Consider the following 72089-nt stretch of genomic DNA (forward strand, 5'->3'; position numbering starts at 1 on the left):
TAGACATGTCTGTAAAAGTAAAAGAAAGCGGAAACCAATTTGGTTTTCCAAAGAAGTTGCACATGCTGTAAAGACAAAAAAGATAGCTTATAAAAATTACAGACACACACAAGCAGATGATGATATGAAAATATGGAGACTCCAACAAAAAAAGACTAAGCAGTTAATTAGGAAGGTTAAAGCTCATGCAGAAGAGAAGATAGCACAGTCAGTAAAACATGGGGACAAAACATTCTTTAGATATATCAGTGAAAGAAGAAAAAATAAGGTAGGAATAGTAAAATTGAAATCAGTTGATGGTAGAATAATAGAAGGAGATAAGCAGATTGCAGACTGTCTCAATGATTACTTCTGTTCTGTTTTCACTAAAGATTGTGAAGATACAATGTCTACATTAAGGGATGCAACGCAAAATAGAAACAAGCTTAACAGTAATCTTTTTACAGAGGATGAGGTTTTGTTAGCATTATCAAAAATAAATGTTACAAAGGCAGTGGGTCCTGATAATATTCATCCAAGGGTTTTAAAAGAACTTCGATCAGTGCTAACTGTCCCATTAACTGATCTGTTTAATCAGTCACTATTAACAGGAGCTGTCCCAGATGATTGGAGAATAGCAAATGTAATACCCCTTCATAAAAAGGGCAGTAGAGAAGAATCTGGCAACTACAGGCCAGTTAGTTTAACTTCAGTAGTAGGGAAATTAATGGAAAGCCTCTTAAAAGAAAGAATTATGACTTACATAAAGACAAACAATTTAGAGGACCAAAATCAGCATGGTTTTACTTCAGGGAGATCATGTCAGACTAATCTAATTGACTTCTTTGATTATGTAACAAAAGTATTAGACAAGGGAGGAGCAGTTGATGTAGCATATCTAGATTTCAGCAAAGCATTTGACACCGTCCCACACAATAAACTTATTCACAAACTATATCTCCTTGGTCTAGATTCAAAAATTGTGAACTGGGTGGAATGCTGGCTTAAGGACAGAAAACAAAGTGTCTTAGTAAATGGAGTTCATTCAGCAGAGGGGGCTGTTACTAGTGGTGTTCCTCAGGGGTCAGTTCTGGGGCCTGTTTTGTTTAACATATTTATCTGCGATATCAGCAAAGGGCTACAGGGGAAAGTATGTCTCTTTGCAGATGATACAAAAATTTGCAACAGAGTGGATGTTCCAGGGGGGGTAGACAAAATGAGAAGTGATATACAACAATTGGAGGATTGGACAAATGACTGGGGTCTAAAGTTTAACACAGCAAAGTGTAAAATAATGCATTTAGGGAAGAAAAATCCAAATGTTAATTACAGACTCAATGACACTTTACTGACTGTTACAGACGAGGAACAGGACTTGGGAATTATTATTTCAGATGATTTAAAACTTAGTAAACAATGTAGTAATGCAGCGAGTAAGGCTAGCAGAATGCTTGGATGTATTGGTAGAGGTATTTGCAGCAGAAATAGTAAGGTTCTTATGCCACTTTATAGATCATTAGTTAGGCCTCATCTTGAGTATTGTGTGCAGTTCTGGAGACCATATCTTCAGAAGGATATTAACAAACTTGAATCTGTGCAAAGGAGGGCTACCAAAATGGTACATGGTCTAAAAAATAAAACTTACCAGGATAGGCTCAATGACCTAAATATGTATAGCTTAGAGGAGAGAAGGGAAAGAGGTGATATGATAGCAACTTTCAAGTACATTAAAGGGTTTAGTAAAACTGAGGCTGTGGGTATTTTACATAAAATGGAAAATTCAAGAACAAGGGGTCATGAGCTCAAGCTAAAGGGTAGTAGATTCAGAAGTAATTTGAGGAAGCACTTCTTTACAGAAAGAGTGATTGATTTATGGAATAAACTTCCTCAAGAGGTAGTAGCAACAAACACTGTGGGGGACTTTAAAAATGCATGGGACAAGCATAGGGCTATCCTACGAACTAGATAAGTTTATACTGTTAGGTAAGGTCGGGCAGACTTGCTGGGCCTATGGCTCTTATCTGCCGTCAATATCTATGTTTCTATGTAAAGGGACATTAAATACAACATTTCATTCCTTGTAAATGGACAGATTACAAGTTGAGCGCAAAACTTCACTTTTCTGAGTGCGATATTTGCGCTCCATTCAGTAATACCGGCACACGTAAAAGTGCGCTGGTATTACAAGTTGAGAGCAATGAGAATGCGACCTCGCATTTGCATTGCATAGAAGCTTTGTGCTCACAAGAGCATACTTTCATAGGCTCCAATGGGATTGCATCAGCTAATAGGATTGAAGCTCAATCCTATTGGCTGATTGCATCAGCCAATAGGATTTTTTCACCTTTAATTCCGATTGGCTGATAGAATTCTATCAGCCAATCGGAATTCAAGGGACGCCATCTTGGATGACGTCACTTAAAGGAACCTTCATTCGAGAAGAGCCGTCGGAAGAAGAGGATGCTCCGCGCCGGATGTCTTTAAGATGGAGCTGCTCCGCGCCGGATGGATGAAGATAGAGGATGCCATCTGGATGAAGTCTTCTGCCGGCTTGGATGAAGACTTCGGCCTGCTTGGATGAAGACTTCTGCCGGCTTTGCTGAGGACTTCTGCTGCTTCATTGAGGATGGATGTCGGGTCTTTAAAAACTGTAAGTGGATCTTCTGGGGTTAGTGTTAGGTTTTTTTAAGGGTTTATTGGGTGGGTTTTATTTTTAGCTTAGGGTTTGGGCAGAAAAATAGCTAAATGCCCTTTTAAGGCCAATGCCCATCCAAATGCCATTTTCAGGGCAATGGGGAGCTTAGGTTTTTTAGGTAGGTTTTTATTTGGGGGGTTTGGTTGTGTGGGTGGTGGGTTTTACTATTGGGAGGCTGTTTGTATTTTTTATACAGGAAAAAGAGCTGATTTCTTTGGGGCAATGCCCCGCAAAAGGCCCTTTTAAGGACTATTGGCAGTTTAGTTTAGGCTAGGGTTTTTTTTATTTTGGGGGGAAAGAAGAGGGAAGAGAGAGAGAGGGGGAAGAGAGGGTTAGGTTTAGGGGTTAATAACTTTAGTATAGTGGTGGCGATTTTGTGGGCAGCAGATTAGGGGTTAATAACAGTAATTTAGGTTGCGGCGATGTTAGGGACAGCAGATTAGGGGTTAATAATATTTAACTAGTGTTTGTGGTGTGGGAGTATGACAGTTTAGGGGTTAATATGTTTATTATAGTGGCGGCGATGTCGGGAGCGGCAGATTAGGGGTTAATAATTTTATTTTAGTGTTTGCGATGCGGGAGGGCCTCGGTTTAGGGGTTAATAGGTAGTTTATGGGTGTTAGTGTACTTTTTAGCACTTTAGTTATGAGTTTTATGTTATGGCTTTGTAGCGTAAAACTCATAACTACTGACTTTCAGTTTACGTTATGGATCTTGGTGGTATAGGGTGTACCGCTCACTTTTTGGCCTCCCAGGCAGACTCGTAATAACGGCGCTATGGAAGTCCCATTGAAAAAGGAATTTTGGAAAGCTACGGTAGTTACGTTGCGTTATGGCCAAAAAAGTGTGCGGTACACCTATACCTGCAAAACTTGTAATACCAGCGGTAGTGAAAAAGAGCCTTAACGCTGCTTTTTCACTCATACCGCAAAACATGTAATCTAGCCAAATGCATATGTTTGCTTATTTTTTATAAAATTGTGATAATTTTCAGACTCCTAACCAAACCCTAAGGTATCAGATGTAGACTGACATCTACAGATTCCTGTTTGCACCTGTTTGTGTAATGGATCTTCTCCTATTGGGGGAAGTGGGAGTGTCTGCTCTTCCTGCTTTATCTGCCCTTTTCACTGGGTGTCCCAGCCTAACCTCATCAATCGTTCTAAACTGGGAGCTTCTAAGTAAGTTTTTAAAAGGTTTTTTACTGGATTTTTATATCAGTATCTGTGCATATTCTTCTTTATAGTAGTGTCTATTACAAGCACTTATATCAAAATTCTCTCCCTTCAATTTCAATTAGATATATCTTTCTACTCGCAGGGGCTGCCCCTTTTATAAGATAATTCCACCAAGGCAGCCCCTGTGTGGGTCGACGTGAAAAAAACACTTCTGATCTGGCAAGGTTTAGATTACCAACCCTTTAGTTACAATATGGCTGCACTCATTTCTTTATTGAAACTGAAGCAACTACTTTGTTCAACATTTAAATAAGTAGAATAATTAAAAAAAGACATCTGTATATTATTCTCAGGCTCATTTGTTACTTTGAATTTATCACTGTATCTAGAAATGTGAAGTGGTTACTGTTCCTTTGAAGACTTCAACAGCAGGAAATATATCCCATGCACATTAGATGAAAGCAATACAACCTTTTAAATGTTTTGTTATGAAAAGGGGAAAATTAAAAGCTGAATAAATAGACATAAGGGTTTAAAAAAGATAATGATCTAATGTATTAGAGCATTTCCTTATTGTACTTTTACTGGCATACTGGGACCTAGCTGAACACAATTGGTGAGCCAATCACAAAAGGCATATGTGTGTAGCCTCAAATCACCCACTATCTTCCAATGGTTTGCTCTTCAACAAAGTCTACCACAAATGCATGCTCTGTCTAAACCATTACAGTTTGAGACGTTTATTTTTTAAATTCGTTAAAAAGAAAGAAATGAATATTCAGGGAACAAATACTGGCTGTCAGATAACTTCCACAACATTATAATGGACAAATGCAAGTTAAAATATGTTTGAAAGAAAAAGGTACTCTTATTTAGCACCCAATTTTTTTTCTATAGTTATCCAAATTAAAACATTTTCTTAATCTTAATCTGTAACTCCCCTGCACTGTATAAAAGGAATAGTCCTAGCATATGTGTAGAGATTAGTGTAAATATAAAATATATTGGGCGCTTCAAATGTATTGTTCCTCAATTAGTTTACACTTTTTGGTATAGTATTTTATTATTAGAAAAAAAAAGCATTAGTTTTTCAATGATGCTGCTTTTTCCTGTACAATAAAATGTATCATTAGCTAAATATTTTGTAGGATTACTGAAGTGTAACACGCTGAGCTAGCCAGCCTTAAACATTTTGTGAACACACAAACTCACACACACACACACACACAAACTCACACACACACAAACTCACACATACACACACAAACTCACACACATACACACAAACTCACACACACACAAACTCACACACACACAAACTCACACATACACACACAAACTCACACACACACACACACATACACACAAACTCACACACGAACTCACACACACATACATATAAATTAAACGTGTATTATTAAAAAGAGACTATAGCGCTCTAGACAATATGCAAGTTTCCATATAGGCTGTTATATTTAAATGCCATCCATATGAAAAAGTCAAGTGAAAACAATTTAAGGCAAGAGGAAACGTTTTATCAGCTAAAAAATGTGTTCTTCATTAAATGGCTGCAATTTATTTTGTATTTATACCTCTAACAGATGGTTTTATTGACTTAAAAATATACCAGGAAGAGTACTCTTTTTCTGTAAGTGTCTTAATGCAAAAAAAAAGGATATATTTGTAAAATATTCTGTTCTATAAGTAAAATAATTTATAGTATACGTTGATTCTCTCAAGTCTGTTTCTTTGTGAAGGGAAAATATAAGACAATATCAAGGGCTGTACAATAGACCTATAGATCTATACTATTATACTAGTATATTAACGTATTTAAAATTACGTAAGTAATATTATATATGTATTTGATTTTTCTATTTCTCAGACTGTATTTCTTCCATAGACCTATAGTTTACATTAAATAATATCAGTATAGTTTTTTTTATATATATGTATATATATATATATATATATATATATATATATATATAATAATTAGATGAATTGTGTTATAATTGTATTATTTTATTGTGTACAGTTTTAATTTAAGGGCAAGTTTTTTTGTTTTTTTTTTTAGTATTGATTAAGTACCTACGATTAAATTATATTATTTTCTTGATTTTCTCATACCTATATTTGTATATGATCTGTAATGACCAGGTTCATTGACATTATATTATGGAAAATCAACGTTCGTTTTTTTATGTGTGTTGCTAAATCCAATACCCTTACCCAACTACACTGATTATATTTAACTGGATTACTTTGTAGACATATGATTTTCGGTGCATTTGACAAAACCTTTTTACTTCCTATTTAATAATCGAAATAAACAGAGTGTGTGTGTGTGTGTGTGTGTATGTATATATATATATATATATATATATATATATATATATATATATATATATATATATGTGTGTGTGTGTGTGTGTGTATTATTGTTACAAAAATGTGTATTATAATTATGTTAAAGAATGCATATATTTGCCATAAATAGTGAGCAAGTATATGACAGCTAATTAAAATAAACCCCACGATGAATTGCAACTATTCACAACCCAGAGAATGAGTTAAATTATAAGGAGTAATTGTCATTTTTACCCAGTGCATGCCTACAGACTTCGGATTACATCTCATTATATGAGTAGATGCATATGCTCTCTGGTTCATTTTTTCCATTATTTTCAAGCTTTGCGCGTCTGGGCCATTAGATCAGCTTGAATGCTTTCCAAGATGCCTTGATTCAGCTATGTTGTTGGGAATTTGGCCTCTTAACGTGACTTTGACACTCAGGAGTGAAGGGTGTGTATTGCTCCCTGGCTGGGACATTCCTGTGCAGCAATGCCTAGTCTGCATTCAGCCAGCTTTAAAAGCAGGGCCGCAGGGTAACCTGAGTACTCGCTTGTTGGGGATTCAGCATCACACACCGCGGACAGCTACCTAGGACTTGCTGCACGGAGCCAGAATGAGTACCAGCCCAGAGAGAATTTCTTCCTACCGCAGGCACTTTGAGGAGTTGGACAGCAGTTCTGTTCTAAGGGTGAGAGTGAGCAGTCCATCCCCTCCCAGGCAAAGGAGGTCAGCCAGCTACACCCGCAGGGCATGTGAAGAGATCCATGTGGCAAGGAGGAATGTTTCAGCTAGCCGCAGGCCACTCAGGTGACATGCAAAATTTGACTATGGGGTGTGACCTAAGGATATAGATTTTGGTTGTATGTGTAACCTTGGTTTTCTCTTCATCCCACACTGGCATCAAAAGGGTTGATACACAAACCTCACGTATATATTAATAAGTCCAAGTTGAAAGTTTGTGATATATAAATATGCACGTGGTACAACTAGGTGTGAATTATAATTCTAATATAGCATTCACCTTTAAATCTGCTGTACAAAAGTTAGGACATACAATAATATAGTAAGATGTATGTCCGTGTAATGCATTTTTAAAGGCAAATGATTGGCATTTAATTGTTTCACAAAATGTATTTTGGAAAGGGTGACTACATGTGGTTACCTGTTGGAATGCTGGTTTAAATCATAGGATCAGTAAGCAAATATTACAAACTGTGTGGAAGTGTGGATACGTGATTAATAAAAATGCAGTAGAATAATGTATACTGATCTTATAGTTTGACTTAATATGCATGTGGAAGAAATCAAAAGGCGTGTATTATATATGTCTTAGTAATATTATAGGCCTGCATAAATGAGTTATTCTTGTACTTGTTAAAGGGCCCAGGGCATGGTATACACAGACTGTGATGAATTTGGTATATCATGAACATTGCAGCTCCCAAAAATGTAAAATTAGTTTAGAGATTATGAAGTTAGGAGACTCAAATAGTCTGCTGCCAAATATGATCAACGATTCCCTACCTTGGTTGCTCATATATGCAAGTTACAGCAACTTTAATAAAATGATGAATTCATAGTATTTTAAAACCACTATTAGCATATATACATAACTGCATATTTTGGGTCACCTGATATGTCACTGGCTACGAGACAAATTGAACAGTTTGCAAGCAGAATGGTTTCAAATATCTTACAAGGGCATTTCACCAGGTTCCTGATGGGTGAATAATATTATATTATAATTATGCATAAGTTTTATTGTTTATAGTATATGGTTAATGATGCAACATGGTGAATACAATACATTAAAATGAACAACATAGAAAGCCTGGGCTATTGATAGGTATAACAATACAACTGAATATACCTAATTAAACACGTGAAAGAGTATGGGATGGAGGTGTTAAAAGTACACACGTGACATTAGATATTACACATGGAAGCTTAAATTGGAGAGGCGGTTCGTCAGAACTGTAACAGGTGAGTTATGTGCAACTGTTTTACAGTAGGGGCAAATGTGTACATGAAATACTTATACAATGATATACTCCTGAAGTAACGCTGTAACCTATAATTTACTAAATAATATATATTTTCTAAATAATATATAGAAAATCAGTGGTAAAATGGATATAATAAACAAGATGGGTTTGTATGTATCTCTTGCGTTTATACCCAATACATTCTGTTGAAAAAGAATTGCCCTTAAGAAGTATAGAGCGCATAAACTTATATAGAAAGGTAACATTGCTTAGCTTATACAAAGTAAAGTTTTACGCGAGTTACAGTTGAACTCCTGACAATATTTGTGGAATTAGAGTTATATATTTGGGAAGCAATAACTTGTCCCTCACCAGTTTTTATAGAGGCATAACAGATCTGTACTTATTTGGTATAGTTTTTATAGAAGCATAACATATCTGTACTTATTTGTTATAGTTTTTTTAGAAGCATAACAGATCTGTACTTATTTGTTATAGTTTTTATAGAAGCATAACATATCTGTACTTATTTGTTATAGTTTTTATAGAAGCATAACAGATCTGTACTTATTTGTTATAGTTTTTATAGAAGCATAACATATCTGTACTTATTTGTTATAGTTTTTATAGAAGCATAACAGATCTGTACTTATTTGTTATAGTTTTTATAGAAGCATAACATATCTGTACTTATTTGTTATAGTTTTTATAGAAGCATAACAGATCTGTACTTATTTGTTATAGTTTTTATAGAAGCATAACATATCTGTACTCATTTGTTATAGTTTTTATAGAAGCATAACATATCTGTACTTATTTGTTATAGTTTTTATAGTAGCATAACAGATCTATACTTATTTGTTATAGTTTTTATAGAAGCATAAATATCTATACTTATGTGTTATAGTTTTTATAGAAGCATAACATATCTGTACTTATTTGTTAGTTTTTATAGAAGCATAACAGATCTGTACTTATTTGTTATAGTTTTTATTGAATCATAACAGATCTGTACTTATTTGTTATAGTTTTTATAGAAGCATAACAGATCTGTACTTATTTGTTATAGTTTTTATAGAAGCATAACAGATCTGTACTTATTTGTTATAGTTTTTATAGAAGCATAACATATCTGTACTTATTTGTTAGTTTTTATAGAAGCATAACATATCTGTACTTATTTGTTATAGTTTTTATAGAAGCATAACAGATCTGTACGTATTTGTTATAGTTTTTATAGAAGCATAACAGATCTGTACTTATTTGTTATAGTTTTTATAGAAGCATAACAGATCTGTGCTTATTTGTTAGTTTTTATAGAAGCATAACATATCTGTACTTATTTGTTATAGTTTTTATAGAAGCATAACATATCTGTACTTATTTGTTATAGTTTTTATAGAAGCATAACAGATCTGTACTTATTTGTTATAGTTTTTATAGAAGCATAACAGATCTGTACTTATTTGTTATAGTTTTTATAGAAGCATAACATATCTGTACTTATTTGTTAGTTTTTATAGAAGCATAACAGATCTGTACTTATTTGTTATAGTTTTTATTGAATCATAACAGATCTGTACTTATTTGTTATAGTTTTTATAGAAGCATAACAGATCTGTACTTATTTGTTATAGTTTTTATAGAAGCATAACAGATCTGTACTTATTTGTTATAGTTTTTATAGAAGCATAACAGATCTGTACTTATTTGTTATAGTTTTTATAGAAGCATAACATATCTGTACTTATTTGTTATAGTTTTTATAGAAGCATAACAGATCTGTACTTATGTGTTCGTTTTTATAGAAACATAACAGATCTGTACTTATTTGTTATAGTTTTTATAGAAGCATAACAGATCTGTACTTATTTGTTATAGTTTTTATAGAAGCATAACATATCTGTACTTATTTGTTATAGTTTTTATAGAAGCATAAAATATCTGTACTTATTTGTTATAGTTTAATAGAAGCATAACATCTGTACTTATGTGTTAGTTTTTATAGAAGCATAACAGATTATCTGCACTTATTTTTATATTAACCTCTAAATAATTATTTCCTTTCTTTCTTTGTAAGTTAAAGAGCAGTTAGACACAAAGGTGACACAACCCCAGTTGACATTTTGTAATCAGACATAACAGTGACAGTATTGAAAGCCCCTTATGACAAGAGTGATGCTGCCCGGAGCTATGGGAATTCTGCGCTAGTGTTGAGGAAACAGACAATACGTTTGCTTCTTAGACATACACAAATATCCAATGCCTAAGCCTCCTATAGCAAACGCGCCTTAATACGATTACTAAAATCTGTAAATTCTTCATTCTTAATTTACTATTCTTGTCGGCTCGTTTATTGTTTATAATCATGATAATAATAATCATTACGATCATAATAGTCTCATATTTGGGATCTTAGTTACATCAATGAAATGGCAATGAAGGATGCACCTATAATATTCACTGTATAATTATTTTCCTATATTGATAATATTGGTACCTCTGTCCCTCTGTATGCCAAATCGTTGACCCCTTGTCTTTCTGTTACAATAGTAACATTGTACATCCACAGTAGCAGCCATTAAACCCACAAACTATAATATTTTATATGAACAACAATACAATCTCACAACATGACTTTTATTAAAAAACTAAAATAAGAAAAAAATATTTAAATTAAAATGTAGTGACGTAAAAAACATATGCATTGCACAATACCCTTCTTATTAGAGGTTTTGGTTACACATTTTTTTTTCTCCCATTTTTTTTAATTTTAGACTTGACAGCTATTTTTTAGTAGAGTTTGTACGTTACAGCCAGATAACAATTTATTATATTAACTAAACTAACATGGAATTTTTCTTATTTTTAAGATTTAATTTGATTATTTTTTTTTTCAAATTTGAATTGTTTTCAGTTTAAACAATACAGAGCTTTTTCAGCCAGAAGATAATTACGACCCTGCAATATAGTGGCTAACACAATTAGAGCATGGTCATATATTGATCAAACTAATCGGGCCACTTTGCCAATTACATGTAATATTACAGGTATTTCATGTTTTTCGCAGCATTGTATTAAATAGCTTAAAGGGACACTGAACCCAAATTTTTTCTTTCATAATTCAGATAGAGCATGCAATTTTAAGCAACTTTCTAATTTACTTCTATTATCAATTTTAATTTGTTCTCTTGCTATCTTTATTTGAAAAAGAAGGCATCTCAGCTAAGGAGCCAGCAAATGTTTGCTTCAGGACCATGGACAGCACTTGTTTATTGGTGCTGACCAATCAGCAAGGACAACCCAGGTTGTTCACCAAAAATGGGCCGGCATCTAAACTTACATTCTTGCTTTTCAAATAAACATACCAAGAGAATGAAGAAAATTTGATAATAGGAGTAAATTAGAATGTTGCTTAAAAATACATGCTCTATGTGAATCACAAAATAAATTTTTTTGAGTACAGTGTCCCTTTAATGTTGTTTATCTAGTATGGATAGAGAGAGACCTGGCTTCATTAGAACTGCACATATTCATTAAAGTTATTTTGCAAATATGATTTGCATTGAAATTGTAAGGTGAGAGACAAAAAAGTTAGATAAAGAGTGGTAATCTGTAATACCGTAGTGACAGCATTATTCAACCTGATTCAAATTCGTTGAAGTATATGCAAATTAAAAATTACAAAGATAGTTTAAAGGAAAATAAATAAACTGACGCATAATAGAAAATTCCAGAAAGGCCTTTCTTGGAAAGAAAATGCAGACCTATAAATAAAAATGTATTTAAAATGAAAAATCTACAAGCTTCACAAAATATGCTTTAAAGAGTATAGTTTAAACACTTCACAATATATATTTATTCTTAGAAAATCGGTAGAAATGTAGATTTTCTGAGGGTTTGCATTTAAATAAGGGAATAAGAATCTGTTTTACTTCGAAGAAAGAAATCAGTCACTGTACATTTATATTTTGTACTTTTGAAAATAGTTTATGGTTCAACATATTTCAGTCGTTCAGTTAAACTTAATAAACATGTTTTGTTATTTAACAGAACATAGCAAAATAAATGTATGTTGTAGATCCCCACAGTTAAAATATTTGAAATAATTAAGTATATTTGTGTTGGACAAAATGTAATTTATACAAAATATTGCTGTCGGTCTATCTATCTATCTATCTGTCTGTATGCCTGCCTGTCCGTCCGTCTGTCTGGCTATCTATTTTCGGTCTATCTATCTATCTATCTATCTATCTATCTATCTATCTATCTATCTATCTATCCATCTATCTATCTATCTATCTATTATCTATCATCTAATATATATATCTATGTATATATTATCTATCTATTTATCTATCATCCTCTATCTATCTATATTTCGGTCTTTCTATCTATCTATATATCTATCTATCTATTATCTATCCATCAATCATCCATCTAATCTATATCTATCTATCTATCTATCTATCTATCTATCTATCTATCTATCTATCTATCTGGTCTGTTCATCCACCCATCCATACAAGTATCTATCTTTCTATCTATATATCTATTTATCTACCTATTATCTATCCATCAATCATCTATCTAATATATCTATCTATCTATCCATCCATCCATCCATTATTATTATTATAATTATCAGGTATTTGTAGAGCGCCAACAGATTCCGCAGCGCTGTCCATCCATCCATCATCTATCTATCTATCTATTTATCTATATATCTATCTATCTATCTATCTATCTATCTATATATATATCTATCTATCCTATCTATATACTCTGCAGAAATATATATAATCATCAACGTAATGAATAATAAAGGGCATTACGCGTCCAGATTTTATTTATTTATTGTTACCATAATATCAAATTTTTCGGATCATTTATTAAAGAAAAAAAAAAGAAAAATAATATATATATATAAACATAGCAAATGTTTGCACTGGACATAGAGCGCAAGATAATAAGAAAATCTTTCTTTGATTGAAATGCATATTGTAAACTATTTACATTGCATTGAGATTTAGATTGTATCATACTTGCAATCCAAATGACGCTGTTTTACTAAAATAAAATAGTTAGGGGGGGGGGGATTTATGTTATTTCATTAAAAAAAATCATAATTTATTTTAATTATTTTCAGATAATAATTTGTAACAAATCATGTAATTTTTGGTAAAGTAAAGTGAAGTAACAATAACAAATACATCGATGTCCCAAAGGGGTAGGGGTGGGTTATTTTATTATTAAAAGGATTACACGGATATTTAAATCAGAGTATATATTTATATGAAATGCATTTTGTTTAGGACACTATATCCTTAATAACTTGACTGTTTTCTTTAGGAAATGTGGTTGAATAATGATCCGTGACTATGTGTAGATGATCCAATACCTACATGTTCGTTGGGATTTCCCCGATAGAAATATAACATAAAAATAGAAATATATATTATTTTTTTAAGAGTTGGAAATGTATCTTATTTTTTAAGAGTTGCTAACATTTGAGATTTGTATTAAAGTTTACACAAATTAATATCTAGTATAAAAATTGTAATTTAAATGATCAATTGAGATTGTAGTTATTTAAATGTATTTATTAGTGTTTGCTCTATAGTTGATTCTCTCTCCCAATATCCTGTTTTAAGATTAATTGCGAAATGCTATAAATACATATCCTCATACATTCCCTCTTTCAGATTCAGATATGGTTTTTTATTTATTTTACTGCATTTGTCAATGACATCTTTATTAAAAAAATATTAGATAAAAATCCATTTTGTGTTATTTTGATATCATATGCATTGTATAATAGTGTAGAATGCACCACGGAAACAGCTGATAGAATATGACAATTTTTATTGTGCTGCTCTGAAAATGGACAAATATCTATGAAGTTCTAACAATTGGAAAATAGTTCCCTAATAAGCAATATAGAAGTGTATTTTCACTACTGTCGCTTATTGTGCCCCTTTTCTCAGCAATAATGTAACACTACAACCTAAAATAGGATCGGGTAGGAGGGGATTATGTGTAGGGTAAATAAGGGATTATGATACAGCTATCAGATTAATTAGGCTACAGTTCTAAGGACATTGAGCACTAAATACATTTTATAAGCATAGCAGTAAGGTTATTCCCCACCTTCCCATAGTCATGGGTGCCCCCATTGTGGAATTTATCTTTCACTACTTTCCAGTGCTGACCTGTTTGCACAGGTGCAGCAACTCTCCTCCAGATACCTGTAGTGTAATTTAAGTTCCAATATGGCAGCAACCATGATGAGAGGGAGGTGCCTGAAATATTTTTAGTATTCAGTGTCCCTTAATGAATGGTCTCGGTCTTTTGCGCTTTGCATTGAGAGTTATAACTTTCTATAAGCTCCATAATTTCAATACAAGAGCTAAGATTTTAAACGTGAGAAGCTGGGGTTCTTGAGCAGAAGGAGTCCGCCTGATGTATGACCAGAAACGCTTTTGTTCTCCATTTGCAGTCAAATCATGAAGCACCTGCCGGTGTCATCTGCTCCAGGCCTGTGCTCTATTCTGTCCGACACATATGTACAGGAGAGGTCCTCCCAGACAGCTTTATCATCATGCAATCACCAACAAAGGAAATGTTTTACACGATGATATATTCAGTTTTGCAAAACTGTATAATGAGTTTTCTGAGCTATATAATTCTATCTATCTATCTATCTATCTATCTATCATCTATCTATCTATCTATCTATCTATCTATCTATCATCTATCTATCTATCTATCTATCTATCTATCATCTAACAATATCTATCATATATCTATTTTTCTGTCGGTCTGTCTATCTATCTATCTATCTATCTATCTATCTGTCTGTCTGTCTGTCTGTCTGTCTGTCTGTCTGTCTGTCTGTCTGTCTATCTACCTATCGGTGTATCTATCTGTCTGTCTGGTCTGCCTGTCTGCCTATATATCTATCTATACACACCCTCAAAACTTGAATATTTTATTTAATAAACCTTTCGTGTGCCCTAAACGTGTGTATACCGGTACCAGTTGTTTACATGTACACATTTTAAGTGTGCAGTGTCTTTGTCTGTTCCATTGTCACTTGTTCACACCAATCTTAAAGGGACAGGCTACTGTAAAATTGGTTTACCCTTCATACATTTTCATATATATACTTGCTCATTGCTCTTTTATGTTTTTTATGAAATAGCAGTTTTTTTCCTCTATGTAACAAAAATCCATTCAAATGGGCTCAATTTGCAGAAAGATAAGACCTCAATATCTTATCACTATCTATACACACAATTGCTTTCTCTTATCTTTTTATATATATATATATATATATATATATATATATATATATATATATATATATATATATATATATATATATATATATATATACTAAAAAAAAAACCAATTAAAATTATTTAAATACTTATCCCCTCCACAAACACACATACTGGGAGTGTATTTTTTTATATAGCAAAATATTTATTTACTGAATTTTTCAGTACAGGTGGTAGATTCAACGGGCAAAAGCACTTATTTCAAACATCATAGGGAACATATTGAAGGCACACATTTTACAGCCCACTGTCCCTTTAAGAAGGATGGTAAGCTATTTCTTGATTAGTAGATACATCTGCTTTGTCCAGTTCTACAAGTTAATTGATAATGTGGATTTATTTGTAGTTAAATCACCTACACCATGCACATCAAACAAAGCAACAGGCTCTTGTAAAAACACTTAAGGTATCCATCAATAACATAGAGTAGACACTGTGCAATATTGAGAAAACTGCATCTGGGCGATGTGTCCATTATACCCGAGCTTCCATCAACAAATGATAGGGCAATAAACGTGATTTGGTCACATATCCACAACCTTTAGCAATCTTTTCAAATACTATAAAGATCATATTTATTTTATTATTCAATACTACCAAGGGAAACACATATGTTTTTGTCTTGTACCTATAGCCCTGGTTGTTATATCAGTATCATGTACACATTGGCAATTGTAAAGTGCATTAGAGAGTTGTTATTGTTATCTCTATCTCTGATTTAGTTATACAACTAGCTTTGTTGTGTCTTATCTTCAGGTAGCTAATACACAGTTATTTGTGACTGAGGGTGGTGCAATCTGTTTGAAATAACGAGTCAGAGCCCCCCTCCCCCCCCCCCACACACATGTTCAGGAACAACATACCGGTATATGAGATTTAATATTTTTTTTCTATAAAGCTGTTGGTGTTAGCTCTGGCTATATGTGTCTCTTTATTGCATAATGTTATTTATTTAATATATTTCTGTTTTATCGGCTTTCCAGTATGGGGGCCCCCTGTTTTGCAGCTCTGTTTGCGCCTGTGGTGGACATAGAAGCGGCTAGTGCAGCAAACCAAGAATTTCTTAATACTAGGAGCAACGAGAAGCAGGAGATGATTGTCCTGAACGACAGACTGACCAAGTACATAGAGAGGGTAGGTGCATATAGTCCTCCTCATTGCTTCAGCAGCAACTAATGCTTTATATACCCTTCCCATAACCTACATTAATATACACGGTAGACAAGTGTTACTTTTTTACCTAAACATATATTGCTTTAAAGGGTCCTACTCAATTTTTTCTTTTTCACATCTAAATGAAAACTAATAATGCTACATTTTTAAAGACGCCCAACAGGCCTATGGGAGTTTCTGGTGTTGCTAGTGAGTATTTAATACTTATGTATGAAACATACATTTCCTTATTGCATTTAAACTTCTTAAAGGGGCGTGAAAATCAATATTACATTTCCCTGATTATAGAGCATGCAATTTTAATGAGCTTTTAAATTTACTTCTGTTATCAAATATACTTTTTTATTGTGGTGTTCTTTGTTTAAACGCACATCTAGGGAGCCAGCAGCAGCTATGCACTAGCTGGTGATTACTGGATACACAAATATGCCCTTTGTCATTGGCTCACTAGATGTGTTCAGTTTACTACCAGTAATGCATTCATTTGCAAGAGTTAAACACAAAGTTAGATGCAAGCAATATTCCGATAACATAATGCTCTGTCACATTAGAAGATTTTATTTTTGCAGTTTCACGCCCCTTTATTCCTTTCTTACAGTTAATTTTAACACATGAAATGTTTCCAATTTGTGAGAGAATTTTAGCCTTCAGAGCTTATAATTGTAAGGTATTTTCTTAAAAATCAATTTCCAAAGAAAATTTGATCTCTAACCCATATCTGAGCAAAATGTAGCATGTTTGTACAAAATGTGCCTATGAAATGGTTAATGTCTATACAATAAGATGGTATTCTTGTCAGGATGGGGTTATAACTATTCATGGCGTTCTTTGTAGTGGTGAGAGACCTCACACCTTGCACATGACACACCATCTGTTCTGTATAGTTACACCAGCAGCCTGTTATATCCTCCTTTTACTTAATCTTTGTGATCCATCACTGGTCCTGCACTCTAGGTTCGGGACCTGGAACAGCAGAATGCAACGGTGCTATGTGAGGTGGAAGCCCTGCGTCAACGCTGCCGCAAACCGTCTTCACTTAGGGCACTGTATGAGGAGCAACTGCGGGAACTGCGCAGAGAGGCAGAGCAGGCAAAGTTCCAACGGGTAAGAGCAAAACCTAAACAAATGCATCATTTAATAACACAACACAATAATGATATCATCAGTACCACCTTGTGCTGTTAGGCAAGGAAAACAAAACGTGTCCAGACAGACTCCATTCACAGAAAAGGATTTATTACAAAATAAGTTTTAATAAGGAATATATTAGTGCACTCCAGCAGTGCTGAAAAATGAAGCTATGTTTTCTTTATTACTTTACACAATGATGAACCATAATTACTGGAGCCACTGCAAGAAATATGAGGATGCAGGTTCTGGTACAATATCAGTGTCACACAAGTACTTTGGCCTTTTAACCTTCAATCTGTTTGGGAATAAAGATGCCTATAAATCTTTACTTGTTGAATAGCCAGTGCATGGAAGGTAGTACTCATTGTTGTGCCACATGTCACTTACAATCTCCTCAGATGTCTATTAAAGGTTTAGCACATAACCCTCATGCAAATGGGAAGCATGCTGGAGAAGGCTTTGTTTTGTTGTGTCCAACTAGAGACTCCCACAAGGAATAAATAAAGTTGCTCTAAAGCCTGTTACTATAACAGATGTTCTCTAAAGAGCTGTGTTAACAGATGCATTATTTCCTATCCTCATGCATATAGGGCTGCAATCAGGAACTATATTATTATGGCAGGGTACACACACTGCTGATCGAGTGGTGTGTGCAGTTTCCCATGTTTAATCATATTAGATTTATTTCTGCAGCCGGGTCTGCACCCATATACCATATTATACTCTAAATACAATGATTCTCTTTTATACAAAGCTTTATATACTTTATACTCTGTTTTGCATATCCTACTGTGCTAGGCATTTGTGCATACTTTATAATTACATGATAACAATCATAAAACAATCATTAAAGGGACATGAAACCCAGTTTTTTTTCTTTTAGGATTCATTTACTTCTATTATTATATTTGCTTTATTCCCTTTATATCCTTTGGTGAAGGAGCAGCAAAGCACTACCGAGAGCTAGCTAAATACATCTAGTTAGCCAATCACAAGAGACAAATGTGTCCAAGAACCAATCACACTAGTGTAGGATATGCACATATTCTTTTTCAACAAGGGATGCCAAAAGAACAAAGCAAATTTTAAAATAGAATTGAATTTAAAGGTGCCTAAAAATGACATGCTCTATCTCAGTCATGCAAGTTTAATTTTGACTTTCCTATCCCTTTAATAATACAAACGAACTGTTAAGATTTATTTCAATATATTACATGAATTTAATAATATCTACTTATATTACCTAAGAACATATGAGCTATTTTAAATAATTACAATATTAATCGTAAGGGATGCTTTGATGGGAATATTGTGCTTTTGTTTTTTAACCCCTTGGCCCCTTACCAGGTAAGGCTGCAATCTCTTGGGCACCTAAGGAGTTAATTGTAACATCTAGTCCCTGCTTTGTGTAACAGGATGTAGCAGTGGCTGCCAAGTCATCAGTGACTGAAGAACTCAACTCCACCAAGAAGCGCTATGAAGATGCAGTTGAGGCCAGAAAAAAGGCTGAAGGGGACATTGAGGCTTTCCGCCCTGTAAGCATCTTATTATTCATTCACCTTGTATGGAGGGATTATTGTAGTGAGCCCAGTACTGAGTGGCACATCTAATACACACAATCTGGTTTAACCATGTTTCAGTGCGTCCAGAATGTTTTGCATTTGCTATTTTAGTACATTACTCCTTTATCGTACATACCATAACAATATTGCTAGATGACTAATTAATACTGCTAAATTTATATCACATACGCATATTACCCAACATTTTCTTTCTAACATACAAAACAAATATATTTAGTTGGGAGGAACACAATTTCTCATATCCCCTTCAAATAAAACCATGTCTGTTTTGGATATTCAATTATTTGTTATTTCCAAAACATAATATTAAGATTCCAACAAATATTTCAGGTAAGAACAATGGTTTGTTGAATTAAGGGTTACAGAAACAACCATGTCATCTTTATAAATAAAATATATTCTTGTATAGATTGTGATGGATTTTTAGATGCACATTATCATAACTTTGATATATTCGCCTCATGATTGTCTGATAAATAACAGGCATATTTAAAATTATTTCCATAAAAAAGTGTATAATGAGTATGTTTCACCCCTTCACCACCTGTTATATGTCTTCATATGAAGAGTAAATATAACGTTACGAGCTGTGAATGCTCATCTACTACTGCATGTATGGTACATTGTTACATGTTAATGGGTATGTGTAATAAGTGATCAGTCTGTTTGCTGTGTGTAGGATGTGGATGCTGCCACTGCAGGACGCATTTCTTTGGAAAAGCAACTGGAGAGTCTGGAAGCTGAAATTGCCTTTTTGCAGAGAGTACACGGTGAGGTAAAGTGAGCATTATTCTCATCCATACATTTCAGTCTATCTGTGCTATAGGCTCAGTAATACACAATCTGCACCTTGTTGCCTGTCATTCCAGGAGATTGAAGAACTAATGAAGCAGATCTACTCTGGAACCGCCCACTGCGATCTCTCCTTCTCCATCCCAGACTTTGCTGCTGCTCTGAGGGACATCCAGACAGAATATGAGCAAATTGCAGCCAAAAACCTGCAGGTTAAAATTATAGCTCTTCCTCTTTTCATACAGATAATTTATGTCATATGTTAGTAAAGAATGTATTTGGCAACATAAAGTTATTTTTTTATTTGTATCATATATATGTTAAATCAGAATATAGCCATTGGACATGTGTCCTCTGAACACACAGTCATAGTTTTCAGTTACAGAAAGATGCATTAACCATTGCCAAAAGGGTATGTGTTGCAACAACCAAGGGATTAACTCTTTCAGTGCCTGAGAGTAGTGCATTTTTGCTCCTCCTGAAACCATAATGTTATTTTTCATTTAGCTCACACAACGTTTTGCTACAAGCTGACTAATTGAATGGTGTGGTATTCTGGGGGGACTTAATGAACCTTGTATCTTGGAGTCCCCAGCAAACCACCCATCCCTCTGCATTCTCCTTGGCTGATTTTTTTTTTTCATTCTGTTTTTGCCTTAGGAGATGGACGATTGGTACAAAAACAAATTTGTTGACTTCAATCAAGCTTCTACAAAACATGTAGAAAACGTGAGACATTATAGAGGAGACATTGCAAACTACAAGAGAGGCGTAAGTGAGGTTGGAAAAGCCTTGGAGCTCCTGTCTGTCACATAATGTGGAGACCTATTTAAAATGTCAGTAACAGAGAATGTTACTATCTGGGCTACTTTTTATGCAGTCTCCAGGGCTATGATTTTGTTTAAAGTCTCTTTCTTATGTTAGAGTATGTCATCATCTAGAGGTAATTTTAATGCAGATGTGCATACATTAATCTGGCAAAGCTCTCTTTTCCACTGTTTAGCTATATATCCCTATGGAGCGTGTCATGTTTATTTATTTTACATGCTGTAATGTTACTGACGGAAAAGTGCACATATTATCAAGTCCACTTTTTATGAAATAAAAACCACTGAATACACTATGAAAAAGGGAAACAGGCACGTTTCTTTTATTAACCCCCTCATGGCTACAGCGCCCAGTTTGATAGTAAATTGGTTTAAATGGGTTTTTTGACCATTTGCTCATTCATTAAAAAGAACTATAATATAAGCCACCTTTTTTGTTCCTTGATGGGTTCATTTTGGGTTGATTCTTATTGCAGATTAAGGGGAAAGAAATGGAACTGGAGTCTCTGAAGAAAAGAAATGCAGCTCTGGAAACTCAGATCAGTGAAACTCAAGAAGCAAACAAAAATGAGATAGTAGAGCTACAGGTAAGTTACCATTGGACTGAAATGTTTAAGTGATTCTAATCATTACAAATATATACATTTGCAGGTCATTTTGCACAATAGATAGCCAGCATTTATTTCCCTCTCTTCTCGCCCCAGTTCAATTTCTACTTGCCCAGGGCGAGTGGAAATTGTAAGCCCTGATTAAAGCAACAGTGACTTTCACTCTGTTCAGATCAGGAAATCCCGGTTTTGTTGAATTAAACTATTTCTCCTCCTGTCTGTTTCAAAGGAAAAAATAAGGAGGCTGGAAGATGACTTAAAGATTTTAAAGCAGAAAATCGCTCTGCACATGAAAGAATATCAAGATTTATTGAGTGTAAAGATGGCCCTGGATATTGAAATTATAACATACAGGTCGGTATGAGGATGCTATAAGAAAAAGAGATCAACTGCATAAATATAGTAATTAGTAATATATGGTCCTGGGGCACAGTTTGCAAATATTGCAATTAGCATTTAATGAGACTTTCTGTAAATGTGTAGCGTTTATTATTTTAGTTTCACAGAGTGGTCTATTCACGAAGCTGCAATCTTCCAACTTGTAAAAAAATATGTTTAAAAAAAAATAAAAAAAATTGGATGATGTTGGTTGAAGAGACAGTGACCAAATGTGCAGTATCCATAAAAACAACATTAAAAATGAGCTGCACCACCTTTGATATGGCCGAACTTTTGAGACCTGGTAAATTTGTGTTTACTTTATTTTGATTGGCTGTAAAGCAGTTGTGTTTCAAATGACTTACAAGTATTGCTAAGGCTTTTGAAATAAACGTTGTAATCTTAGCAGCCATCAACCAGTGAACACCTAAAGATCATTATTTTTTAATTATTTAAAAATGTAATAATATTGATGTACTTCAATTCAGTATTTTCTTTAATTCTTTGACAATAGGTAGTTGACAGAAAATTCGTTTTAATTGTCTCTCCTTGTTCAAACTGACCTAAAATAGATTGTCATCTATTTTTTGTACATTTCCTCACATTAAAGGGACAGTAAAGTCCAAATTAAACTTTCATGATTCAGATAGAGTACAGAATTTTAAACAACTTTCTAATTCAATTTCATTATCTAAATGTGCTCAGTCTTTTTTGTATTCAAACATTCTGAGGCACTAGCTCCTACAGAGCATGTGCAAGATGAACAGGATATACATATATGCATTTTATGATTGGCTAATGGCTATGTGAGTTATTGTGACAGGTATTATTACAACTGATTTGTCTTTAGAGAATAGCTGACTTTTAGATTTTTGTCCAATTTTTTTACAATTTTATCTGACATTAGAAAAGTGACTATCATGTCAGTTCAATCTCATTCCTTAGAACATAGACCCCAATGTGTTGCCAACATGAACCCTTGATGATAATATGTTCCTTCTATTCTCATAACTCTAATAAGATTTGTTCTGATTGTAGAAAGCTAATTGAAGGGGAAGACAGCAGACTCACTACTTCAGTGAGTGGAGTGCACCTCTGGAGCAAAGAGTCAGGTGCTGGGCAAGTGACTGCCACTGAGAGTGTATCCAAGCGGCAGTCTGTGGAGGTGAAAACAAAGACAAGTGTTCTCAGAAGGTAAGGAGACACAGACATGGCACAATGACTTAATATTCATTCCATAAAAAAAGTCACAATGTAATTTGTTATATATATTTCTTTATAAACATCAGTGATTTTATGTCTTTTCCAATAAACATTAATTCAACCACCTCTTTTACAGTTAAACTTAAGGAAGAGAAGAAAGGCTTTGGAAAGTTAATCTAAGTGTACCTTGTGAAGGTGGGAGGAGCAGTCCACAACAAATATGAAAATCAAAATCACCCACACTAAGAGATGTGTACGACTCATGAAAATTGAAAAAAGGCAAATTGAAGTCTCTCAGACCAATAGATACAACATGCTGGGTTACCTATTGTACACCATCCTGTGTAATGGATATAACTGCCAGACAAAATATACATAGTTTATAACTGATATATGACATCTAGGCCAAGCAATACAGGCATACAAATGGATGCATGTTATGCTGACTAACGTCTACATTTTTATTTAGACTAATTGACTCAAAGATTAGCAGGTACAATATATAACTCAGGAGCCACAGAGAAAAAAAATGGGAATTGAGCTGGCCTAACCCCAACCCTTCAACCACTATCTATATGTTTACACCAAATGGTGCACCCATATAAAATTCCAATTGGTAGTTACATCCATGCCTTACTGAACCCAATTTTTTTCTTTAATGATTCAGATACAGCATGCAATTTTAAGCAGCTTTGTAATTTACTCCTATTATATTTTTTCTTTGCTTTCTTCCTATCTTTATTTGAAAAGTAGGAATGTAAAGCTTTGGAGCCAGACCATTTTTGGTTTAGCACCCTGGATAGCGCTAGCTTATTAGTGGCTACATCGTTAAAGAAAAAAATTGGGTTAATATCCCTTTAAGGCATATTTTGACCAATAGATTTATAGAATATTTGATGGACGAGTAGTTAAAAAAAAGAACTAACAAATACAAATAGGAGCTCAAGATTATGAACAAATGAAAACCAGGCCAATTGACAGATTAAAACCTGGAAATGAATCATACAGGCCACAACTAACCAGATATTAGATAACAGACTCAAACTAAGAACATGTTGTTTATCTAGGTGAGTGGATTCATGACTCCTGCTACTGCTCTCATTTACTCTACAGTGTCTGCATTCTTCAGATGGGATTCTCATTGCAGATTCTTACACAACTGTCTAACAATGATTAATGCTATGGATTCATTTATTGGCTTTGCTAAATAAAGCACACAAGCAAATCACCAACAGTGTAAATGAATACTGTATTTCTTGCCGCGACTCTGTGTTTTCATTATACTCCTATGAAAAAGGGCTGATATAAATTGCACAAATTGGAAAGAGATTTTAGCTCTAAATTAGCAAAATATATTTATTCCTTTCCATCTATTGACTTATGAATTACAAACTTCAGGCAGAATGTAAGTGATATTTTGAATTCATTAAAAAACAAACAGTATCTGAAAAAAATATTGCCAGGGGCTACTTTGCTATTAGGCAGTTTCAATTATTTAAAGGGACAGTCTAGTCAACATTAAACTTTCATGATTCAGATAGGGCCTGCAATTTTAAACAACTTTCCAATTTACTTTTATCATCAAGTTTGCTTTATTCTCTTGATATTCTCCTTTGAAAGCTAAACTGAGGTAGGCGCAAACTGATTTGTTAAACGTTGAAAACCGCCTCTTATCTCAGTGCATTTTGACAGTTTTTCACAGTTAGATGGTGCTAGTTCTTGCCTGTCATATAGATAGCATTATCAGTCAGCATTGATTGGCTAAAATGCAAGTCTGTCAAAAGAACTGAGATAAGGGGGCAGTCTGCAGAGGCTTAGATAAAAGGTAATCACAGAGGTAATAATGGTACTATTATCACAGCCATGCAATAACAAGATTTTTTCACTTTGCAAAGAAAGCTCTAAAATGTGAGTCAATGGTTAATTCGGAGTCATGTGATTCAATATCCATTTGCAATTTTAATAAATCGGACAATTCACTTATACTAGGAACCTTATCAGATTTCCATTCCCGTAATAGTTGGTTTCTTACCGCCAAAATAGTATGGTTTCTCAAAAGCCGTTCCCCGCTTAAACTGTGGACAGGGACTAGGAAAAAAACTTTGAAAAGAGTAATACGTATTTTATTTTGTAATCATATGTAGAAGGGAACCAGCACACACTTTCACAGCCAACATCCGGGGTGCTCTTCAAGATAGCATAGACAATATACAGACAATTGGAAGGCACTCACCATTTTAAAAGTATAACTCTTTATTTGTAGTTAACTTTTTCGGGGGTTACCCCCGTCCTCAGACCAACCAAACAAACAAAAAACTAATCTATTTAAAAAAAAACTATCACCGTATGATAACAAACAGCTGTGTCTCTGCACGTCTGCCATGCATCTCTGCGCAAGTGCAGAACTGCTACGGAACACATCAGAGGACAAAAATAGCATAAGAAAAAGCAATCACCTCAAGATTACACCACTTATCCGTGCTAACTCTTACAAATAGCAAACAACCAATGATCAAATGTTACAAATGTAAATGCGAACACGGGCAATGTTAGGGATCACTGTATAAAATAAACCTCCTTTGTAATACAGACTAATCACACCCACGATCTTCATTCAAAATATCGGCTATATGTGGCTGCCTAGCAACCAATACACAACAATCACGAGCCAAATATCGCATTAACGGAACGGTGTAACGGCCGGAACGGAACAGGCCGGAACAGGCCTTTTATGAAGGAAATTGATTTAAAATATAATGGGATGTATTAGAGACTCTTGAGAACAATTTTAGGAACAAGAATATTTGTGATATAATAATTAATTAACCCTTTAACTACCAAAATAGTGTCCGGAACCAAACATAACGGCCCGGAACAGCACCTTCCCAGAAAACCAAATACACCAAATTCACAAGTCACATGTGACTAAATGTAATAAGTGTAATCAGCCACAAACCATCCACAGAAACCACGTTCCAATACCCGTTCCGGCCTGTAAAACGCTTTTTCGTGAAAAGTGACGGAACAACACCTTACCAGCAAAATATACAGACCAAATTCACCAGCCACACATAACTAGATGTGATAAGTGTAATCCACCACAAACCATCCACAGAAACCACGTTCCAATACCCGTTCCGGCCTGTAAAACACTTTTTCATGAAAAGTGACGGAACAGCACCTTAGCAGCAAACCAGATTCACCAATTTCACCAGTCACACATGAGTAAATGTTATAAGTGTAATCAGCCACAAACCATCCACAGAAACCACATTATATCTGTTCCGGCCTTTAAAACACTTTATTATAAAAAGTGACGGAACGGCACCTACCCAGCAAAATATACAGACCAAATTCACACAGAAACCACATTATGATATCTGTTCCGGCCTTTAATACACTTTTTTTATTAAAAGTGATGGAACGGCACCTTCCTAGCAACATATACAGACCAAATTCACCAGCTACACATAACTAGATGTGATAAGTGTAATCAACCACAAACCATCCACAGACACCACGTTCCAATATCCGTTACAGCATGTAAAATGCTTTTTCATGAAAAGTGATGGAACAGCACCTCACCAGCAAACCAGATACACCAAATTCATCAGTCACACATGACTAAATGTTATAAATGTAATCAGCCACAAACCATCCACAGAAACCACATTATGATATCTCTTCCGGCCTTTAATACACTTTTTTTTAATAAAAAGTGACGGAACGGCACCTACCCAGCAAAATATACACACCAAATTCACCAGCCACACATAACTAGATGTGGTAAGTGTAATCAGCCACAAACCATCCACAGAAACCACGTTCCAATACCTGTTCCGGCCTGTAAAATGCTTTTTCATGAAAAGTGACGGAACGGCACCTTACCAGCAAACCAGATACAACAAATTCACCAGTTACACATAACTAAATCTTATAAGTGTAATCAGCCACAAACCATCCAGAGAAACCACATTATGATATCTGTTCCGGCCTATAATACACTTTTTTTTATAAAAAGTGACGGAACGGCACCTTCCTAGCAACATATACAGACCAAATTCACCAGCCACACATAACTAGATGTGGTAAGTGTAATCAACCACAAACCATCCACAGAAACCACGTTCCAATACCCGTTCCAGCCTGTAAAATGCTTTTTCGTGAAAAGTGACGGAACAGCACCTTACCAGCAAACCAGATACACCAAATTCACCAATTACACATAACTAAATGTTATAAGTGTAATCAGCCACAAACCACCCACAGAAACCACATTATGATATCTGTTCCGGCCTATAATACACTTTTTTTATAAAAAGTGACGGAACGGCACCTTTCCAGCAAAATATACAGACCAAATTCACCAGCCACACATAACTAGATGTGATAAGTGTAATCAACCACAAACCATCCACAGAAACCACGTTCCAATACCCGTTCCGGCCTGAAAAACGCTTTTTCATGAAAAGTGACGGAACGGCACCTTACCAGCAAACCAGATACACCAAATTCACCAGTCACACATGACTAAATGTTATAAGTGTAATCAGCCACAAACCATCCACAGAAATCACATTATAATATCTGTTCCGGCCTTTTATACACTTTTTTTTATAAAAAGTGACGGAACGGCACCTTCCCAGCAAAATATACAGACCAAATTCACTAGCCACACACACGTTGTTTCTATGGATGGTTTGTGGTTGATTACACTTATCACATCTAGTTATTTGTGGCTGGTGAATTTGGTCTGTATATTTTGCTGGGAAGGTGCTGTTCCGTCACTTTTTATAAAAAAAAGTGTATTAAAGGCCAGAACAGATATCATAATGTGGTTTCTGTGGATGGTTTGTGGCTGATTACACTTATAACATTTAGTTATGTGTGACTGGTGAATTTGGTGTATCTGGTTTGCCGGTAAAGTGCTGTTCCGTCACTTTTCATGAAAAAGTGTTTTACAGGCCGGAACGGGTATTGGAACGTGGTTTCTGTGGATGGTTTGTGGTTGATTACACTTATCACATCTAGTTATGTGTTGCTGGTGAATTTGGTCTGTATATTTTGCTGGGAAGGTGCCGTTCCGTCACTTTTTATAAAAAAAGTGTATTATAGGCCGGAACAGATATCATAATGTGGTTTCTGTGGATGGTTTGTGGTTGATTACACTTATCACATCTAGTTATGTGTGGCTGGTGAATTTGGTCTGTATATTTTGCTGGGAAGGTGCCGTTCCATCACTTTTTATAAAAAAAAGTGTATTAAAGGCCGGAACAGATATCATTATGTGGTTTCTGTGGATGGTTTGTGGCTGATTACACTTATAACATTTAGTTATGTGTGACTGGGGAATTTGGTGTATCTTGTTTGCTGGTAAGGTGCTGTTCCTTCACTTTTCATGAAAAAGCATTTTACAGGCCGGAACGGGTATTGGAACGTGGTTTCTGTGGATGATTTGTGGTTGATTACACTTATCACATCTAGTTATGTGTGGCTGGTGAATTTGGTCTGTATATTTTGCTGGGAAGGTGCAGTTCCGTCACTTTTCTATCAAAAGTGTATTAAAGGCCAGAACAGATATCATAATGTTGTGGTTTCTGTGGATGGTGTGTGGCTGATTACATTTATAACATTTAGTTATGTGTGACTGGTGAATTTGGTGTATCTGGTTTGCTGGTAAAGTGCCGTTCCGTCACTTTTCATGAAAAAGCGTTTTACAGGCCGTAATGGGTATTGGAACGTGGTTTCTGTGGTTTGTGGTTGATTACACTTATCACATCTAGTTATTTGTGGCTGGTGAATTTGGTCTGTATATTTTGCTGGAAAGGTGCTGTTCCGTCACTTTTTATAAAAAAGTGTATTATAGGCCGGAACAGAGATCATAATGTGGTTTCTGTGGGTGGTTTGTGGCTGATTACACTTATAACATTTAGTTATGTGTGACTGGTGAATTTGGTGTATCTGGTTTGCCGGTAAAGTGCCGTTCCGTCACTTTTCATGAAAAAGCGTTTTACAGGCCGGAACGGGTATTGGAATGTGGTTTCTGTGGATGGTTTGTGGTTGATTACACTTATCACATCTAGTTATGTGTGGCTGGTGAATTTGGTCTGTATATTTTGCTGGGAAGGTGCCGTTCTGTCACTTTTTATAAAAAAAGCGTATTATAGGCCGGAACAGATATCATAATGTGGTTTCTGTGGATGGTTTGTGGCTGATTACACTTATAACATTTAGTCATGTGTGACTGGTGAATTTGGTGTATCTGGTTTGCTGGTAAGGTGCTGTTCCTTCACTTTTCATGAAAAAGCATTTTACAGGCCGGAACGGGTATTGGAACGTGGTTTCTGTGGATGGTTTGTGGTTGATTACACTTATCACATCTAGTTATGTGTGGCTGGTGAATTTGGTCTGTATATTTTGCTGGGAAGGTGCCGTTCCGTCACTTTTCTATCAAAAGTGTATTAAAGGCCGGAACAGATATCATAATTTTGTGGTTTCTGTGGATGGTTTGTGGCTGATTACACTTATAACATTTAGTCATGTGTGACTGGTGAATTTGGTGTATTTGGTTTGCTGGTAAAGTGCCGTTCCGTCACTTTTCATGAAAAAGCGTTTTACAGGCCAGAACGGGTATTGGAACGTGGTTTCTGTGGATGGTTTGTGGTTGATTACACTTATCACATCTAGTTATGTGTTGCTGGTGAATTTGGTCTGTATATTTTGCTGGGAAGGTGCCATTCCGTCACTTTTTATAAAAAAAAGCGTATTATAGGCCGGAACAGATATCATAATGTGGTTTCTGTGGATGGTTTGTGGCTGATTACACTTATAACATTTAGTCATGTGTGACTGGTGAATTTGGTGTATCTGGTTTGCTGGTAAGGTGCTGTTCCTTCACTTTTCATGAAAAAGCATTTTACAGGCCGGAACGGGTATTGGAACGTGGTTTCTGTGGATGGTTTGTGGTTGATTACACTTATCACATCTAGTTATGTGTGGCTGGTGAATTTGGTCTGTATATTTTGCTGGGAAGGTGCCGTTCCGTCACTTTTCTATCAAAAGTGTATTAAAGGCCGGAACAGATATCATAATGTTGTGGTTTCTGTGGATGGTTTGTGGCTGATTACACTTACAACATTTAGTCATGTGTGACTGGTGAATTTGGTGTATCTGGTTTGCTGGTAAAGTGCCGTTCCGTCACTTTTCATGAAAAAGCATTTTACAGGCCGGAACGGGTATTGGAACGTGGTTTCTGTGGTTTGTGGTTGATTACACTTATCACATCTAGTTATTTGTGGCTGGTGAATTTGGTCTGTATATTTTGCTGGAAAGGTGCCGTTTTGTCACTTTTTATAAAAAAGTGTATTATAGGCCGGAACTGAGATCATAATGTGGTTTCTGTGGATGGTTTGTGGCTGATTACACTTATAACATTTAGTTATGTGTGACTGGTGAATTTGGTGTATCTGGTTTGCTGGTAAAGTGCAGTTTCGTCACTTTTTATGATAAAGCATTTTACAGGCCGGAACGGGTATTGGAACGTGGTTTCTGTGGATGGTTTGTGGTTGATTACACTTATCACATCTAGTTATGTGTGGCTGGTGAAATTGGTCTGTATATTTTGCTGGGAAGGTACCGTTCCGTCACTTTATATAAAAAAGTGTATTAAAGGCCGGAACAGATATCATAATGTGGTTTCTGTGGATGGTTTGTGGCTGATTACACTTATAACATTTAGTCATGTGTGACTGGCGAATTTGGTGTATCTTGTTTGCTGGTAAGGTGCCGTTCCGTCACTTTTCATGAAAAAGCATTTTACAGGCCGGAACGGGTATTGGAACGTGGTTTCTGTGGATGGCTTGTGGTTGATTACACTTATCACATCTAGTTATGTGTGGCTAGTGAATTTGGTCTGTATATTTTGCTGGGAAGGTGCCGTTCCGTCACTTTTTATAAAAAAGTGTATTAAAGGCCGGAACAGATAATATAATGTGGTTTCTGTGGATGGTTTGTGGCTGATTACAAATATTACATTTAGTCACATGTGACTTGTGAATTTGGTGTATCTGGTTTTCTGGGAAGGTGCTGTTCCGGGCTGTTATGTTTGGTTCCGGACACTATTTTGGTAGTTAAAGGGATAATTAATTATTATATCACAAATATTCTTGTTCCTAAAATTGTTTTCAAGAGTCTCTAACACATCCCATTATATTTTAAATCAATTTCCTACATAAAAGGCCTGTTCCGTTCCGGCTTTTACACCGTTCCCGCATTAACTGAAGAAATTTAGGAAGGGGGACAATGTTTCAACACCAGTCGCCAACAATATGTCTCATAAAAAAAAAAAAAAAAAAAGATGCCAAGATAAACACCAAGTATATGAAATACAGCCAATCATCAATCAAACCCATACACTCGCAGCAACCCAAACATGACTCACACTTGTACCACACTATGCCCGTACTACCCTATACCACATACACACACTCGCTTAGGACTAAATGACAAACAAAACACCTGTCTAACAAAACTAAGCCACACCATCCATCACTAAAAGAAGTCATATTACAGCAGAATCAGCTCCTGAATTTGTACCCAAAAAGCCATAGCACTACCTTACACTGAACTTCACATAACTACCAGCTTCATAATATCACAAACCAATAAAATAACAGTAGCTTCACACATCGCCACATTATGAACAAAGGACCGATTACACAGACCCATGCATATTTAGATATGTCTATGCACTGTACGGCCATTAACCATTTTCATAACAAGAGCCGTCACCATTCAGGTGCCCTTCACGCAACCCTAATGAGACATGGGCTATCCATACTAGAAACAAGCGGTCACAAACGTACCACCACATTCATAAACCAAGTGGAACCATTCATAAAAATGAATAAACAACCAAACGAAACAACAAGCATAAAGAACAACCATTCATCAAACAAACCCATACAAGCACAACAAACCAGACAGGACTCACACTATAATCACAAAGTACCTGTACAACACTATACCGCATACACACACACGCTTAAGGCTAAATTACAAACAGAACACTCACCTAACAGAACCGAGCCACACCATCCATAACAACAATCCCATACTCTAAAAAGGCATAGCTCAGCACAATCAGCACATGTAATTGTTCATAAAAAAATAGCACTATCTTAACCCAAACTGGACATAAATACCAGATTCATAATAACATATCAGTTTAGAAACAGTAGCTACTAACATTGTCACATTAATGAACAAAAGACTGGTTAAACAGACCCATGCATATTCAGATATGCCTATGTACTGTCCAGCCATTAATCATTTGCATAACAAGAGCCATCACCACTCAGGTACCTCACACACAACCTAAATGAAACATGGGCTAACCATACTAGAATCAAGCGATCACAAGCATATCATAACATTCATAATTCAAACGTAACTATTCGCACATATAAATCTACAATCAAACAAACCACCAGATATCCCCAAAACAGACTCCTCACAACTCACACACAACAAACATACCAAAGATGTAAACAGTTACTCAGCCACTCAGACTACTATTGAACCAGACCAATGATTCCAAAAATCGTAACCACATCAGGGACCATTCTCAAGCATTATTAATCCAATAATTTCAGCTGGTCAGGAACACATGGTCTGGAACGCTTCTAGCCAGAACCTTCAATACCTAAGGAGAAAGAAAAACAACACAATGGCATCATACAGGCACAGAACAACCTATAGGAAACTTTGATAGTCCATGGTCATATTAAGACCCTTAGGATGCATGGTGTCCTAAGGGTCTCCCAAGCTCAGAGAAAATACACAGACTTTTCCACTCAGCTGCAACAACTGCTCTCTAACTTACTACAGTTTGATTTCCAACACATCCTCTCCCAAACTCAGAGAAAATACACAGACTTTTCCACTCAGCTGCAACAACTGCCCTCTAACTTACTACAGTTTGATTTCCAACACATCCTCTCCCAAACTCAGAGAAAATACACAGACTTTTCCACTCAGCTGCAACAACTGCCCTCTAACTTACTACAGTTTGATTTCCAACACATCCTCTCCCAAACTCAGAGAAAATACACAGACTCAGCTGCAACAACTGCCCTCTAACTTACTACAGTTTGATTTCCAACACATCCTCTCCCAAACTCAGAGAAAATACAAAGACTTTTTTACTCATCTGCAACAACTGCCCTCTAACTTACTACAGTTTGATTTCAAACACATCCTCTCCAAAACTCAGAGAAAATACACAGACTTTTCCACTCAGCTGCAACAACTGCCCTCTAACTTACTACAGTTTGATTTCCAACCTCAGCTGCAACAACTGCCCTCTAACTTACTACAGATTGATTTCAAACACATCCTCTCCAAAACTCAGAGAAAATACACAGACTTTTCCACTCAGCTGCAACAACTGCCCTCTAACTTACTACAGTTTGATTTCCAACACATCCTCTCCCAAACTCAGAGAAAATACACAGACTTTTCCACTTAGATGCAACAACTGCCCTCTAACTTACTACAGTTTGATTTCCAACACATCCTCTCCCAAACTCAGAGAGAATACACACTTTTCCACTCAGCTGCAACAACTGCCCTCTAACTTACTACAGTTTGATTTCCAACAAATCCTCTCCCAAACTCAGAGAAAATACACAGACTTTTCCACTCAGTTGCAACAACTGCCCTCTAACTTACTACAGGTAGCCTTCTGGAAAACAGCTTCATTATATTTTACCTACTAAGTTGTTTTATTGTATGTGTTTGTATATTTAGTGATAATTCCTTTTGTTTTTATTTTAAATGTATATACTACCATGACCCTGTAATTACAGGCTGTGCTAGTCATAATTTGCATACCTCTAGCTCATTGCATATTTAATCAATTTTATGTCTGACATTATGTTAAGTTAGTTTAAGCAGTTATTGCCCAGTTATCTGTATATTTGTTTAATGGTTTTATTTCACCCTGGTATACCTCAGTCTCATTCTTATCTCTGTAATATTTTGTTAATGTTTTTTTTTTTTTTTTTTTCTTCTGCATGATTGACCCCCAGCTTAAATGTACCCTCCCACTCCTTTAACACACTCTTGCTGGACCATCATTAACCTAATATCTCTCTCCTTTAGTTTGATTTCCAACACATCCTCTCCCAAACTCAGAGAAAATACACAGACTATTCCACTCAGCTGCAACAACTGCCCTCTAACTTACTACAGTTTGATTTCCAACACATCCTCTCCCAAACTCAGAGAAAATACACAGACTTTTCCATTCAGCTGCAACAACTGCCCTCTAACTTATTACAGTTTGATTTCCAACACATCCTCTCCCAAACTCAGAGAAAATACACAGACTTTTCTACTCAGCTGCAACAACTGCCCTCTAACTTACTACAGTTTGATTTCCAACACATCCTCTCCCAAACTCAGAGAAAATACACAGACTTTTCCACTCAGCTGCAACAACTGCCCTCTAACTTACTACAGTTTGATTTCCAACACATCCTCTCCCAAACTCAGAGAAAATACACAGACTTTTCCACTCAGCTGCAACAACTGCCCCTCTAACTTACTACAGTTTGATTTCCAACACATCCTCTCCCAAAACTCAGAGAAAATACACAGACTTTTCTACTCAGCTGCAACAACTGCCCTCTAACTTACTACAGTTTGATTTCCAACACATCCTCTCCCAAACTCAGAGAAAATACACAGACTTTTCCACTTAGCTGCAACAACTGCCCTCTAACTTACTACAGTTTGATTTCCAACACATCCTCTCCCAAACTCAGAGAAAATACACAGACTTTTCCACTCAGCTGCAACAACTGCCTTCTAACTTACTACAGTTTGATTTCCAACACATCCTCTCCCAAACTCAGAGAAAATACACAGACTCAGCTGCAACAACTGCCCTCTAACTTACTACAGGAAGCCTTCTGGAAAACAGCTTCATTATATTTTACCTACCAAGTTGCTTTATTGTATGTGTTTGTATATTTAGTGATAATTCCTTTTGTTTTGTTTTTATTTTAAATGTATATACTGCCCTCTAACTTACTACAGTTTGATTTCAAACACATCCTCTCCAAAACTCAGAGAAAATACACAGACTTATCCACTCAGCTGCAACAACTGCCCTCTAACTTACTACAGTTTGATTTCCAACACATCCTCTCCCAAACTCAGAGAAAATACACAGACTTTTCCACTTAGCTGCAACAACTGCCCTCTAACTTACTACAGTTTGATTTCCAACACATCCTCTCCCAAACTCAGAGAAAATACACAGACTTTTCCACTCAGCTGCAACAACTGCCTTCTAAATTACTACAGTTTGATTTCCAACACATCCTCTCCCAAACTCAGAGAAAATACACAGACTCAGCTGCAACAACTGCCCTCTAACTTACTACAGGTAGCCTTCTGGAAAACAGCTTCATTATATTTTACCTACCAAGTTGCTTTATTGTATGTGTTTGTATATTTAGTGATAATTCCTTTTGTTTTGTTTTTATTTTAAATGTATATACTGCCCTCTAACTTACTACAGTTTGATTTCAAACACATCCTCTCCAAAACTCAGAGAAAATACACAGACTTTTCCACTCAGCTGCAACAACTGCCCTCTAACTTACTACAGTTTGATTTCCAACACATCCTCTCCCAAACTCAGAGAAAATACAGACTTTTCCACTCAGCTGCAACAACTGCCCTCTAACTTACTACAGTTTGATTTCCAACACATCCTCTCCCAAACTCAGAGAAAATACACAGACTTTTCCACTCAGCTGCAACAACTGCCCCTCTAACTTACTACAGTTTGATTTCCAACACATCCTCTCCCAAACTCAGAGAAAATACACAGACTTTTCCACTTAGTTGCAACAACTGCCCTCTAACTTACTACAGTTTGATTTCCAACAAATCCTCTCCCAAACTCAGAGAAAATACACAGACTTTTCCACTCAGCTGCAACAACTGCCCTCTAACTTACTACAGGTAGCCTTCTGGAAAACCGCTTCATTATATTTTACCTACCAAGTTGTTTTATTGTATGTGTTTGTATATTTAGTGATAATTCCTTTTGTTTTGTTTTTATTTTAAATGTATATACTACCATGACCCTGTAATTACAGGCTGTGCTAGTCATAATTTGCATACCTCTAGCTCATTGCATATTTAATCAATTTTATGTCTGACATTATGTTAAGTTAGTTTAAGCAGTTATTGCCCAGTTATCTGTATATTTGTTTAATGGTTTTATTTCACCCCTGGTATACCTCAGTCTCATTCTTATCTCTGTAATATTTTGTTAATTTTTTTTTTTCTTCTGCATGATTGACCCCCAGCTTAAATGTACCCTCCCACTCCTTTAACACACTCTTGCTGGACCATCATTAACCTAATATCTCTCTCCTTTAGTTTGATTTCCAACACATCCTCTGCCAAACTCGGAGAAAATACACAGACTTTTCTACTCAGCTGCAACAACTGCCCTCTAACTTACTACAGTTTGATTTCCAACACATCCTCACCCAAACTCAGAGAAAATACACATACTTTTCCACTCAGCTGCAACAACTGCCCTCTAACTTACTGCAATTTGATTTCCAACACATCCTCTCCCAAACTCAGAGAAAATACACAGACTTTTCCACTCAGCTGCAACAACTGCCCTCTAACTTACTACAGTTTGATTTCCAACACATCCTCTCCCAAACTCAGAGAAAATACACAGACTTTTCCACTCAGCTGCAACAACTGCCCTCTAACTTACTACAGTTTGATTTCCAACACATCCTCTCCCAAACTCAGAGAAAATACACAGACTTTTCTACTCAGCTGCAACAACTGCCCTTTAACTTACTACAGTTTGATTTCCAACACATCCTCTCCCAAACTCAGAGAAAATACACAGACTCAGCTGCAACAACTGCCCTCTAACTTACTACAGGTAGCCTTCTGGAAAACAGCTTCATTATATTTTACCTACCAAGTTGCTTTATTGTATGTGTTTGTATATTTAGTGATAATTCCTTTTGTTTTGTTTTTATTTTAAATGTATATACTGCCCTCTAACTTACTACAGTTTGATTTCCAACACATCCTCTCCCAAACTCAGAGAAAATACACAGACTTTTCCACTCAGCTGCAACAACTGCCCTCTAACTTACTACAGGTAGCCTTCTGGAAAACAGCTTCATTATATTTTACCTACCAAGTTGTTTTATTGTATGTGTTTGTATATTTAGTGATAATTCCTTTTGTTTTGTTTTGTTTTTATTTTAAATGTATATACTACCATGACCCTGTAATTACAGGCTGTGCTAGTCATAATTTGCATACCTCTAGCTCATTGCATATTTTATCAATTTTATGTCTGCCATTATGTTAAGTTAGTTTAAGCAGTTATTGCCCAGTTATCTGTATATTTGTTTAATGGTTTTATTTCACCCCTGGTATACCTCAGTCTCATTCTTATCTCTGTAATATTTTGTTGATGTTTTTTTTTCTGTTTCTGCATGATTGACCCCCAGCTTAAATGTACCCTCCCACTCCTTTAACACACTCTTGCTGGACCATCATTAACCTAATATCTCTCTCCTTTAGTTTGATTTCCAACACATCCTCTTCCAAACTCAGAGAAAATACACAGACATTTCCACTCAGCTGCAACAACTGCCCTCTAACTTACTACAGTTTGATTTCCAACACATCCTCTCCCAAACTCAGAGAAAATACACAGACTTTTCCACTCAGCTGCAACAACTGCCCTCTAACTTACAACAGTTTGATTTCCAACACATCCTCTCCCAAATTCAGTGAAAATACACAGACTTTTCCACTCAGCTGCAACAACTGTCCTCTAACTTACTACAGTTTGATTTCCAACACATCCTCTCCCAAACTCAAAGAAAATACACAGACTTTTCCACTTAGCTGCAACAACTGCCCTCTAACTTACTACAGTTTGATTTATAAACACATCCTCTCCCAAACTCAGAGAAAATACACAGACTTTTCCACTCAGCTGCAACAACTGCCCTCTAACTTACTACAGTTTGATTTCCAACACATCCTCTCCCAAACTCAGAGAAAATACACAGACTTTTCCACTCAGCTGCAACAACTGCCCTCTAACTTACTACAGTTTGATTTATAAACACATCCTCTCCCAAACTCAGAGAAAATACACAGACTTTTACACTCAGCTGCAACAACTGCCCTCTAACTTACTACAGGTAGCCTTCTGGAAAACAGCTTCATTATATTTTACCTACCAAGTTGTTTTATTGTATGTGTTTGTATATTTAGTGATAATTCCTTTTGTTTTGTTTTTATTTTAAATGTATACACTACCATGACCCTGTAATTACAGGCTGTGCTAGTCATAATTTGCATACCTCTAGCTCATTGCATATTTGATCAATTTTATGTCTGCCATTATGTTAAGTTAGTTTAAACAGTTATTGCCCAGTTTTCTGTATATTTGTTTAATGGTTTTATTTCACCCCTGGTATACCTCAGTCTCATTCTTATCTCCGTAATATTTTGTTGATGTTTTTTTTTCTTTCTGTTTCTGCATGATTGACCCCCAGCTTAAATGTACCCTCCCACTCCTTTAACACACTCTTGCTGGACCATCATTAACCTAATATCTCTCTCCTTTAGTTTGATTTCCAACACATCCTCTCCCAAACTCAGAGAAAATACACAGACTTTTCCACTCAGCTGCAACTACTGCCCTCTAACTTACTACAGGTAGCCTTCTGGAAAACAGCTTCTCTCTCACCCTACCCCTCACCCCAAGCTCATTTCCTCATTTATAGGTAGTCTCAACTTTCACTCTCCTGAAATGACAAGTGCAAACACTAATCAGCACATCCTTCCATTCCCTTAACCCTATAGAATACACAGTACTTTTGTTATATTATGTTTCATATACCTTTTGTTCCCTTATGCAATTGTTACAGTAATTCTGGGTCTTATGTCTTTAACTGGTTCCCAATTCTGTAAAAATGCGCAATATATTCATATTCCTTTTTGCTACCCTTTGTCTCTATAACAAACTACACTATTCAATTACTCCTTCTCCCTCTCCACCTGCACTGTTCATTAGCCCATCTCTCTTAAACTTACTTTTGTACTCATGAACTTTACCTATTCCTAAACACTCTCTCTCCCCCCTGCAGTTCATCTCAAAAGCAGTCTCACTACTGCAAATCTGTATCTCATCTCTTGTCACTCTCCCTCTTGCTTCTACTTACTGCTGGTGACATCTCCCCTAATCCTGGTCCCCAACCACTGACAAGCCGTGCACATCCATGTGTACCATCCCATAGACTCCGAAAACAAAACCCTGCACACCTTACTCACATTCCTCTTGCATCTAAAGCCACTACCCCTTTCACTTGTGCACTCTGGAACTCTCGCTCTGTTTGCAACAAGCTCACTTCTATTCATGACCTCTTCATCTCCCACTCCCTCAACCTTCTGGCCCTAACAGAAACCTGGCTCTCTCCCCTAGACACAGCATCCATTGCTGCTCTGTCACATGGGGGTCTCCACTACAGGCACACTCCTAGGTCTGATGACAGACAAGGAGGTGGTGTAGGTATTTTACTCTCCTCTCATTGCACCTTTCAACAAATACATCCTATCTCTTCCCTCACTTTTCCCTCATTCGAAACCCACATGATTCGCTTATTCTCCCCTCTCTCTGTACGTGTTGCAGTCATATACCGACCCCCTGGCTCCTCAACTCAATTTCTAGATCACTTGGCTGCCTGGCTACCCTATTTCCTTTCCTCAGACACCCCTGCCCTCATTCTTGGTGACTTCAACATCCCCCTTAACAATCCCACTGCCTCATCCGCTAAACAACTTCTGCAACTCACTTCCTCTTTCGGTCTGTCACAATGGACTGATTCTCCCACTCACAAAGACGGTCACTCTCTTGACCTGATCTTTAGCTATCGATGCACTCTCTCAAACTTCTCAAACTCCCCTTTTCCTCTTTCTGACAACCATCTCCTTACTTGCAACATATCATCCCTTCCTATAATTCTCCCTCCTTCTACTCCTCACACCAAACTTCACAGAAGCATTATGTCTTTAGATCAGCAACAACTTGCTAATTCCCTTAAACCGCTCCTCTCATCCTTCTCCTCCTTTTCCTGCCCTGAACAATCTATCTGCCACTATAAGTCCACCCTTATATCCGTCCTTGACAATCTCGCCCCTCTTACCATTGCTCGGAAATCACACACTCATCCCCAGCCCAGGCATACTCCTTTGACACGGTACCTACGCAGATGTTCCCGTACTGCTGAACGGCATTGGAGAAAATCACGGAGTTCAGCTGATTTTCTTCATTACAAATTCATCTTGAACTCCTACTATTCTGCCCTTAATCTCCACAAGCAACACTACTTCTCTACTCTTATCTCTAATCTTTCTTCAAACCCAAAACGTCTGTTCTCCACTTTCAATACTCTCCTCCGCCCTCCCCCACTTCCTAATACAACTTCTCTGTCAGCTCAAGACTTTGCCAGTCACTTCATTAACAAAATTGACTCCATCAGACATGAAATCAGCTCTCAACATAATTCCATTCTCTCCCCCCTCAAATGCTCTCACTCAACCACAACCCTCATAACCTGAAACTTAGTTCATTCTCTCCTGTTACTGAGGAAGAAGTTTCGGCACTTATACTGCGCTCTCACCTCACTACCTGTCCCCTTGACCCTATCCCCTCACAGCTACTCCCCTCCCTCTCTGCTACCCTTACCCCTATACTAACACATATTTTCAACCTCTCCCTCAGCACTGGTACATTTCCCTCATCGATGAAACATGCACTGGTCACACCTATCCTCAAAAAACCTTCCCTTGATCCTACCTCCCCATCCAACTACTGCCCTATTTCCCTCCTCCCTCTTGCTTCAAAGCTTCTCGAAAAACTAGTATATGCATGCCTATCCCATTTCCTTACGTTAAACTCCCTTCTTGACCCACTGCAATCTGGATTTCATCCCTATCACTCCACAGAGACAGCTATTGTTAAGGTCACCAACGACCTACTTACAGCAAAATCAAAAGGTCACTTCTCTCTGCTTATCCTCCTTGATCTGTCCACAGCCTTTGACACTGTCGACCACCCTCTTTTGCTCCAAACCCTGCAATTCTTTGGCAGCTGTGACACAGCCCTTTCGTGGCTCTCTTCCTACCTATCAAACCGTACCTTCAGTGTAACCTTCTCTGGGGCCTCCTCTGCCCCATCACCACTTTCTGTCGGAGTACCGCAAGGCTCTGTCCTTGGTCCCCTTCTCTTCTCAATCTATACATCATCACTAGGCTCCCTAATTAAGTCTCACGGCTTCCAATATCATTTGTATGCCGATGACACCCAAATCTACTTCTCTGCACCGGACCTATCTCCTTCCTTGCTAACCCGTGTCACTAACTGTCTTTCTCACATCTCTTCCTGGATGTCCTCCCACTACCTCAAGCTAAATCTCTCCAAAACTGAGCTCCTCATTTTCCCCCTTCTTCCAAAATCTCCACCCCCAATATCTCTATAACTGTCGATAACTCCATCATTACCCCTACCCCGCATGCCCGATGTCTCAGGGTCACATTTGACTCTGATCTTTCCTTCACTCCTCACATTCAGTCCTTGGCTAAAGCCTGCCGCTTCCACCTTAAAAACATCTCCAAAATTAGACACTTCCTTACACAAGACACAACTAAGATTTTAATCCACTCTCTCATTCTTTCCCGCCTTGATTACTGCAACTCTGTCCTCTCTGGTCTCCCCACCTGCCGCCTAGCTCCCTTACAATCCATACTGAATGCCTCTGCTAGACATATCTTCCTTACACGTCGCTCTTCATCTGCTGCTCCTCTCTGCCAATCCCTTCACTGGCTTCCTCTTGCCTCTAGGATCAAACGCAAAATTCTCACTCTGACATACAAAGCCCTCAACTGCACTGCTCCCCCCTATATCTCAGACCTTGTCTCCAGATACTCTCCCTCCCGTCCCCTTCGCTCTTCTCATGACCTCCTACTCTCCTCCTCTCTGGTTACCTCATCGCACTCCCATTTACAGGACTTCTCCAGACTGGCTCCCATCTTGTGGAACTCTCTGCCTCGCCCCACAAGACTCTCCCCTAGTTTTGAAAGCTTCAAGCACTCCCTAAAGACTCTGCTGTTCAAGGATGCATACAACCTATGCTAACCTTACTTTATACCAGTTACACTCCTCCATTGCTATCCCCTGAACCCCCTTAACATGTAAGCCTAAGAGCCCAGCTGTTTGTAGATCACCTTCTTAAGAGTGGATTACAACAGTGCAACTCTTAGCAGGGCCCTCTACCCACTTTATCCCTTAATTGTTTTATACTCCCCTTTGTTTATAGCGCTGCGGAATCTGTTGCCGCTCTACAAATAACCGCTAATAATAATAAAATAATAATAATAAATCCATTGTAGCTCTCTTTGAAGTAGGCGTCTTGCTCTATCCCCACTCTTGGGGGTATCGGAATGTGATCGATAATAATATAACGTAAATCCTGGACACCATGACCATTCTGTATGAAATGCCTAGCAACAGGTTGCTCAGAGTTCCCATTTTTAATGGCATTCCGGATGGCAGACCGATGGTTCGCCATCCTTGTACGGAGATCATCCTGGGTTTTACCCACATAGAACCTGCCGCACGGACAGTGTAGAAGATATACTATGTGGGTAGTGGTGCAAGTTACTCTGTGTCTTATGTGGAACTTCTTATTGGTCCACGGATGAATGAAGTTAGAACTCTGGATGAGACCCCTGCATGTAAGGCAATCACTGTATCTGAAACAACCCATCTTTTTCAGATTCAACCAGGTGTGTTGATTGCAGCTTTCTATCTTTATATTTATGCAAATTATGACACTTAGGGAAGTCTCCCTAAGTGTGATGCAGGAATCCAGACGTGGACCCGTTGCTCAGTGTGCCTAGAGGGATATGGGTGCACCTCACTGATGAGGCCCACTATAGGCCAAAATGCACATCTGGAGTTTTGCTGTTTCTCCCGTTCAGAGAGGGATTGCCTGATATTTCTGGCCTGGACTGTGCTGTTAAGGCAGGATCAGACTGATATGCTTTAGGAAAGTTCTTCTCTGTGAAAGGCACATGTTGAGCAAAAAGAGGCTGCTTCTTTGGTGGAAACTAGCCATAGAACAAGCTATTATGCTATTGTTCGTTCCCAGGTTGAGCGCTTCTCTTTTTTTATTTATGCAAATTATGACACTTAGGGAAGTCTCCCTAAGTGTGATGCGGGAATCCAGATGTGGACCCGTTGCTCAGAGTGCCTAGAGGGATATGGCTGCACTTCACTGATGAGGCCTACAATAGGCCAAAACGTACGTCTGGGGTTTTGCTTTTTTTTCTCGTTCAGAGAGAGATTGCCTGGTATTTCAGGGCTGGACTGTACTGTGAAGTCAGGATCAGACTTACATGCTTCAGGAAAGTTCTTCTCTGTGAAAGGCACATGTTGAGCAAAAAGAGGCTGCTTCTTGGGTGGTAACTAGCCATAGAACAAACTATTATGCTATTGTTCGTTCCCAGGTTGAGAGCTTCTCTATTTTTATTTAGGATAATAGATCCTACTACTTTCTTAAGCCTTTCAGCTGCAATTGACATCAATAATTTGTAATCATTATTTAGGAGCAAAATTGTGTGGTAAGCCCCCAAATCTTCTGGGTCATTGCCTTTTTTTATGTATGAGTGTTACAATAGAATCCGCAAAATACAGATAATTCATACTGTTCATACACAAGTATTGATTGAATAGTTTAAGGCAATGTAGCATATAGCTCTTTGTTTAGTATTTTATAAAATTCTGCCGTTAACCCATCAGGGCCAGGGGCTTTATTTTGTTTCATTCTTTTGATCACCAGTTCTATTTCTTCTAATGTCATTGGCTGATTAATTTCCATTAATTCCTCCTTTGAGATTTTAGGGAGCCTAATTTTCTGCCATAATCTATCCTGCTCCTGTTTATCTATGCTTTCTTTAGAGTATATTTTTTGATAATACGTAAAAAATGCTTCGCAAATCTCAGTTGTAGTGAAGAGTTTTGCGCTACCGAACTTAATACTTGATATCATATTGCTATTTTTCCTGATCTTAATAATTCTCGCTAGATGTTTAGCTAAAATGCCTTGATGGCCGTTAACCAATTAGAAAACCGTGTGTTGTTAAGCATGTACTTGGAAAGTATTTTTATTCTGGACTAGAGGTGTATGAAATTTTAGAGTAATTATAGTGTGATCTGGAAGTAAAATTTCTAAAATGTACGTATCTAGATCTAATAAAACAATTTATGTTCTATTAAAAAAAAGATCTATCCTCGAAAAATTCTTGTGTGACTTTGACTCGCATTAGAAATTACGAGCATCCGGGTGTTGTGTACGGCATATATCAATGCGACAGAGTACCTCCTGAGTAACCTACTACTAACGATCACTCAAGCTACCGTAATTCAAGGGACACTATCGGGAGGAGTGCGCCCATACAAGGGGATTAGTGTTAAAATCATATCTGTAAACAGCCACCACCTTGTCCTTCCAAGGGATAAACTAAAAAGGCAAATTACTCAATTCACTTGCTTGTGATATCCGTATACCCCGGCGGATAGCCTGACTAGACTTTGATATGACAAACCAGGTGGAAAAATATCCTGTAGCCTTATCAAGACCAAAAGAGTAACTGGCACACATAGCATGCTAGAAATAATCAGCTAAAAATGTGTGGTGTCTGTATTACTCCAGTGGTCAGAATGTTCAGAAATATTACAAATCACATAAAAAAGCACCTGTAGACTAACATTGTACCACCAATATTAATAATACTGGTCTCTCACCGACGGTCAGAGAAATCAAAAAGATCCTGTACCAAAACACCTCGGGATCAATCCATGTACAAGAAACCAACACTGGGGAATATCTATCCCTCTGAAATATATATGCGTTCAATGTGGGAACACAAAATAAAAATTAAAAAATTGCAAAATCGAAAGGTACAAGTGCTCACAGAAGCATCACTCAACATGCCAATCAACCCACAACCCCTCATAGATAAGAAACTATTGGAGTGGAAAGAATCTGAATCGATCACACAGAAGGAGTTTGGCTTTTTGAAAAGAGAGTTTCCTATAACACCAATACTATACACACTACCAAAAATCCATAAAGATATAGTCCAACCCTCAGGAAGACCGATAGTTTCTGCTAGAGGATCCCTGTTGCAGCCACTAGCTGAGTTTGTGGATTTCTATCTAAAGCCTTGGGTAAAACAGATGAGATCTTATATACAAGACTCTACAGCTTTTTTCAAACAGGTAACTCAACTCAAAGACATCAGGGCCACCGACTTACTAGTCACCTTGGATGTATTCAGCTTGTATACTGTCATCCCACATAGGTTAGGGATAGCAGCAGTCACTAAATGCTTAAGACGAGTGCCATATGTGGGTCCACCTGAAGCGGTACTTGTGGAATTACTCACTATTTGCCTTACAGAAAACTATTTCTGGTTCGAGAACACCTTATTTGCAGATTGCAGGCATGGCGATGGGGTCCAATGTGGCCCCATGGCTGGCAAATCTATTTATGGCTTATTATAAGACAGAGAACATGAAGGCCTATGACTTACATCCTATCAAATTATATTGTCAGTATATAGATGATCTCTTTCTTATCTGGCAGGATGGTGAAGAGTTACTGGAGACATAGATTAAATCTCTGAATGAGATTGAGAGCACTATTAGATTCCAGCATAATGCAAATTTGAACTCAGTGGACTACCTAGATGTAAGGGTGTTCAAGGTCCAAGACACACTGGGTACCACCTTATAAATGTACCAGCTGTGTGACATGCAACAGCATGCTCACGGGTGCTAGTTTTCAACACCCTGATCGCAAGAAGAAATATAAGATCAAATTCTTTCTTACTTGTACAACACAGTACATCATCTACCTCCTCAACTGTCCCTGAGGAAAGTTCAACACAGGAAAAACCCCTGATGATGCTAGAGTGAGGATGGCAAACCATCGTTCAAATATAAGGGCAGCCATTAAAACTGGCAGATCTGATCAACCTGTGGCCCGTCATTTTCTTGAGGCAGGCCACACTGTTAAAGACCTGAGGTTTAGAATTATAGACCATGTACCCATCCCAAGAAGAGGTGGCAACAGGGCTAAACATCTCCTGCAAAAAGAGGCTAGATGGATATACAAATTGGGAACCCTAACACCAAGGGGTCTGAATGTCCACATTGGCTGGCAGTGCTTTTTATGAGCATGTGAAGCACATTTTTTGCTTAGACCTTTTTTTACTTGTAGTTATTGCTTTAAGATAGGGTGTGCAGTGGTTTTTGACCTGTTTAGAGCATATTGTTGATTCCTTGTAATACACGTGATTTTTTTGGTTATGGCAATAGTGACATGATAGCGCAGTGTATTGCCCTCTCTGGGGTGTATGACTGACAGTACCATGTGTGATTAAGCAGATGTATATTTAATGACAGATGTTGCTCATGGGGTTGTGGGTTGTTTGGCGTGTTGAGTGATGCTTCTGTGAGCACTTGTACCTTTCTATGCTGCATTTTTTGAATTTTTATTTTGTGTTCACACATTGAATGCATATATATTTCAGAGGGACAGATATTCCCCTTTGTTTGTTTCTTGTACATGGATTGGTCCCGAGGTGTTTTGGTGCAGGATCTTTTTGATTACTCTGACCACCGGTGAGAGACCTGTATTATTAATATTGGTGGTACAATGTTAGTCTACAGGTGCATTTTTATCTGATTTGTAATATTTCTGAACATTCTGACCGCTGGAGTAATACAGACACCACACATTTTTAGCTCATTATTTCTAGCATGCTATGTGTGCCAGTTACTCGTTTGGTCTTGATAAGACTACAGGATATTTTTCCATCTGGTTTGTCATATCAAAGTCTGGTCAAGCTATCCCCGGGGGGATACGGATATCACGAGCAAGTGAATTGAGTTATTTGCCTTTTTTTAGTTTATCCCTTGGAAGCACAGGGTGGTGGCTGTTTACAGATATGATTTTAACATTATTCCCCTTGTATGGGTGCACTTGTCCCAATAGTGTCTCTTGAATTATGGTAGCTTAAGTAATCGCTAGTAGTAGGTTACTCAGGAGGTACTCTGTCGCATCGATTGATGCTGATCACAATGTTTTCCGTTGCATTGGTATATGATAAATCAAGATGTCTTAAGCGATCGGCTGTTTGGCTACTACTCTGACAGATTTCCACTTAGATTGCTCTGAGTGCGGGGCGTGGCTTGATAGTGTGTCACTACCCTCCGGCAAATCGGATGTGGAGGTGTGACACTCGGGAGCCTATGGGTATAGTTGTTTTTTAGCCATGTGGAAATAACACAGACAACTGCTGTTGTATGGTTAATTTAACTGCAACATGATTGCACTATAATCTGTCTAACGGAGTTGGTGTAAACCCTGTACTAATTGCTCACACCAATTTTAAAGAGGGTATTTACACTGATATTATGTTAACATTGTTTTGTTCTGTAGAACAATAACGAAAAAGAGAAGCGCAAGACGCCAGATCTCTGTGCAGCGTTAAAAACAACTTTAATCAGCTCCTAACATAAGGTAATACACTCACAAGATAAAAACATATATGTGCGTTCAGTGCATTAATGTGCACAAACATATATCACTGTATATATCGTTCTTATCCGGTTCCCAAAGGATCTCCAGAGTAGTCCGATATAGTCCACAGTTGTATTACAGGTGTAAGTCCAAAATACAACAAATAATTAAACAATTATACGCTCTCCATATTCAGCATTGCACCAGCAGCTCACAAGAGCTGCTGGTGCAACACCGCCTTCTGCAGACTTGCGGCCGTCAATCAACCCGATCGTACTCGATCGAGTTGAATTCCGGCGATTCCTGTCCATCTGCTCAGAGCACAGTTACTAACTGTGACATTTGTAGCAAAAAATTTGATTATAATCTAAATTTATTTTGATATGATATCTTTATCATAAGTGTGCGTATAATGTAATGTGGCCCTTGGCCATGAAAGACTATTAAAAAAGTTACACAAGGCCTCTACCCTCAAAATAAAATTATCACATTTTATGTAAACATTTATTAATAAATTACAATCTGGGTTTCATACAAACAAAGGCAAGTTTTGAATGGCACTTTTGCATTACATTATAAGTAAAAGATCTCATCAAATTAAGTCGTTACATATGAAGCCGTTAGCTACCAAAGTCACCGACATCTAGAAGTAGCTTACGGCTGAATTTTAGTACCAGGTTTCTTTTCGACTGAACGTAAGTTTGCACTGCCAACTAATGTCGGTTTCAACAAAAAGCATGCCAGAACAAGTGCATTGCCATGGTAACCCAACCATACTCTATAAAATTAACGGTTTGCGTCTGTGCTCTTTACATGTGATTGCCTCTTGAGAGAAAGACACGGGAGCTAGTTGCGCTGGTAGGAGTGTGGTGGGTTTGACAGTGATTTGTAAGTTATTGGAGAGTTGGATTTTTGTATTTATATTATTTTTTGTAGGCCTCAGATATTATTAGGAACACACATAGATATCCATACATTAGTTAACACACATTAGTTTTTACACACATATACAAACTCACACATATACACATTTTTTTTTAATACAAACATAAATCACATTCACACTTTTTATTTGCCTTTTAAAGGGACACTGAACCCAAAATTTTTCTTTAATGGTTAAGATAGAGCATGCAATTTTAAGCAACTTTCTAATTTACTCCTATTATCATTTTTTCTTTATTCTCTTGCTATCTTTATTTGAAAAGCACAAATGTAAGTTTAGACGCCGGACCATTTTTGGTTCACAACCTGGGTTGTCCTTGCTGATTGGACAGCACCAATAAACAAGTGCTGTCCAGAGTTCTAAACCAACAATTGTCTGGCTCCTTACCTTAGATTCCTTCTTTTTTAAATAAAGATAGCCAGAGAATGAAGAACAATTTATAATAGGAGTAAATTAGAAAGTTGCTTAAAATTACATGCTCAATCTGAATCATGAAAGATCAAAAAGTGGGTTTAGTGTCCCTTTAACTACCCTTCTCTTCCATATTGCATAACTTTTTTTTTTTTTTTTGCTTCTGTTCTCTTTTCTTTATTTATACATTTAGCCCATTCCCTTTTAATTGCCATCCCTTTTTAGTTCACAAAAAAAATCCAATCTTATTTTTTGTTTATTTTTGCTCTTTTGTTTATTTTTATATTTAGCCCATCCTTTTTACATTTCCATCACTTTAAAAAACACAAAAAAACTATTTTTTTTTTAGGGATCTAGGTTAGTGTTAGTTAGGGTCTAGACAGGTTAGATAGTTTAGGTACATTTGACTTAGGGATTTAGTTGGTTCATTAGTGTAGTTAGGGAAGCTAGGGACATTAGTGTTCGGGAGGATTAAGGGATGGATAGGACTAGTGGAGTGGATAGGGGGAGGGAGGGGAGTGGATATTCCATGTTGGTAAATCAGGAACAATGCTCATGTTCATTCTGTAAAACATATGAAAGAAAAAAGTTGTATTAATAATCAAAACATTAAAACGAATTAAAATGTTTCATTACAGTACTACAAAATTACCTGAAAAGAATTATTTAAAGGACCAGTAAATACAGTAGATTTGCATAATAAACACTTACATGATAAAAAGACAATGCGATAGCACTTATAGAGGCCTACTTATCGTGCCGTCAACTTACTTGCATTCAAAGGCACCAATATGTTCGCATGACATCGCCTAACATCGTGGCCGCGGACCTGAATACGCTCTCCATATTTAACAAAAAAGATGTCAAAAAGCTGCGCACCAAGTACGGGGCGATGAGCAGCGGACAGTTGTTAACTAACAGTCATCGATCTCACTGCTATTCGGCTTTTTCACAGCTTTATTTGTACAGTATACTGTGACTAAACACTGCCACTATACTGAAGTGTTTAACCCCTATCCCACCGCTCCCAGACCCCGCCGCAACTAAATAAAGTTATTAACCCCTATCCCGCTGCTCCTCAACACCGCCGAAACTCTAATAAACTTATAAACCCCTATTCTGCTGCTCCCGGACCCCACCGCAACTAACTAAAGGTATTAACCCCTAAACCTCTGGCCTCCCACATCTCTACCACTTACTAAACCTATTAACCCCTAAACAACCAGCCCCCACATCGCCATAAATTAAATTAAACTATTAACCCCTAAACCTAACAACCCGCTAACTTTATATTAAATATGAACTCATCCCTATCTTATAATAAATTAAAACTTACCTTTAGATTTAAATTAAACTATATTAAACTATTACGTAATCTACCCTATTATACTAAAATTACATTAAACTATATTAAACTAATAATTAACCTACCCTAACTATTATACTAAAATTACATTAAACTACAAATTAAATTAACTAAATTACATATTTAAAAACCTTACATTAAACTACAAATTAAATTAACTAAATTACATATTTAAAAACCTAACCCTATAATAAATAATTTAAATCTACAATAAAAAATTACAAAGTTACAAAAAACTAACAACTAAGTTACAAAAAATAACAAACACTAACGGCTAGATTACGAGTTGTGCGTTAGGGTAAAAAAGCAGCGTTAAGAGGTCCTAACGCTGCTTTTTTATGCAAGCTGCTATTATGAGTCTTGAAGGTTTAGGGGCACTGCACACTTACGTAACCCCTAATCTGCCGCTCCGGACACCGCCGCCACCTACATTATATTTATGAACCCCTAATCTGCTGCCCCCAATATCGCGACACCTACATTATATTTATTAACCCCTAATCTGCCGCCCCCAATGTCGCCGCAACCTACCTACACTTATTGACCCCTAATCTGCCACCCCCAATGTCGCAGCCACTATAATAAACATATTAACCCCTCCCTAAACCGCTGCACTCCCGCCTCTCAAACATTAGTTAAATATTATTAACCCCTAATCTGCCGTCCCTAACATCGCCGCCAGCTACCTACATTTATTAACCCCTAATCTGCCGCCCCCAACGTCGCCGCCACTATACTAAATGTATTAACCCCTAAACCTATCACCACCTAACTTAAATATAATAAAAATAAATCTAACTAAAAAATCCTATCATTACCTAAATAATTCCTATTTAAAACTAAATACTTACCTGTAAAATAAACCCTAAGCTAGCTACAATATAACTAATAATTACATTGTAGCTAGCTTAGGGTTTATTTTTATTTTACAGACAAGTTTGTATTTATTTTAACTAGGTAGAATAGTTATTAAATAGTTATTAACTATTTAATAACTACATAGCTAAAATAAATACAAAAGTACCTGTAAAATAAAACCTAACCTAAGTTACAATAACACCTAACACTACACTATAATTAAATAAATGAACTAAATTAAATACAATTACCTAAATTAAATTAAATTAGCTAAAGTACAAAAACAAACAAACACTAAATTACTGAAAATAATAAACAAATTACAAGATATTTAAACTAATTACACCTAATCTAATAGCCCTATCAGGATAAAAAAAGCCCCCCCCCGCAAAATAAAAAAAACCCCTAGCCTAAACTAAACTACTAATAGCCCTTAAAAGGGCCTTTTGTGGGGCATTGCCCCAAAGTAATCAGCTCTTTTACCTGTAAAAAACAAACAAACCCCCCCCCAACAGTTAAACCCACCACCCACACAATCAACCCCCCAAATAAAATACTATCTAAAAAAACCTAAGCTCCCCATTGCCCTAAAAAGGGCATTTGGATGGACATTGCCCTTAAAAGGGCAGTTAGCTCTTTTGCAGCCCAAAGTCCCTAACCTAAAAATAAAATCCACCCAATAGACCCTTAAAAAAACCTAACACTAACCCCCTGAAGATCGACTTACTGTTCTGAAGATCCGACATCCATCCTCAAGGAAGCGGCAGAAGTCTTCATCCAACTGGGCAGAAGTCCTCAACGAAGCCAGGAGAAGTCTTCATCCAAGCCGGGCGAAGTGGTCCTCCAGACGGGCAGAAGTCTTCATCCAGACGGCATCTTCTATCTTCATCCATCCGACGCGGAGCGACTCCAACTTCAAGACATCCGACGCGGAGCATACTCTTCATCCGACGACTAAAGACGAATGAAGGTACCTTTAAGTGACGTCATCCAAGATTGTGTCCCTTAGATTCCGATTGGCTAATAGAATTCTATCAGCCAATCAGAATTAAGGTAGAAAACCTAATCTGCCGCCCCCAATGTCGCCGCAACCTACCTACACTTATTAACCCCTAATCTGCCGTCCCTAACATCGCCGCCACCTACCTACATTTATTAACCCCTAATCTGCCATCTCCAACGTCGCCGCCACTATACTAAATGTATTAACCTCTAAACTTAAGTCTAACCCTAACCCTAACACCTCCTAACTTAAATATAATTAACTAAAAATTCCTATCATTACCTAAATAATTCCTATTTAAAACTAAATACTTACCTGCAAAATAAACCCTAAGATAGCTACAATATAACTAATAGTTACAATAACACCTAACACTACACTATAATTAAATAAATTAACTAAATTAAATACAATTATCTAAATTAAATTCAATTAGCTAAAGTACAAAAAAAACAAACACTAAATTACAGAAAATAATAAACAAATTACAAGATATTTAAACTAATTAACCTAATCTAATAGCCCTATCAAAATAAAAAAAACCCTAGCCTAAACTAAACTACCAATAGACCTTAAAAGGGCCTTTTGCGGGGCATTGCCCCAAAGTAATCAGCTCTTTTATCTGTAAACAAAAAAATACAAACAACCCCCCCAACAGTAAAACCCACCACCCACACAACCAACCCCTCCAATAAAATACTATCTAAAAAAACCTAAGCTCCCCATTGCCCTGAAAAGGGCATTTGGAAGGGCAGTTAGCTCTTTTTACGGCCCAAAGTCCCTAACCTAAAAATAAAACCCACCCAATACACCCTTAAAAAAACCTAACACTAACCCCCTGAAGATCGACTTACTGTTCTGAAGATCCGACATCCATCCTCAAGGAAGCGGCAGAAGTCTTCATCCAACCGGGCCGAAGTCCTCAACGAAGCCAGGAGAAGTCTTCATCCAAGCCGGGCGAAGTGGTCCTTCAGACGGGCAGAAGTCTTCATCCAGACGGCATCTTCTATCTTCATCCATCCAACACGGAGCGGCTCCATCTTTAAGACATCCAACATGGAGCATTCTCTTCATCCGACGACTAAAGACGAATGAAGGTACCTTTAAGTGACGTCATCCAAGATTGCGTCCCTTAGATTCCGATTGGCTAATAGAATTCTATCAGCCAATCGGAATTAAGGTAGAAAACCTAATCTGCCACCCCCAATGTTGCCGCAACCTACCTACACTTATTAACCCCTAATCTGCCACCCCCAACGTCGCCGCCACTATAATAAACATATTAACCCATAAACCGCCGCACTCCCGCCTCGCAAACATTAGTTAAATATTATTAACCCCTAATCTGCCGTCCCTATCATGGCCGCCACCTACCTACATTTATTAACCCCTAATCTGCCGCCCCCAACGTCGCCGCCACTATACTAAATGTATTAACCCCTAAACCTAAGTCTAACCCTAACCCTAACTCCCCCTAACTTAAATATAATTAAAATAAATCTAACTAAAAATTCCTATCATTACCTAAATAATTCCTATTTAAAACTAAATACTTACCTGTAAAATAAAGCCTAAGCTAGCTACAATATAACTAATAGTTACATCGTAGCTAGCTTAGGGTTTATTTTTATTTTACAGGCAAGTTTGTATTTATTTTAACTAGGTAAATAGTTATTAAATAGTTATTAACTATTTAATAACTACCTAGCTAAAATAAATACAACGGTACCTGTAAAATAAAACCTAACCTAAGTTACAATAACACCTAACACTACACTATAATTAAATAAATTAACTAAATTAAATACAATTACCTAAATTAAATTAAATTAGCTAAAGTACAAAAAATAATAAACAAATTACAAGATATTTAAACTAATTACACCTAATCTAATAGCCCTATCAAAATAAAAAAAGCACCCACAAAATAAAAAAAAACCTAGCCTAAACTAAACTACCAATAGCCCTTAATAGGGCCTTTTGCGGGGCATTGCCCCAAAGTAATCAGCTCTTTTACCTGTAATAAAAATACAAACAACCCCCCCAACAGTAAAACCCACCACCCACACAACCAACCCCTCAAATAAAATACTATCTAAAAAAAACCTAAGCTCCCCATTGACCTGAAAAGGGCATTTGGATGGGCATTGCCCTTAAAAGGGCAGTTAGCTCTTTTGCGGCCCAAAATCCCTAACCTAAAAAAACTCCCCATCCAATACACCCTTAAAAAAACCTAACACTAACCCCCTGAAGATCGACTTACTGTGCTGAAGATCTGACATCCATCCTCAAGGAAGCGGCAGAAGTTTTCATCCAACCGGGCCGAAGTCCTCAACGAAGCCGGGAGAAGTCTTCATCCAAGCCAGGCGAAGTGGTCCTCCTAGAATTCTATCAGCCAATCGGAATTAAGGTAGAAAAAATGAAGACTTCTTCCGGCTTTGTTGAGGACTTCGGCCCGGTTGGATGAAGACTTCTGCCGCTTCCTTGAGGATGGATGTCGGATCTTCAGAACAGTATGTCGATATATTATAAGTTGACTTATAATTTCCAGGTCATCCTTGGCATAGGTTATGCTCCTGGGCCATGTTGTGCAGGCAGCAACAGGCAACTATTATTTTAATGACATTTTGTGGACTGTAGTGTAAGACCCACCCTGATCATTTTAGGTAACAAAAGTGCATTTTAAGGGCACTAAATACTCGTTCTATTATTGCCCGTGTTCTCACATGTGCTTCATTATATCTGTATTAAAGGAAAAAATATATGTTACCACTATGCTATGGGAAGCCAGTTCCACCCTTAATGAGCTCACTACATTCCTGGTTTTATGAATATCCCTGTTTAACCCCTTAACGACCGAGGACGTGCAGGGTACGTCCTCAGAAAAAAGGCAGTTAATGCCTGAGAACGTACCCTGCACGTCCTCGGTGTGGAAAGCAGCTGGAAGCGATCCTGCTCGCTTCCAGCTGCTTTCCGGTTATTGCAGTGATGCCTCGATATGGAGGCATCCTGCAATAACCTTAAATGGCCATCCGGTGCAGAGAGAGCCACTCTGTGGCCCTCTCTGCACCGGACATCGGTGGCCGGTAACGTTGGTGGGTGGGAGCTGACTTGGGAGGCGGGTGGGCGGCCATCGATGGGCCGGGTAATGTAGAGGGGGGCGGTGGGGGCACGCACAGGCGCGCGCGCGTGCACGCCGGGCGGCGGGCGGGCGCGTGCACGGGGCGGGAGCGGGTGGGAACCGCTACACTACAGAAAAGTTTCAGTGTAAATCTTTTTATTTAAAAAAAAAAACAACAGTCAAAGGTATCTAGGAGGGGGTGGGGGTTTGTTCTTTGGTGGGTAGGGGAGCTACACTACAGAAAATGGGGAAAAAATGAAAAAGCAACTGTTTTTTTTTATAAACTGGGTACTGGCAGACAGCTGCCAGTACCCAAGATGGCGGCCATTAAGGCAGAGGGGGAGGGTTAGACAGCTGTTTGGTGGGGGATCAGCCAGGTTGGGGGCTAAGGGGGGCTCCTACACAGCAGCATATGTAAATATGCTTTAAAAAAAAAAAAAAAAAGCCTAAATATATATTTTATTTTAGTACTGGCAGAGTTGCTGCCAGTACTTAAGATGGCGGGGACAATTGTGGGGTGGGGGAGGGAAGGGAGCTGTTTGGGAGGGATCAGGGGGCCTGATGTGTCAGGTGGGAGGCTGATCTCTACACTAAAGCTAAAATTAACCCTGCAAGCTCCCTACAAACTTCCTAATTAACCCCTTCACTGCTAGCTATAATACACGTGTGATGCGCAGCGGCATTTAGCGGCCTTCTAAGTACCAAAAAGCAACGCCAAAGCCATATATGTCTGCTATTTCTGAACAAAGGGGATCCCAGAGAAGCATTTAGAACAATTTGTGCCATAATTGCACAAGCTGTTTGTAAATGATTTCAGTGAGAAACCTAAAATTGTGAAAAATTTAACTTTTTTTTTAATTTGATCGCAATTGGCGGTGAAATGGTGGCATGAAATATACCAAAATGGGCCTAGATCATTACTTGGGGTTGTCTACTATACTACACTAAAGCTAAAATTACCCCAAAAAGCTCCCTACATGCTCCCTAATTAACCCCTTTACTGCTGGGCATAATACACGTGTGGTGCACAGTGGCATTTAGCATCCTTCTAATTACCAAAAAGCAACACCAAAGCCATATATGTCTGCTATTTCTGAACAAAGGGGATCCCAAAGAAAAATTTACAATCATTTATGCCATAATTGCACAAGCTGTTTGTAAATAATTTCAGTGAGAAACCAAAAGTTTGTGAAACAATTTGTGAAAAAGTGAACGATTTTTTGTATTTGATCGCATTTGGCGGTGAAATGGTGGCATGAAATATACCAAAATTGGCCTAGATCAATACTTTGGGATGTTAACTAAAAAAAAATATATACATGTCAATAGATATTCAGGGATTCCTGAAAGATATTAGTGTTCTAATGTAACTAGCGCTAATCTTGAAAAAAAAATGGTTTGGAAATAGCAAAGTGCTACTTGTATTTATGGCCCTATAACTTACAAAAAAAGCAAAGAACATGTAAACATTGGGTATTTCTAAACTCAGGACAAAATTTAGAAACTATTTAGCATGGGTGTTTTTTGGTGGTTGCAGATGTATAACAGATTTTGGGGGTCAAAGTTAGAAAAAGTGTGTTTTTTTCCATTTTTTTCTCATATTTTATAATTTTTTTTAAAGTAAATTATAAGATATGATGAAAATAATGGTATCTTTGGAAAGTCCATTTAATGGCGAGAAAAACTGTATATAATATATGTGGGTACAGTAAATGAGTAAGAGGAAAATTACAGCTAAACACAAACACCGCAAAAATGTAAAAATAGCCTTGGTCCCAAATGGACAGAAAATGGAAAAGTGCTGTGGTCATTAAGGGGTTAAAAATGTTTTTCAATTATTATTAAGTTTCTTTTCAAGCAGAGTGATTTCTAACACCAGCACTGTTATATGTTCATTATGAATATGACTGTCCCTTTAAAGGCACTCAGTACCACATTATCATGCCTGTCATATGTATATATACACTGTATATACACTCACAACAAATCAGTGTATATTTTAGCATATCAAACAACACTTGTATGTGCACAAGCACAGCTTATAGTGAGCATTTCATATGGCACATTACATATTTGTGAAATACAAGGCCAGCAACAACATTCATTTTACCTTAAATCAGCAGGCCCAACAACCTGGTTCTCTTTTACAAGCGTTCAAAGCCACTTTTTCAATGGATATGCAAAAATCACCTAAAAGATAAATGCATAGATGTTACCACATATTTTTCAATAAAACAATGTATCGGATTAAATAATTTTAACCATTTGTATTACTATAACATAGTTACTATTGAGTTTTAAAAATTGTGTAAATTGTTGCTTGGTTAAAATAATTGACTCCCTTACAAAACACAAACATTTTTTATAAAATAAAAAGCTACACTGGACAACTGACATGACAGAACATTGCACATATAAAAGCATCATAATAATTTTGATAACTCTTACCGAGGAGATTTTCTTCAGGCAATTGAAAAAAAAAAATTTGAAAAAGTCTCAAAAGTCTCTACACACCAGAGTTCCTCAGGTTATAGGCATCATGAGTACTTCCTGCGAACCCTGCCACCAGATTTAAGATGCGCATGTTGGCATCAGAGATTATTTGCAAATTTAGGGAATGAAAATGCTACCTATTCCTGAAAATGTGCTCACTGTGCACAGGGAGTCTTAGGCCAATGTGGATACAATCAATGACCCCAAGGACTTTGGGTATTCCACCCACCTGAAAAAAAGATCCTCTTAACATCACGTCAACCTCTGCATGATTTAGGAAAATATATAAAATAACTACATTTGTCATACAGTGCATCAAACACTTGGGATAAATGCTTTGAAAAGGTGGACTTATGCACCGCAGTGACAATGCCATCTGTAACCTAAAATAACCCAGAAGCTACAAAATGAAGTGCCAATAGTAATTTAGTCATTAAAGGGACATTCCTACTTGAAAATACCTGACTTTGCAGCCTGTCTTGCAAAAGGGCATATAAATCATAAATTTGCACCCTGGTGAGCCTGAAGTTTTCCAAAACCTGCTGCTCATTCAAGGTTACTATATCCACAGGGCCGGCTTAATGACGGGACCAAGTGCGTCCAACGGACCCAGGCGGCACTTCATTGACTAAGTATCAGACTTAGTGCTAGTCAAATCACCGCTCCTATCCTCAGTCTCTTTCTCTGTAGGGGGTTGTAATTCTAATCCAGTAAGAGGGCGGCATTAAAGCGCATCACTTCCCTTCCCACACCACTATTGATCTGCCCACAGCCAAGTTAAAGGAGAGGTTGCCGCCTGATAGTAGAAACTTGATTAGCCAAACTCAATTAGCCCACGCATGGATTTTCAAGCCCTGCCCACACTGGATTTACACTGCATGCCATGATGATAGTTGCTTATATACCTGCTGTGAACTGCACACCATTTTGCGGCCAGTGGAGAGGACTGGGTTGCGCTCTCCTTACTGTGTGACGCTTAAGTGCAGCAATCCTGGTAGCATGACTTTTAGGGCTGCTCCCCACGAGTCCCCAGCAAGATTCAGAAGGTAACATAATAGCACTCCCAGTCCTAAGTCCCAACCTATTGAACTGTTATACTCACAGCCTCACATACAGTTTCACCAAATTGTGTGTTTTATTTTTATATATATAAATACATTTTTATTTTTATATATATATATATATATATAAAACACAGCAACATTTGTTTTGTTCCCTCTCTCTCTAGTTATCAGAACCAAATTAAGTTATATTTTTTTTTATTTGCTGTTTTTGTCACCTAAGGAAGTGTCTGTATATTCATGTTTCAAACATATACCTTGGATCAATTTAGTCTACATTCTTACAATAAGTGTAAAGTAATATAAATGTTAATATAAATAATATAAATGTACTTAACAATAGTGTTATATTAAAGCACTGATACAATTGATGGCACCTTTTTTGTCATAATATACAAACACACGTCAGGGGTTTTTAATGGGGAAACTGAAGGGGTTCCTCTTTAGCAGCTATGTGTGAGTGAGAGATATGGATGACAATGATTTATTTTATTAAAAATAAAATCACTCACACAACATACCCTCTTGGCAGGGCCCACCACCTGGCACTTGAACGTCTCACAAACTACTACTTGAAAGTAAGCATGGAATTGTAATATACCTTTGTACAGCACTGTACAAAGGTATATTACAATTACATGCTTACGTTCATGTCATTGATGCTTGGCTTAAAGTGACATGAAACCAAAATTATTTTTTTTAACGATTCAGGTAGAACATACAATTTTAAACAACTTTCTAAATTACTTCTATTTCCAATTTTGCTTCATTCTCTTGATATCCTTTATTTAAGGAACAGTATTGCACTACTGGAAGATAGCGGAACACATTGGTAAGCCAAAGATAAGAGACATATGTGTACAGCCACCAATCAGCAGCCAGCTTACTGCTCCTGAGCCTACCTAGGTTTGCTTTCAACAAAGAATATTAAGAAAAAAAAGCAAATTAGGTAACAGAAGCCGTTTGGAAAGTTATTTAAAATTGTATGCTCTAGGTCAATCATGAAAGACATTTTTGGGATTCATGTCTTTTTAAAGGGGTCCCAAAAATTCTAGCTTTCATGGGGGGCCTAGAAAATAATTGCCCCCCCCATAGGTGTGGGGTAATAATCTATTTATCTCATTCACTAGGCCTGGAACAAATATATGGCCAATGGAATAGTAATTAAAAACTGGGACCACTATTCCAATCCCAGCATGCATTGGCTTTAATCCAGTCTTATGGATGAAGTTAGATAGGTAGAAGTTGTGGGGGGGCATCATTTTGTTTTCGGACCCAGGCAGCACAATGTCTTGAGCCAGCCCTGTAGATCCAACCTCACTCTGGGGATGCCAAGCCTTCGTCCTCTCCAGTCACCATTGTCATGTGCCTCAGCATGTCTCTTAGCCTGCGTTTTACAAAATTTGGTCTGAGCTTAGGCTAGTTGTAAGCTTTTTTTTATAGATCTTTGGTGCTGGTAAACAAATGTGAACCAGGTGATTGAGATGAATAACGTGTTTTTTATCTGCCACTCAGCTAAGCCTTTTTTCCTGAGCATTTTGTTTGCATATACTTTCTTATGACTTTTAAATGTATTAAAAAACATTATTTACAACATATATGTAGTTACAAGTTATACATTCATAGTCAAGTAAAGTTTTTTTGCAATTTAAAAAAATAAAATATATATATATATATATCAGCCTTTATCATAACTTTTTTGAAAAATTCTTTAAATTTTTTATTCTGGGCCAAACGGCCAGTGATTTATTCCTTGATTAGAAAATATTGCTCAAATACAACTTTATCTGATATGCTCCACCTTCACAAACAGCTTAAGGGCCCCGTATATATAGCACACACACTGGACTATTTTCAATTGATTATGTTATTTATATAGGTCACAAAACAAAGATGTATTGTTGCCCTAGGCAAATGTCTAGTTTGAATTTTGTAGCTATATGCTTGCATAAATTTTTATATGTAAAACATATTGATATTTCCATAAGAACATTAGTGCAAATATTCCTATACAATACTTATTACATATACCAATTTATTTCAACATTGAAACACTTGCATTGTTTGGAAGATTTCATATTTCAAAGGGAACCATGCCTCAAAAAGCTCCTTTTTCCTCTTTTACACCTTGTTGAGTGGGGTGTTATTTTTCTCAATGTATCAAGAGCCTCCGACAATGTACTAACAGTTTGCGCTTTCATTGGAAACCTGATATAGGTAATCGCTTAACGACTTCTGATATTTTATATGGGACGCGAAAATGTTTTTGGCAGCCAGAACTCGGCTGCCAATATTGAGGTATAATTCGACATTGTAAGTAGTCGATAAACCAAATTGCTTCCAACAGCATATTTATCAGTTTGCGACCTAATTACGGCTCAATGGAAACAAGCCCTAAGTTGGGAAGGGGTCATCCAGGAAGAAGAGTGACTGAAACAACATAACTGAAAATAGATTAAGGCCAACAGCCAGCTAGAGTAAGCCCTGCTCCGTAATGACATTTTTCTCAGGAACACAGGCCCTGTGGTTTGAGTTCTATACTTCCCCATGCTATACATTGACCTTATTTTCTCTACTGACCTCATTGCCTATTTCTTGTCACTTGACCTTGCTTCTCAATTACCCTTCTATTTAATTGACCTTTTGCATTTACTTTTTCACTAGCTTTGACAACACTTTTGCATCACATTTGAATCTGATTAATCATCTAGTATCAACCTTTGGCTTCTCTTTGGCATTATGTTATTGTCTGCAACTGGCCCATGACTTAAGCTTTGACTAAAAATGGGACAAATTGTTATAAATTAAATGGTGGCTTATTACACACACAAAAAGTTCCATATATTCATATTGTTAGAAATCTTTTTTGTTAGAAGAATTATACCTTTTTATTGATGTTTAAATGTCTGATTCTATAAAAAAAAGTGTGAATACCTTAAGGTTAGGATATTTCTACATTTTCTCTTTAAATCTATATCAGATTGTAAGAGAATTCATTATATGATAAAGTCGCACAGTAGTTTGGTGTCTTATTCTAGTTTAAATTAGATTTTCCAGATGCTAATAATGCCACAACATTTGAGATTTAATATCCCAACTAGGTTTACAAGCCCTAACCATTGTTACAATTATAATCTAGCCATCAAAAGTAGATAATAAAATCATTAATCTAATAATTATCATTTTATATATTTTTGTTAATTCAAATATATTTTGCTGGAGGTATTCATTTTTTTACGACATTTTTCAGTTTCTATTTCACAGAGTGGTATAGAAACAATATTAATCACAGTGGCAACGTCACCAAGATGACTAAATATTAGTGTAGAGTTTAAAGGTCATATGTGGCTTAAATGATGATGTCACGTTTGACCATGTAAATTTATGTCTAGCTGAAAGCCAATTGTGACAAGCAGTTCAAAGTGCTAAAGACAGCATGATAACTAATGGCTGCACATAGCATTCCAGAAGAAGCATACACAGTGGTGCATCCTCCACATGCTTTATTGCCAATATTTAGTAATACAGGGTAAGCACCTGGGGTCTTTTTTAAGTCTTTAGAGGCATTTTGCCCACACGGATAATCATTTTTGTAAATGAATAAAAATGTAATACAACAGCAGCAATATAGCTTTTATAACTAGTTAATTGGTGGCATACACATGCAACTATTTTATATCACCATTGTGTGTGTGTTACTGGCAACCAATGGGTTAAATACAGAAAACAAGTAAAATGAAATGAAAACTAAGATCATGTAATCACAGCTAATCAACTGAGGAAGAGAAAAATCTAGTACACCTCCTCATTACTTACATGTCGTTTTGAAAAATAGCTTTGGTTACAAGCCCAGACCTCTATTTTACTTTTTTTTAAAATTTTATTTAATGCTTTATTGAAAATTGAATAAACTTTACAAACAATAAAGAGAATAATTTCCAGATAAAATTGAGTCACAGGTATTATGTAAACGTAAGAATTACAGTATTCCTCTTAATAATTAATTAATTCTTAATAGAGGCAGAGTTCACATAACAGGTTTTTTTGTTAACAAGTAAATGTGTTCCAATCAGAACATAAACAACATAAAATATAAATAATGTAACATAGTTCTTGCAGGAAAATGCATAGGTGTAAATTAAGCAGAAATGTAAATTAATAGCGGGCTGATAATAAAAGGAATGATCACCCATTTGTCGTGTTAATAGTGTTTAATATGTCCCAATAATTTCGGGCGGCTTAGATGATAATAGAGGTTTGTGGGTAAATTAGGATTTTAGTGTTGTAGGTGAGGAAAGAAACGTAGGGGCTTTGAATAAGTCTATATAGGTGGTTTATCTTGATTCAAGTATTTCTGCCAAAGGAAGCAGATAGAATGGTAATCATTTATAAGTTTTCTGTGTGTGTAATGATACTTTTCTAATTGGTAGGTGTAGAGATTCTAATTTTTCGGTATTAGCCTTTTCGCCGAGTTGACCATAATGGTCAGCAGTGCGAGTTTCAATTTACACTTTACCTGGGAAAATTTACTGTAGGGATTTTTCAATTTTTTGATCGACATCCAATAGGATTGAACATTAGGGCAGGTCCACCATATGTGTGTGTGGGTACCTTCCATGTTGCAGCCTCTCCAACACTCTGAAGAGAGTGCGAGAAAGATGGTGTGTAAACGGGACGGTGTATAATACCATTTGTAAAGGAATTTTACATTTATCTCCATTGTGTGTATAGAGGATGAGGAGATGATTTGTAGCTATACTTTATGGGTTAGGTGCTTGTCAGTTTCTTTTTCCCACTTATCTGTATAGAAAGGAAGTGAGGTGGCAAATGTTTGCATTAGTAATTGATATGTGATTGATAGGAGGCCTTTATTTAGAGTGTCATGAAAACATATATTTTCAAATTTTGTTAAATTACGCGAGAGTTGGATCTTATGCAGATGTCTCATGAGGAAATCTGATAATTGGTTGTATCGGAAACATTTTTTTATATGTGTTACCTAACTGGGTAATGATCTCTGGTTCAGGTTTGGGTTTTCCCTTGTGCATAAGTATGTGGGAAGGAATAGACTTAGTTATTTGGGGCATCAAGAGTGTTTGAGCTATCTGTTGGAAGGGGAAATCTGAGTTTTCAATAGTAGGGGTCAGTGGGGAGGGTATTGTGGAAATATGGTGATGCTGTTTGATGAGTGTATCCCATAGTTTAAAGGTTTCAGCGATAATTGTTGGAAGGTGTGTTTGTAAGTTTCTTTTATTTGGAAGTAACCAGCATTTACTGCCAAGATGGCGGGTGTTGGTTAGGTGATGTTCTAAAAGAACCCACTCTTTATGGAATGAGTGTTTGCACCAATTGATAATTCTGGTTAGAAAGTTAGCTAGTCTGTATTGCATTAGGTTAGGAATCCCTAGTCCTCCAAGGTCTTCAGGGCAGTAGAGTGTGGGGCGGTGGCAATACGAGGTCTCTTGTGTTGCCATATATATTTTGTGATAGATTTTTTGTAGATTGTGGAGTAGTGGTGTTGGTATAGGGTTTGGGAGAGTTTGGAAAAGACATAATAATTTAGGGAGGAGAATCATTTTAACGGCATTAATTCTGCCTATCCATGAAAGGGGTTTGCTACTCCATGAGCGTAGGAGAGCATGTGTCAGAGTAGATATGGCTTTCAAATTTAAGTCTAATAATGTAGTCCTGTGGGGGGATATGTGAATTCACAAGTAATTGATAGAGTGTTGTTGGGTACGGAAGTGGACTAGTGTTTGTATTGATTTGAGTTCATCATCATTAAATCTTATAGGAAGTAGTTCTGATTTAGTAATGTTAATTTTAAAGTTGGAAAAGGAGCTGTAAGTGTGGAGTATTTGAATAAGAGGGGGAATTGATGAGATAGGTTGTGTGAGTGTAAGAAAGATGTAATCTGCATATAAAGTAGTTTTGTATTTATATTGGGTAAATTTGAAACCTTGAATAGCAGTGTTGTTTCTAATGTGGGAGGCCAGAACCTCCATGGCAAGAACAAATAGTATGGGAGAGAGGGGGCAACCCTGTCTTGTACCGTTGGAGATTTTAAATGGGTGGGATAAGGTATCATTCAGTTTGACTTTTGCTTGTGGGTTGTTGTAGAGAGAGAGAAGATTTTTCCTATGAAGGTCTGATCAAAGCCAAATCTCTTAAGCATTGTTTGTAAGAATAGCCAGTCTAGCCTATCAAAGGCTTTCTCTGTGTCCATGGAGATGAACGCAGAGGGTATTTTGTGATTATGGGCATATTCCATTAGATGTAGGATTTTGATAGTGTTATCCTTAGTTTCTCTATTAGGGGTAAAACCAGCTTGGTTTAGATGGATTAGTGATGGCTGAATAGTGTTAATACGGGTGGCTAGTATCTTTGCATATAGTTTAATGTCTGTGTTTAGGAGGGATATCAGGCAAAAATTTGCAGGTGTGGTTGGTGGTTTGCCTGGTTTCTCTATTAGGGGTAAAACCAGCTAGGTTTAGATGGATTAGTGATGGCAGAATAGGGTTAATACCAGTGGCTAGTATCTTTGCATATAGTTTAATGTCTTTGTTTAGGAGGGATATCAGGTGAAAATTTGCAGGTGTGGTTGGTGGTTTGCCTGGTTTGGGGATTACAACTACTTGTCCTTCTAGCATGGTTTGTGTAAAGGGATTATTATCGGTCACCTTATTAAAAAGTTGTGTAAGATGGTGTATAAGTAGTAAGGAAAATGTTTGATAGTATTTTCCGGATAGGCCATCTGGGCCTGGGCTTTTTCAATTGTCTAAGGATTTGATGTCTGCAAGTAATTCTTGTTTGGAGATAGGTTTATTAAGATTTTTAAGTTGGTCAGATGTTAAAGTAGGTAAATGGGTTTGATTAATATAGTCAGTCATGGTCAAGGGAGATGTTTGTGCTGGCACGTCTTTTTGGATGTTATACAGGGAGGTATAATAATCGTGGAAGGATTGAAAGATGTCTTTTGTTGTTTTAAGGGTGGTTGAGGAGTTGGGATGTTGGATTTCATTTATATGTGATTTTAGTCTCTTCTTTTTCAGTGCTCTAGCTAAGAGTTTGCCTGATCTGTTGCTTTCATAGTAAAACATGATTTTTGTTTTTGAGCGTAGCATTTGATACTCAATTTGTAGGAAGCTGTCTAATGCGAATCTAGCTTTTTGTAAGTCAGCTGTAATTAGGGGATCTGTTGGGGATAGCTTGTGGGTTAAGTCTAAAACGGCGAATGTGTTCGATAAGTTTTTATATGTCTGTCAGTGTATTTTTTGGTGTTGGGCTTTGAGTTTGATCAGTTCTCCTCTGAGCATGCATTAATGCGCCTCCCATAGGGTGTATTTGTTGTCAACAGAGTGGAGGTTGAGATTAAAATATTCTTCAATATTATTGTTGAGCTGTGTAATTGTGTCTGGGTTATTTAGTAGATTTTTGTCTAGTTTCCATTGATATGGCGTTAAAGGTGTGTTTTGCCAAAATAGCTGGAGTTTAACGGCCGAATGGTCAGACCAGGATGTAGGGGATATGTCACATCTTTTGACTAGGGCTAAGGCTGTTTGATTGGAGAAGATATAGTCAAGTCGACTATATGATTTATTGGGATGAGAAAAAAAGGTATAATCCTTGGTGTCTTGGTGTATGAAACGACAAATGTCGTATAGATTGAGGTTTCTCAATCCTGTCTATAGAGTGTTTGTTACTTGAAATTTTAAATGTTTGAATTGGATTTGTCTTTGGATGGTTGTATGGAGATATTAAAGTCTTCTGTGACATAGGTAGGTCCTTTAGTTATATCTGTTATTTTATTGAGAATCTTTTTAAAGAATGGAGTTTGGTTGGTATTCAGGGTATATATATTTACCAATGTAATGGGTCTCCATATAATAGGCCCACCAGGCCTAAATATATTCCATCAGTGTCTTTTGTGGATTGTATAAGTGTGAAAGGAAGCGATTTATTAATGCGGATGCTGACTGTGGTAGTGGGTGGGTAGTGGGTGGTAAATGTTTTACCGAAGTATTTGGGTTCTCTGTTGCATTTGAAGTGCGTTTCTTGCAAGAAGAATATGTCTATTTGTCATTTGGCCAGATCTAAGAGGGCTTTCAATCTTTTATGGGGAGAGTTTAGCCCTTTTGCATTTTGTGTGAGAAGGGTTAACTTTTGTATCTTTTCCTTGGTATTTTCAGTTTACTATTGTTACTTAAAGGGGTGTGCTGTTTTATCCTGATGTTGTGTTGACAAAAAAAGATGCATATTGTGGTGAAAGTGTTTGGGTAAATGTGTGTAGATTCCTGCAAAAGAAAGTGATGCATGTAACATACAATCGTGAAGGTAATAAACCATGGTGAACAATATAGCATTAATAACAGAAATAAACATATACAATAACAACGAAGTGAAAAAAGAAAAAAAATCTCTCTTCCTATTATAGGACATAAATGAGAGTGGTTAGGGGGTGATACCCCTATTAGCCATATTATTTGCAGGTCTGCTGATATTTGTATTCATTTTAGTAGACCGGAATATCCTGGCCAGGGGAAGTAGGAACAAAGGGAGGGGAAAAGAAGGGAGTAATGAATAAGGAGAGTGGGGGATTTTGGATCAGGTTAAGAAAAGGGATAGGGGGTAGGGAAAAGGGAATAGGAGTTCATAGGGTCTTAATTTAGAAACCAGCTAGGTTTCAAGTGACAATTTACTGTTATATACAGAACATAGTAGTGGATAATTTGTTACATTTACTTGCCCGATCTGACGGGAAACAGCATCCAAAGGTCAGTTCAATTCTCAAAGTCTTTGGTTACTAAAGGTGGATGGGTGGCTAGGTTGAGTGGGCTAAAGAAGTGGTGCTAGAGGCCGTTTGGCTTTTAGGTGAGGCCTCTGTTGATTTATTCTTCTTTAGTATAACAGTGTGCCATGATTTGGCTGGGTTTCCTAATCTTTTGGGTGTTGAGGCGTGAGCTAGTGGGGGTATCTCTGAGGGGGGATCAAGTTCTAGTTTGGCGCAAAAGTTTGGGATATCTTCTGGAGATTTGCAGATGAGGTGGGTATTGTTCCTGATGGTCCAGATGTGTGTCGGGAAACCCCAACGATAGGGAATCTTTTTGTTTCGTAGCAAGGTGGTAAGTGGTGAAAATTCCTTCCTCTGCTGCAGGGTCCTGGTCAACAGGTCCTGAAAGAATCTTACAGGTTAGTTCTTTCAGGATTGAGTTAAAGGGAAAGTATACACTCATTTTCATATAACTGCATGTAATAGACACTACTATAAAGAATAAGATATACAGATACTGATATAAAAATCCAGTATAAAACTGTTTAAAAACTTACTTAGAAGATCTCAGTTTAGCTCTGTTGAAAATGTAGCTGGAAAGCCCACTGCAAGTGGGAAATAAGACACTCCCCCCCTCCCCCTTCTTTTGCATATGAAAAGACTCTTTACATAAACGGGAGCAAGCTGGAGAAGGTAGCTGACGGTATTCTCATAAAACTTTGGGGCTTGGTTAGGAGTCTAAAAATCAGAGCAATGTTATTTAAAATTAAGCAAAACTATACATTTAAAAAAAACAACAACAACTTTATGGGCTATATAAATAGATCATCTACAAAAGATTTGTGCAAAGAAAAAAATGAGTGTATAATGTCCCTTTAAGAGCATCTCCTTCTCTTGAAAGTTTTTAAAATGGATCACAATGTCTCTAGGTGGAGCAGAGTCATGTGGTTTAGGTCTTAAAGTCCTGTGTGCTCTGACCCATGGTATCTCTTCTGGAAAGGAAGGGTCTTTTAGATGCTGAAATAAGGCTTGAAGATAGACTGGGTTATCTCTTGGTAGTTCTGACTCATGCAGTCCTCTGATGCGTAGGTTTTTATGTCTACTACGGTTTTCTAGGTCTTCTAGCCAGTGGCGTCACTAGGGTTGGTGTCACACTAAAACACAGGCACACACACATACAAACACGCAGACACACTCCAACACACTTAAAAACACACTCAGATGCACACACAAACACTCGGAAACACACTCAAACACACACACAAAAACACACACACAAAAACACTCAGACACACACACAAAAACACTTAGACACACACACACACACACACAAAAACTCACACACACATACAAAAACACTCAGACATACACACACAAAAACACTCAGATACACACACACACAAAAACACACACACACAAACACTTAGACACACACACACACACACACACACAGACACAAAAACTCACACACACACAAAAACGCAGACACACACACACAAAAACTCAAACACACATACACACACATACAAAATATGTAATCTGCACTGCATTAATTATAAAGTTCATGTGTAGAACTGCTCCCTGGCTCAGCAGAGCATAAAATGACAGATAAACAGAGCATTCTAAAATAAATCACTAAAGAAAAGGTTTAGGCGCGCAAACTATGAAAATTCTGCTCTCTGACTCTGTTCCAAGTCTGTCAGTGCACAGCCCCGGGCCACGTGCCTACCGCTTCTTATGGCCAATCACCTCTGACTCTGCCCACCCCCAGACACTCGCCTGCCCTCCCCTTCTACCTCTTCAGTGTGCACTTAGTGTACCGTAACCGTACCGTTCTGGTGGGCATCATATGTGGCTCCTTCACTTTAGAGAAAGTGTCAGACAGTCATGCGGTCAGGTGCCAGGCATCCCCCTCACGATTTCCCGGTTCCCATTTAGAGAGACAGCACAGCAGTGAGTGACTCCACTGCTCCACACGTTACTGAGCAGTGAGCACAGATAGGCAGGCAGGTTTAGGCTAGCAGCGCAACTTCACAAGCCCCACGGCACGCCCACAACATTCATAGTGAAATTGGGCAGGGGAGGAGCAAAGTACAAACAAGCAAAAGCAGCCAGGAAAACTATTAGTGGAAATTACAGTGCTGGCTCAAGGAGCAAAAAAATTAAGTGTCTACAACTTCCCCAGTCCCACTAATGTTTACAAATATTTAAGGAGAAAAAAACATACACACTAAAAGCACTCCCAGGTCCAATTGCGAAACAATTATCGCAAATAATAGTCACTTTGATAATCCAAGGATGGATTGGGGAAAAAAGGAAGATATACTATAATTAAAATATAACTTTTATTGGGGTCAAAACATTACACACTTAAGTATCGACTGTAGTATGTTTATACTGGTGTGGCAGCTGTTAATCTAAAGTAACATCTTTAATCAATATCACACTGCAAAAATATCCCCAATAACTGCAAAGTAGATTGTGATAAGATTAAACCACTTTGCATATATGGTGCAATTGTGAGTGAGAGCGTGAGTAAGCAACTGTGTGCCTGTTATAATAAACAGATGAGCGAGATCTGAACCTTAGGTTATAGTGTGGATCAGATTGTTGAAATATGTTTGCTACCAGGGCATGTGACTCTAAGTATTCGTAACTTGTATTCACTATAAATCAAGGAGATGTAAGGTTATTAACCCCATGAATGATGCTGCTGGTAAGCATATATTGTTATTACTAGAAAATGGGTGAATTACGGATTGATAAAAATAGATGACAAGAGGTATTGCCAGGTAAATTACCAATGAGTTATAAGGTATCTATATGTGATACTTCATTGATCCAGCATAAAAATCACTGTGCTGTTGAATAATGTTACTTATGGGTAAAGTAACAAAGGTGAACTAAATACATGTGTGAATAATGTTCATCAGTCAGACTTATATATGCCCGCTGGTAATTGGGATAGTTCACTATATTCAGAAAGATTATCTGTTCAATTGAATTTTATTCTTAACACTGAGGATCAGTTTGCAATAGAAGGTACGATATTTATCACTTTGATACCGTATTTGTGATACACATTAAAATGTAATTAACCCCATAATCCGTTTAGCAATATGGATAGAAATTCTGTAGTAGACATAAAAGCATACTGCAAAAGACTTTATACTTAACAACACTTGGTGATTTATGATAAGAGCTATCCTACAAGCATTTGTTTCGATTCTGTTACAGTTGGTCGGGTAACTGTGGTCAGGAGATGTGACTAACTTAAATTAGGGACAATATGTCATCCGAACAGTTTATGTTGATGTTTTATTGCTCTCTTAATGTAAGTGTCTTGATACGATTGCTAGTAAATGCTGGATTTAAATTACAGCACTGGGATGAAGCTTTAGTCACAGCGCGCCGCCCCCACAATTGAAATGCCTGTCTGTAGCAGATGCCTGCGTGTAAATGGTATAGAGAACGGGTAACAGAAGATCAAGAATGCGATGTAACTATTTTATGCCGTATAGGAAGATATAGTTAAGATGTGGGTGGACGTATACAGAGTTACTCCTGAAGTAGTTAACTTAGATTTTCTAGACTCAATTAGTCATATATATGTTACGGCTTAGTACACTGTTGTGAATAACGCCCCAATAGGCGTGTATTTGTCTTCTGACCAATCACTGACGATTGTATTGATTGTGTCATATGTGGGTGGACGTATACAGAGTTACTCCTAAAGTAGTTAACTAGCGGCTAGATTTAGAGTTGGGCGGTAGCCGTCAAAACCAGCGTTAGAGGCTCCTAACGCTGGTTTTTACCGCCCTCTGGTATTTGGAGTCAGTCAGGAAAGGGTCTAACGCTCACTTTACAGCCGCGACTTTTCCATACCGCAGATCCCCCTACGCCATTTGCGTATCCTATCTTTTCAATGGGATCTTTCTAACGCCGGTATTTAGAGTCGTGGCTGAAGTGAGCGTTAGAAATCTAACGACAAAACTCCAGCCGCAGAAAAAAACAGGAGTTAAGAGCTTTCTGGGCTAACGCCGGTTTATAAAGCTCTTAACTACTGTGCTCTAAAGTACACTAACACCCATAAACTACC

The 72089-nt window shown here is 37.2% G+C and overlaps 1 protein-coding gene across 1 annotated transcript; it reads left to right on the forward strand.

Annotated features, from left to right (window-relative positions):
* The first annotated feature begins 6740 nt into the window (after positions 1-6740).
* LOC128656589 (desmin-like) lies at positions 6741-24471 on the forward strand. Its single transcript, XM_053710576.1, has 11 exons — positions 6741-7014; positions 16519-16669; positions 17663-17812; positions 19255-19374; positions 20102-20197; positions 20292-20426; positions 20875-20985; positions 21518-21628; positions 21879-22003; positions 23066-23221; positions 23367-24471. Exons 1-11 carry the CDS (start codon positions 6821-6823, stop codon positions 23368-23370), a joined length of 1353 nt encoding a protein of 450 aa, XP_053566551.1. The 5' UTR covers positions 6741-6820; the 3' UTR covers positions 23371-24471.
* The last annotated feature ends 47618 nt before the right edge of the window (positions 24472-72089 follow it).

This window comes from Bombina bombina, chromosome 4, assembly GCF_027579735.1.
Source record: "Bombina bombina isolate aBomBom1 chromosome 4, aBomBom1.pri, whole genome shotgun sequence".
Lineage (NCBI taxonomy): Eukaryota > Metazoa > Chordata > Amphibia > Anura > Bombinatoridae > Bombina > Bombina bombina.

Excerpts from the sequence above, each read along its gene's own strand:
- LOC128656589 (XM_053710576.1), top strand. The coding sequence starts at position 6,821 with ATGAGTACCAGCCCAGAGAGAATTTCTTCCTACCGCAGGCACTTTGAG. Across the intron at positions 17,813-19,254 it reads AGCAGGCAAAGTTCCAACGG|GATGTAGCAGTGGCTGCCAA; the intron begins GTAAGAGCAAAA and ends TTTGTGTAACAG. Across the intron at positions 20,986-21,517 it reads TTGCAAACTACAAGAGAGGC|ATTAAGGGGAAAGAAATGGA; the intron begins GTAAGTGAGGTT and ends TTCTTATTGCAG.